Raw genomic sequence first — 70342 nt, 5'->3', positions numbered from 1 at the left:
TCACACCTCCAGCAGCACCCAGCAGGCTGGGGAGGGAGTGGGAAGCTTGCCACAGGGACCTGTGACTGCAGGGAATGGCATCCTGGCTTGTTCCTGAGGTCTGACCCACACTACTCCAGCTGTACGTAGCTCCGTAGTGATCAGTGTATCCCTCTAGGCTTTGCAGAGAGGCTTGCGCTGGGGGCAATGATCCCTGAAGCACAGAGCAATATCCCCTGTGCCTTGGCCCTGAAGCACCCGGCTGGCGCTAAGTAGCCTTGCTTAGCAGAGCAGTGCTGCATGCTGAGACTACTCTCTCCCAGGGCAGTGTCAGGACTGTGCTCAGCATCAGCCCAGCTGCCTTCATGTGCCCAGAGGCGCAGTGGGCAGCAGGCAACAATGGAGCCCTGAGCAGAGCCCAGCTCACCCACTTTCCAGCACAGCAAGCTCCCATTCCCCCAGGCCCACCAGCCAGCCCCTGCCAAATCCATTTGTCCAATCTTGCGCTTTCTACTAATCCTGTTGAGCCATCCTTTAAGTTGCTCTGAGGCAGAAATAGAAAATACAACCGATGCCTTAAGAAGCTTCCCCTGACCTTGCTCAATTCAAGATAAAGGGCTTTGATTTAAAAAATTACAGTGGGGGTCTGTCACTGATCCATCGCATGGATTAAAGGAAAACAAACAGAGACACAGGATGCAGCCGGTGTTAGGTGAGCAGACAGGGAAGGGAAGAAAGGTTACAATCAGCATGGGGGAGGAGACAGAAGAAAGGAAGGGACAGAAAGTGAGAGGGGAGGCAGAAAAAATACCTTCCCCATCGCCATCTCCAAACTTGACTACTGGCAGAAAAGCTTTATACACACATGGTGTGATACAACATGTCTCACCACCTTCCCTGGCCTGTAAGGAAGAGCGAGGCAGCTGTGCTGTCCCATGGTGTGACCAGGCTGGGAACAGGCTGCTGGGACTGGAGAAGAGCTCCTTGCCCTGTGACCGTCACCCAGTGGGGAGCAGAGACTGAAATCTCGGGGCATAAATGTCTGCTACAGAGATCTCGCCACCACTGTCTCTCCTGATGCTGTTCAGGCCTTTCTGCCTTCACCCCTTGCCCCTTCCTTCACACCAAACCTCTCCCCTCATCTCCTCCCCTTGCTGACAGTACTGTCCCTGACACTCCATGCTGCCTGTCCTGGCCCAGGTCACATCTGACAGCATCTAAGCAGACTTTCCACACTCACCTCAGTCCCCTACAGCCCTTAATTCAAAGGTTACTCAGAACAGTTTTCCTCTGTAGGAAATGTCATAAGGGCTACTGAGAGCACTTCCTTCTTTCCCTGTACCCTCCAATACCGCAAGGTTGTTGCACCCCACCAGGGCCTTTTTCTTCCTGGCATGAGTCTGTTTCCTCCCTCTGAACCTATTCTGTTTGAAGACCACTCACAAGATGGCTGGTGTTTCATTTTCAATCATTTTTTCTCCATCACCTGGCTGAGAGTCTCATCTAGCCAGGAAATATGAGAAAATCTTAATTTCAGCAAGGGTTTTGTCACTAAATCCCTCAATCTGCCATAGAAGACCCTAGTCCTGACCTGGGAGCTGACTCTTGGGTATCTCTTTCAAGTGGGTCAGGATGTCCCGGTGCTGTGCCTACGCCTGAGAGCCTTTTCATAGGCAGTCCCTGTCCTCTTACCTTCTCCTCCCACTCTCTTCCACTGCCCATTATACCAGCAGAGTATCCAAGCCATATTTTCCCAAGACCTTCGTGTCTACAGACTGTCCCACCATCAATCTGCTTATCTAAACATCCTTCAGCCAGAGCCCCAATCAGATCTCCATCATCTCCGGCCTTTCAATTCCCTCACTCGCTCTGTATTGACCAGTCCCAACTCTTGCCTGTGCTGACCACCACTGCCCACACTTAGAGAAGCTATCCCCACATCCCGAGGTCCACTTTAAATTCCCCTTCCTATTTTTCAAGACTCCTAGGATCCTGCCCAGTCCTGTCTCGATGGCCAAGGGCACCCTCAACTGGTTTCAGAGTTTTTGCCCAGCTTCTTCACCTCCTCCTACGCCATGCCACTGCAGCTGACACAAAAGTCTTCACCTGTGTGGAACCTGGCACAGCTCATCTCTGCGATGTCACTTCCCACCTAGCAATGCCCCATGTCCTTCTGTCACTACAAAGCTGCACTATTGTAGCCAGGACAGAGGCAGCTGATAGATGCAGAAAGATGAAAGGTGAAGGGCTACTGGAAAAGAGACAATAGAGACCATAAAATGAGACAGGTCTATAAAACCAGGGATGACACAGGAAGGGTGGAGGGGACAGGTGTTAACTGTCTCTTCCCACCCAAGAATCAAGGGTCAGGAAATTAAACCAGAAAGTAACAGGTTCAAGACAAATGACAGGAAGTCTTACATTGCACACTGCACCTTTAGGCTGCAGAACTTCCTACTGTGAGATTTTTGTGGATGCTAAAACTTTACCCGACTTCAAAAATTGGCTGGACAAATTCAGGGAAGAAACAAATCCATAGAGACCTATGAAGTGTACAACAGATCTTCTAGCACAAGGTCCCTTAGCCACACATCACTGGAGACTAGAAGAGTGTTCAGAGGAAGTGCCTCTACACAGTAGTCCTGTCTTTATGCTCTTCCCTCTTTCAGCCACTGTTGGAGATACTGGACTGGAAGGATGTCAGACCTGGCTCAGTAGGGTCCTTCTTATATTCTTATGGCTTTCCATAGCCAGGCTGACCCAGAAGTCACAGGCAAATAGTAGCCATCAGTAACAATATCATTTTGGTGCATTAGATCATACCGGAGATGGACAGACAAGGGAGCAAAAACAGAGCCCATAGCAAGAAGGACTTTTTTTCCCTCTGCCCTAAGGCTGGAAGGATGTCTGAGGTCATTTAAACCAGTCATCCCAGTACAGATCCTTGCTGGGAATAGCATCTGTGCTTGAGTGCTAGACCCCTGAATGTCTTGTTCCAGACTTTTTAAGACCAAATCCCCTTTCCCTGTTGGTAAACACAGAGCCCTTTCAGCAGACCATCTGTAACAGGGCCAACCCTCTTGAATTCCCTTCCATCTCCCTGACCTGTCTATCACACTATTCACAGCATCCTCTCCACACTAATCCTTTTATTATGATCTGACTCAATTTTCCTGGCCTGTGACTGCAATGGGGAAAAAAAGGAGGGCTGTTAATCCTTCTGACCTTGTTGTCCCAATTCTGGACCATCTGTGACTAGGAATGGGGAGGGAAGTCTGATCCTCCTGACCCCACTGTCCCCATGCCAAGCCATCTTTGTCTGTAAAGAGGGAACCACTCGCTTTGTTAGGTTCAGCCTGTACCCCCCTAAAAAGTTGTTGTGGCAAAGCCCCTTTTCACCTACAGGCACATCACAGAATCACAGAATCATTATGGTTGGAAAAGACCAGTAAGATCATCAAGTCCAACCATCAACCCAACACCACCATGCCCACTAAACCATGTCCCACAATGCCACATCCACACATTCCTTGAACACCTCCAGTGATGGTGACTCCACCACCTCCGTGGGCAGCCTGTTCCAATGCTTCACCACTCTCTCAGTGATGAAATTTTTCCTAATATTCAGCCTAAACCTCCCCTGGTGCAACTACAGGATTGCTTCCTAGGCTACCTCTCCTGCCAGAGAGGATGGAGAAATGGAGGGAATAATGTCCTCCACCTCCATCAGACTCTGTTTACTCATTCCTCCTGTACCACCTCTCTGCTCCTTCAACAACAGTGTCTGCAGGTTCTCCCCAGCCATGAGACAGGGAATCAATAAAAGGTGAAAGACAATCAAACATCTCTCAGAATTTTCCTGGCAATGCTGCGTATGAAGAAGAGGCCTTGCAGATCATTCCATCTCCACTACTGGCCAAGTCTAGCTTGTTCCCTCCACCCCTTTTCACCACCATGTGTTTCCTTACTGCAAGCAGTTGCGTCTCCATACACCTGCCAGACTATTTCAATAATTGGTCTGAGCACTCACACCAGGAAGCTTGCATATATCCTCAGAGCCAGAAAAATATTCTCCTCTTTGCTCAGCCTCATCCCATACCTCTGACTTTGCCCATCTTTTGGGACCTTAAACAATCTCTTCCTTTCCTTGGTGTTTACAGTCCTCAAATACTTGTAAACTGTTATCGTATCATCATTTAGCCAAGCTCTACATATTTACTTCTTTTAATCTCTCCTCATAAATATGTACCTCCAGCCCTTTCGTAATTTTTGTTGCTCTTCTCCGAATTCCCTCCAATTTATCACCCTCCTTCAGCTAGCATAGCACCCAGGTTTGAATGCCAGGTTTTCCAGACTGGTCTCACTAAGGCCCTGGAAATAACGTGAATCAGGCCTCCCTTGTGCTTCAAGGCTTGATGTTTGTGGATGTACTTGAGTACACAGATGTCAGAAAAGCTAACTCACTTCATATACATGGCACCAGGTAATACAACTCAAGACTATCTCTTAAAGCACAGGCTCTCTCCCCAGTGAGAGGAAAAAGCAGATTCATGAGAGGTGAGGAGAAGAAGATACATGGACAGGTAGGATGGATGTCCTCTAGCTGAACGTGGCACACAACACTTACATACTTACACACCTCAAAAAGAGATGTCAAGTCCAAGCGATGGAAAATGTGCGTATACACACACCTAAACATGTGTTCACTCCACAAATAAACCCACCTGCATCACACACAGGCACATACACAAAAGCACACAGGAACACATACACATGGATAATACAGACAAAGCTGAGGAGGGAATGACATACACGCACTCACAGACTTTGTGCACACACTGATGTAACCTGTACATACAAGAGGATAGGACAGACAAAGCCTAGCAGAAAATGGTTCTCTCCCTGCACAAACATACATGTTCTCATGCGTAAACCAATGTTCCCAGAGGAAGGATAGCTCATGGAGTCCTCATAGTAACCTAAAAATACACAGGCAGCTCTGACCCATCTGGTCTACAGATTGAGCGTATGAGCCATGGAAAGAATGAATACAACCATATGACACCTTACCTTAAGGCAACTGGTAGCCTGTACGCCATCCTGAGACACATTCTGCACATCTATAGCGCCTTCCATGGTGATTAGCTTATCACCTAAACCATTCAGAAGTGAGGTGAATGCTGAGGAGTACAGAGGGGAAGGAAGGGACTTCCCCACAAGCCAGTTGTAGCAGAGCTAGGGATCCCTACTGCTACTTTGTGACCCCCTCTCCAAGTCATGTTACTGATGATCCTTCCTCACAACGGAATTTGCTCCATCTCTCTGCTATCAGACTGACTCCCACAGGAGTGAAAAGCACCCACAGTTTCTTGCAAACAGTCCTTCCCCTACAACTTACCAAAACTAAATGGGTGTAATCTTGTGTGTGGGTGTCTCTGTGCAGGGAAGAACATGGGTTCTTGGCCCCCAGACACATCTTCTCACCTCTGTGAAATTCATGTTGCACCATCAGATCCCCAAAGCATTGCCTGGAACAAAATTCTATGCTAAAGGGATGAAAAGCTGGAAATGCACTCTCTGGGGTGACTGCAGATGGGAAGAAACGGCCCCAGCACATCAGTTGGGTCAGCACAGGAGGAGGGATGGGCCTCACCAGGTTCTCCTACGGGGTTTTGATCATATGCCTATCTCCACGGCATCTGGTGCTATGCTATAAGGCACCATGTAGCTACTGTGTCTACCCAAACCAGGGCTGCCTAGGAACCTTAAAAACTCCCTGCAAGAGGCAACATCTAGGGACCAAACCCATCAAGTCATTCACCTCCACCTGGCTCCTAATACCTTGTTTCCCACCCCTTATAATACCGTGGAAAGAGTGACAACTGCCCTTCCCTCCTCCTGTACCTCAGCTGGTCAGCTGGAACTAGCTTTCCTCTTGGCTTATGAGCATTGAGCAAATGAGGTCATTTCTCCTCAGTGACAGAAAATTATTTGGTCAGTCCTGTCTGTGAGGAAAGTGGTTCATCTCAGGCAATAGCTAGGTACCCCAGAGCTCCCAGGAGACCCAAAGAGGTGCTATTATCCCTTAAAGAAGAGGTCAGGGAACAGCAAAGCAAGCCACAAAACTAACACTGCCTGGGGAGCACAGGAAAGCCAGCACACAAATGCAGCTCTGCTGAAGTGAAGCTGTAACTGCTGCCAGACCATCTCGCCTCTGAAGCAAGCACAACAGCAGGTCCACAGTCACTGTCACCTCCAAAGTGCCAAGCTTGACTCATCTGGGGCTTTAAATACAGCCTTCATCTGGTTCACAGCTGCAGGAAACCCATCCTGACCCAGCACAGAGAAAGGGCTGGAGGTGGGTCACAGCCCTTTGGTTGGCTCCCTGAGCTTTGCACTCTCTCCTTGCAACCCAAAAAGAGGACTTCACCCCACCACAGCGCAGGAGGTGGCTCCTGTGTGTTCAGCCTGCCTCCCTTCCATGGCTCAACTCCATGTCCTCCTTCACCCCTCTTCCCACACGGAAAGGCATCAGGGGACACTGAGCTCTGCTCCTGCAGAAACCTGAAGAGAGCTCAAGCACCCACTGTAACTCAGCATCGGGACCAGCCTGGACAATCCCCACCAGCAGAACCCACAGTGCTACCGGGGAAGCTCCCACTTTCCCCATACCTGCTGGCAGCCTGGTATACCTCACTGTTCAGGACAGCTCTGCTCCTCTGTGAATGAGAAAAGCAAAAGCTCCTCTCATTCCCAGAAAAGGGGATATTTTCCTGGAGCACATTAGCTCTGCACCTAAGCTGCTCCTGTCCCACTCTGGTGCCCGGGCATGGGTGAGGTCTGCAAGTGTGTTTGGGGGACACCACATCCCTTTCCCAGGGCAGGGCGCCTTTCATCATCTCACAAGAGTGTGAGGACAGAGGTGTTCCCTGCATGTCCTCTGCCCTCCCTCACACTAATAAAAAAAACCAACTTAGCCCAGGCCCACACTTCCAGGGGACCGAGGGAAAAAACACAATATTTGAGATGAGGGAGAGAGCAGCGGGGTCTCTCTCTCTCTCTCTCAACAAATGTGCTGATATTTTCTGACACAGCTGCTGACAGCACTGCGAGGTTTCAACAGGCCCTGATGTGACCACTAGCTTTTTTCCCAGGTGAGCAGTGCTCCCCGCCACTCTTCAACAGGGTCAGATAAGGCAGCTGCACTCTGCCTGGAGCTGCATCTGGCTTCTGACATGACCCAGGTAGGAACAAACATCACGGACATCATCACAGCTATGCTTCCCTCCCACCTGCCTTCCCCCTCTGCCTGTGATTTTTACCTTTCTGATTTTAACCGCAAGCTGCCCCCCAGCAAAAACTACACCTCAGTATGCCCCCCTTTCCCAAACGCCCTCTCTACCCTCCAAGCGTCTTCTCCTCCACAGCTTAGCTTTGCACGGGCGCAGCGGATCACATAGCATATTCCCAAATACCCACTTTGCCTGGAGCTGGGTGGAGAGAGGGAAAGGCCATGCATCCACAGTTCTTCCCTTGGTGTTTTTGATGGGGAAAGAGCAATGAAGGCAGCTTGCTTCATACTGACAAATCTGCATGCTTGTGGGTTGGATGCCCTGAAAGCCAACCACCTCTTGAAGGAAAATAACAGGGTGAGGAGGGTGGCAGGTGGGGAAGGGGCTGGGGCGGGAAAGGTTTCTAGGCTGGGGAAATCAGTGGGATTAAAGTCGCTGTTTCTCACCCCCTGCACCGCATCGGCACCCCTCCACTCCCTGCAGCTTCCTCACTGCTGCTGGTACAGACTGCACAGAGAGGGGAGGAGAGAGGGGGGCTGTATTTAAATATATTAATAATGCATGCTCCATGCAAATGAAGCTTCCTTTGAATATTACATTAGTGATGCTGTCAAGCTGCGCTTCTCTGGACCCAAGAGTGACGGTGTGTGTGGGGACCATGTGTGTGGGGACCGGGGCAGGAAGGGGATGCAGGTCACCAGAAATCCCCTCATACCCCGTACAGCCCCCTTTCTCCCCCTCCACCCCAGCTCCCCCACATCACACACACTCCCGCTCCCTCCCACCTCCTGGTGCATGACAAATTCCTTGGCTCACAGCATGCAATGCAGCCAGGCTCCCCAGTCCCCTAGGCCCTCTCCAGGGACATGGACACCCCCCTCCTCCCCACTCCCTACATAATCTTTACCCCTGCCTCCAATCTCAGCAACCCTCTCCCTGCTCCATAGCTTGGTTTATAGCTCCCTACCTCCAGGGTGGGGAGAAGGGTTGTGTTCTCCAGCGTTTAGGGGAAAATGAGAGGGAGCAGCTCCTAAGTCTGGCCTGCACATGTGCACCTACTTTGTGTGCACCCACTTTGTGTGCACACACCAGCCCCCAGCAGCAGAAGCTTGTGTGAGCCCAGAGTGGGTGCCAATGGACCGCAGGCTGTGCACGGCTGCACGCGCCCGCAGCGCACGAGCGATGCTCTCCTCCCCATCACCGACACCTCCTTCCCTGGGTGCTTGCATGGATATTTGCAACCATATTGTTTGTGCACGGCCACCCCCGCCTCTGCACACGTACCCACATGCAATACACACACATGTGCATGCATGCAAGCAGAGGTAGGGGGGAGCCACACCAGCACACACACAAGAGGGCATTACGCACAGCAGCTCCCAAATATGCTGCCTGCTGCAGCATTAGCAGATTTATGCTGCCTTTCCCCAGCCAGATCCAAGCTCTGGAATGGGAACAGCAGCAGCTGTGCACTCCTGCCTGTCCTGGGATGAAAATAGGATGCGTCTGTTCGTCTCTCTCCCCCACCCCCACGCCTCCTCCTTCCCCCTCCTCCTGCTCCCATTCATTCATTCAGCTTCTCCTCCCCCCATCCCATGCCCCAAAGCAGGAGGATCCTTATGCATAGAAATGTGGGCATGCTTTCTCTGGTGGAATAAATGGGCACGCAGACACCCTGCAAGCAATGCATACACACGTTAGCATGCATTCGAGTAGCAGTCCTGGGCCCCTACATAAATATCCAGCTCCCACCACCACCACACGCACACTCACACACCCGACAGACACCACGCAATGACTTTTCTGCAGCCAGTCAGCTTCCCAGCCGAGCAGTGTAAAAGCAGAGCAGAGATTTACTCACTCCCCTGCATGCAAACCAGGCTAATGTTCACACACCATACACACACACACAGACACACATACATCACTGTCTGCAAAGGCTCCTTTACAAAGTTTGCAAAGAGGCAGGGAGCAGGGGGCTGTGGGATGAGGTTGTCTCCTTCTCCCTCCCATAACTGCAGGTGATATACATATATGTCTGTGTTTCTGTATCTGTATATGCACATACATGTATGTGTGGGGGTATATACATATGCTTATAGCTATACCTGTACATGTACACACACAAAGACACACACATATATGTACATACATATACATGTATCCCCTCCTCTTGCAAGATCTGAATAGAAGCAGACCAGTCAAACCCAGCTGCGTGCAGCTAGCCCTGGATCTATTCACCATCCCGATCCTAAGCGAGTGCACGCACATACGCGCGCACACACACACACACGCACACTGAAAGGGAGACCTGTCTCCAAGCCTCTCTCCTTCCCATCACCCCATGTGGGCATTATCTCCCCCCTCCCGCCCCCGGCCACTTCCCCATCTCCTTTGCACTCACCCCTTGCCTTCATCCTCAGATCAGAGACATCCACCCCCCAGGGAGTGCATGCACGGGCTGGAGGAGAAAGGCAATCCATCCATTCTGCCCTTCTCCCCCCCTCGGTCCTCCCCCTCCAATCTCAGCCGCTTCTTCGAGAGGAGACACGGACAGCAAGAGGGAGACGAGGACACGCGAGGCAGCTGCACAAGGACTGCACACAAAAACGTGTCACACACGCACACACATGCACACATACCTGCTTCTGGAGGGACGATTGCTCCCAGCTTCCATGGCATGACAGAGATAAAGCGGAGGCACAAAAGACCCCTGTCCTCAAGCAACTTGCAGCCCTGCGGATGTGTGCGGGGGGGGTGGGTATCCCCCACCTTGTGTCACCCCTTGGAGCTGTGCTGTCCCCTGCCCCACAGCAGTCTCATTCCCGGCTGCACCTAGGCAGCACTCCCAGCCACGCACACACGCGAGCACGACAGGCGGGGACGGAGCAGCAGTCCAGGGAGGGCACGCACAGCCGGAGGATTTGCTGCCTTCGCCGCATCCGCATCACTGGGGAAAGAAGGCAGAAAGGGTTGTATTGGCATTTAAAATGCGAGTGATTAATTCGCCACAGGCTCGGCTGATAGGGCTCTGGGACCAGAGCCGGCACTGCTTCTCCCAGCTGGGAAGGCTGTGACAGGCGAAGGTCCCTCTCCCATGGAGCCAGCTCCGAGCTCTCTTCGCCTGCACAGCCACCGCTCCGGTGCAGGCAGAAAGGGGTGGGCCTCCACCGGAGACATGAGCACGCATGCAACAGCTGCTGGGGAACTGCACACCTCCAAAAACACACATGCACATGAGCAACAGCTGCTGGGGAACTACACACACACACACACACAATTTCCTTACAACAGCTGCTGAAGAGCTACACACAACATGCAACAGCTTCTCAGGAATACACACAAGCACCAGCTGCTGGGGAATCATATACACTCACAGAGAAGCTACAGCTTCTCAGAATCAAGTCACCCACATGAAAGTACAACAGCTTCTAGGAACGACACAGGTACAAGCAAGGGCTCCTGAGGAGCTGCATACACACGTGTATGCGTGCAACAGCTATACACCTGCTGACACAGGTATGTGCTTCAGGCATGGGAAACTACACCTTGATACATGCCCCTGGGGTATTTGGGAAGAGAATCAACACATAAAAACACAACAGGAGGTGGGGAAACCTTTCATCCACACACAAACACATGCATGCAACTGCTCTGGGGAGACTGTCTTTCATACACCTCCCCAAATCACCACACACAGAAATGCAACAGCTCCTCAGGAATCACCCATAACGACATACTTTCACATACATGCAACAGCTTACTGGAAGACCTTCCATCTCCCTATGCCCAAACCCACACATGCCATCACTGATGGAGATCTTGTCTACAGTCAGAAACAAGCATCCATGTGGGGAGCCAGCCACAGCACAGCCCACAAATACTGCACACAGGCAATAGCTGCTAGGAAACCACTTTACCAAACACAGGGTGACTCTTAAGAAACTACTTGCCAGCCTCTTCACAGAAAGCACAAACATACATGACAGCTAGGCATAAATAATCCCTGCACCGACCTGCAGACACACAGACCACGACTAAAGGGACACAATGCACTCCTAAGCACTCACCGCAGCTGTGGAGGGACTGCCTGTCTCACTCGGACACGTGCAGACATGCAACAGCTGCAAAGAAACTTAGGACATTGAATGGGAGCTGGCTTCCTGGGATGTGCAATCCAATCTCCTGCTATTCCAGGCAACCACATCATATAATCTTACTCAGAAATATCTCAAGGTCCATCCTAGCGCTGTGAGACTATTTGCTCCCTGCTCAGAGGCTGTTCTGGCTCCTGGCTGCTCTGATGTCAGAAACCTGCCCCAACACCTACATTTACTCATGACCAATTCACAGCCACGTGTCCCTGTGACAGTTGACTCTGTCCTTCACGCAGACACACATAGAGGCTTCAACAACAAATGAAAATGCTCTGAAACCTCCACTTGCAGCTGAACAGACACCATCTGCACCCCTGCCTCACACAAACATACACACATGCAACAGCTGGGTGAAGATATTTCCTCAGCATAAATATCAACATGGTTGTAACAGCTTCTGGGAAAATAGACACCTAACCCTGCCACCCACAGCACTCACATGCACATGGGTACAGACATACAAACGCATGTAACCTCTGATGGGAAACTAATGACTTTCTTCATGCAGTCCAAGAACTGTAGAGAAATTACTCTGCCACAAACACCACACTGCAAGCAGCACTATTATTAAATACGTTATATTGTGATGTCCAGTTGCATCTAAAGAAGCTCACCTGTGGCCCATCTCCTCATCCTGCTAGTTATTGTATAAGTACAGAACAATGTAATTACCCCATCTATCTCACACCTGCAGATCTATAGAGGGTGGTGAGCTCCTTTGACCCCCCGCACATTTTTCTTTCTGTTGGGAGAGAAATAACCTCATGCGAATCCAAACCCAGCAAGTATGGGACTGCCCCTACCTAACCTTCTCACAGCCTCAGGGACAGGACACCAAACCCATGAACACTGGGGAGGGGCAAACAATAGCCCTACAGGAATGCGTTTCCTCCCTCGAAACACAGGCAACAAGTGCAAAGGACGTATCTACAAAACCAGCCCTAGGCATCACACACACCACCTAGATGTCAGGAAGAAACAAGTTGGTCCAGCAGGTACAAACACACAAGGTCATCAGCCCTGTTGAAAATGACACTAGGAAGTTTGTTGTATCCTCTTTTACTCCAAATCTGCAAGCCCAAGTGGGAAAAAACAGAGACAAAAAACATGCAGAAACACACCCACACTCCTCAGAGAGACAAGAGGTGAACAGCTCTGAGGACACTTCTGGATGTTCCCTGGACCATTCCCAGTGGATTATATGACAAAGCTATTCACTCCACCTGGGATGAGAGGAGAAAGAAGCTTGCCTTGGCAACTACAGACTCTAGTTTCCTTGCCTTTATCACTTTGGGGGGTTATGACCATGGGGTTTTTCCTCCAAGCTCTTTCGGAGCTAAAAGCTAAAGGAATGGAGACTTGCTTCCACCTTTCTCTACCTCCTCCAGGGACAGACACTATCTAATCTTGGAGGGTGTTGAAGTAGGGGAAAAGGTTTCCAACTCCAAATTAATACAGGATTTGCTCCTGCTTGAGTTCCTCCAGGATCATCTTGCAGACTGTTTGGGATGAGTCTCACAGAGGCTATCCTGCTGGCACAGATCCGTTCTGGACTCAGAAGTGCTGGGGCAGGATCCTTGTGCTGCCAGGGCCTGTGGGGGTCAAACAGTACTTGCTCATACTCCCTCTGACCCAGAACAGAACTGCCCCAAGAGACAAGCAGAAGCAAGCACCACATCCCCAGCGGTGTGGGACATATGGGTCCTTGATCTGATTCAAAGCTAGGCCCACAATGTTTATTGGTCCCATTGCAGATGATCATCCAGTGGGTACAGAAGCTCACCACCATGTTTATTTTGCAGTGGCTCTGACCTTGTCAAAAGCCCTGTAAAGGGGCTTTGTTGTTTGTTACTTCACAAGTAAAAAAAAAAACTTCACCAAGAAAAAACCTCCTAGGGACGTCATAGATACTTTAAGTCAGCTGCAGAGGCATCCCATTCTCTATGTCCAGCACTACAGAAGAAGAATCACCTTCTAATTCTTTTGTGCCAATGCCTCTGAGACGACCACCCTCCAGCCAGGCCTGACCTCTCTGCCCCCTTGCAGGGATGGAAACAGCCTCAAGAACTGCCTTGATTTACACCTTTTTGCTCAGCTGCTGCTCTGTTGGGCTGCTACATCCTCTAAGACTGGAGATGCTCTTAGAGGTGAACAAGGGAGCTGACCTTATTAGAGCAATTCCCTAGTGTTATTCCAACATATGCCAGGGAGCTTGTTAAGTCCCAGAATAACCCAGAATCTGGGAGTCACAAAGGTGATGATAAAACTGATTTTTAACTCCCTGTGCCCAGACTGGGGATATTGGATGCATGTTCAGCCTGGACGGTACCTCTAGGGAGTAGGGGCAGGGAGCACAGACAGCCATTGCCCCCCTCGCCCCCCATCACCTGGCCCTTGTGCCATTTGCCTGCAAAAGGAGGGAAGAGTCAGGCAGGGAAGGCAGCCACACACTCTGCCAGCGCTGCCTTTGGTGTGTGCTGCCGGGGAAGGGAGTCTCGCTGGGAGAGTTTCCAGCTCACAGAGCTGGCAGATCAGCCTTTCTCCCTCTCTGCCTCTTCCCCTGCCCGTCTGCCCATCTCTCCCAGGGGTACAACCGGGTCCCATGGTTGGGTAAAACGGGCCCCGGGAGGAGGCTGGGCTCTGCCCTCGCTGCAGTCAGAATCTCTCCGCTGATCTATACTGCGGTGAGCAGTGACAGATTGATTTTACAGCTCTGCTTGGAGCCGGCCGTTGGCCCTGGGCTGTGGATGAATCAGCTTTCTCTGGGCCTTGGCTTTTATTTCATTATTTTCCTGCAACTTCCCTCACAGGCAGCTAAAGAGCAAGTGAGAGGGAGAAAGACAAAGTTGGCAGACATCCTTCCCTGCTCGTGTGCTCCCAGCCTCCTAGCTTGGCTTTGGGACTCTGGAAGGAGGGAGAGAAGGGATTGTTTTCCAGGGACTGACAGTTGTCAGGAATGAGGCTCCTTCTACACCGGTAGCTGCACATTGCAATGGCTGTGGGAGACGGGAAGTACTGCCTAAGCGCTATGTAGCATGAACAGTTCCTGCACTGTTATGCCGATGCCTCGTTCTTTGCCAAATGGAGGGGGGCCCATTTTTCATTACAGGGGGCAGCATGTTTGGAAATAACATCCCATGAGTGCATTGGACATTAACCTGCCTGCAGACTCCAGGGTGGAAGCGCTTCCAGATTCTCCCCTAATAGCTGTGGACCTAGAGGAGGAGGCAATGGCTGTAGGCTGCTGTCTCCATCACACTGAGAGGGCTTTGAGCACGCCACAGCTAGGAGGTTCTCCTGGGATAAGGTAGCACCTCCAGGCATGGAATCGACCTTCTTCCCTCTCCTGGCTGTGGATATCGTAGGCATTGCCCAGGGAGGAGCCCGGCTGAGTCCTAACTCTGTTGGTTATTGTGCCACCAAGAAGAGCAACAGTGACCTCAACAAGGGAGGGAACAGCGAAATTAAAGGGCAGAAAGGCATTGGGTTTTCCAGCCCTGGTCTGGAACCACAGTGGGACAGTTCAAGCCCTCAAAGGCCTCATCTGCAGAAGGCAGTCTGGAGCAATTTGTGTCCCAAGGAAGAGCAGAGAACGGAGGGACCAACCCGAAGTGCAACAGACATGTTCCTCTCCACACCCCCAACACCTTGGGAGTGAACAGGAGCAAATCTCTGCTCTATCAGACTTGCTGCTGAAAAATCTCTTTGTCAGAGCTGAAGAACTACTCAGGGGCTCCCTCACCTGTGCTGACACCTGCCCTGCAAGAGGAGGAATAGCCAAGGGAACCCACTGCCCATTTGGTCTACTCCAGCCTTCTTCCCACACACTTACATCCCGAGAGGGGCTTCACATCACCATGGGTGGTACATTCATCACAATGACTCCAGGATGCCTTGGAGCTTTTTCCTGCCTTGTCACAGAGCTTTTCAACAATATAGACTGCCTGGGGAAGAAGGATTCCTCAGAGAAGAAATGTTAGGTTTACTGAAGATGGTCAGCTAGGACATTATGTCAGCCCCCAGGCTCACACATATCCTTTCTCTCGCCACCTGCCCTTGAGCAAGGATCAAAGAGTGGCCTTGAAGATGGCCAGAATGCCTGAAACCATCAGAAGGCAAGGGCCTTTTGATCTGTAAAGATCAAGGGTGGGAGAGGAAAATGAGGGGAAGGGAAGGAAGATGGGAAAAGCAGGAGAGAAAGGTTTCCCAGAGGTCTGTCCCAGCAAGAGGGAGGGAGGCAGCAAAGTCCATCTCATCCACTTTGTGTAATCTTTTAATCTCTTGGTTTTTAATCTTTCACATCAGGAATGAAAGACATCATTAAGAGTAGAAGAAATCCCAGTTGGAAGGGAGATGGGGATGGTCAAGGAGACAAAAAGGTTTTATATCTAGGCCTTCTGCCTTGTTCTCTTTCTCTAAGCCTCTCTCCCCCTCCCCTCCTTTTTCCTCTCTGCTTACAAGCAATAATATAGGTAGTGACTTGACAGACACAGAAACATACTGGGGTCTCAGCACCTGGAGAAAGGTCAGTGCCATGGCCTCTGTGCAATGCAGGTCGAGCCCTCCCACGGTGACGATCTACAGTGGCAGAGAGGCACAAGGCTCAGTGTCCCAAGTCATCTTGAAAGGCTCTTTCAGAGACAGAGATGAACAGCAAACATTGCCAGCAAGGTCTCTTCTTGTTAGAGTCAGGGTGACCTGAAGAAGTCAGCTCACCCCTTACTGGGAGAGGAGAGACAAGTTTTTGGAGAGCAAGGGAGGACCTGGTGACATCTGACTGCCTCATCCCACAGCCTCAGGCTGGGCGCTCTGCTCTCAGCTTCCCCCATCTGTCCAATCCTGTGGATAATAATCCTCACCTCGGAGGGTGATTGTGAGAGGATAATGAATTAACATTCGTAAAAGCTTTTGATAAAGGGCTAAGGATTATTACTGTTGTTATGCATGGAAACAGCTCCTAACGAGCATTTCCCACCTCCTCCCTCCTGCAAGCCTGGGGGATCATCTGACACAGATCCTGCTGCACAGGAACTCCCCCAGAGATGGAATTACAGGGAGAGTAACCGACAGGGCTGCAGGCTGCCAGAGACACTAATCAGGGGAAGACAAATTGGGGGCACTCCATCAACCAGCAACCCACGCCAGGCTGTGGGGCCAAGAGCCTCTCCACTCACTCTCTAACCAACAGCGACAGGTCCATCCCACTCCCATCAAAGTTCAGCAAAAAACGGGCCGCTGGTTTCTGACCACGGCAAGCCAGCCCCTCCTCTTGCCCTTTCAAGACTGTCGACTGACCTGAGATAGTTGCACAAGATACATTTGCTTTAAGGAAAGCTTAATCCCAAAAGGAAACTTCTGTGCTGCTGGCTTGGGGTGTGATTCAGAAACAACCCAGACAGACACTCCATTTATAGGCATAGGAAGAGACTAGATGGGATCAGATTTTGGTGTCTTAAATCTTGTGCAAAATGTTTTCCAGGCTGGGGATGGGAACTAATTCAAAGCAGGAGTCTTAACATAATACATCTCTCCCTTACACACAAGCATAACCTCAAGAGAGTAAAGCCCTCCCTAACTCGCCTACTATAAATACACCAAACCACTTAAAATGGCTATGTTAAAAGAGAGCTGGTAATTTGATAGTGGTCTCCATTTAATTAGATTAGGCTTTTCTTGAACTCAAGGGCTGCAAGCAGCTGATCCTCATTTCTTTTTCAGTATTATCCTGTCCGCTGCCATGCTGATGTGACCATCCAGACTCCCTCCATGCTTGGTCCTCAAGGGATGCTGACAGGGAAACCCTGGGGGATCAAAAGCTGTTGTCAAGCAGTGACCCATCAGAGCATTTGAATATGTGCTCCTAACCCTGTATTGAAGCGCCCACTTGATAGAGCAGGGGCAAAGTGTTCCCTCAGTCAGGGTGAAGCTTTGGGGCCTGCCCAGCAGCCAGGGTCCAAGGGATGCAGCTGGGACGAGCTTTCTGCTGAGACAACAGCTCTTATTCTGGTCAAGCAATGCTCTTCCTGGCTTTCCTTGCCGTCTTCACGTGCCTTTTGCCTTCAGTTTCCGAAACCTGTGTATCCATGGCAAGAAAAAATGTGAACTGGAGTATAGCAAGGAGTATGAAGGTCATGAGGAGACAGAGACCGACCAATTTTTGGCCAAGGTGACTGGCTGAGGACCTTTACAGAACCGCACGTGAATGCACATTTCCATGACATCCCATACTAATGAGGAGGGAATGGATGGGTTAAAGGCAAATCATGTCATCACTGATAACTAGAGATGAAATCATAGCGCTCACCCATGCTCTGGGCAGCTGGATCACCTACCCTGCCATGGACTGCATCTGTGCCACACAGTGCAGAGCTCCCGATCCCAGAGCAGAGTGGCTGCACCCACACAGTGCCCTGCCTGGGCTGCTTAGGACTGCTGAAAATAAACACTGCTGTGCACAGCTTGGTGACAAAGTTTTTCAATCACATCTGGGGTAAAAATCAGCCTCTCTACACTGCAATGTGTGGGAATTTGCACTTGGAGCTAGGCAAATAGCAAAGAGCACAGTTAGTCTCCCCTGCAATGACAGACCAGAGGATAGCACCACCTTCGTCTTCTCCTCAGGAGACTAGAGCAGACGTTGATAAACCATACACATAGCCTGCAGCTTTTTTTAAATATCTTGTTTTCCTGATTTCTCACTTGGAGGGGAATGAGTGACCTGTTTGTAGGCTACTGGGGATCGCTAGCAGAGTCTGTAGCCTGAACATCATTGATAATAAGGCAGAAAGTCACCTGGAAGGGAGAGGTGAAGTTGTTCTGGCCTTAGGGAAGGGACTTGGTCAACTCTTGAGGGCCTTGTCAAGCCTCCCTAGCAATGCAGTCAGCCAGTCAGCACCTTTTGCATGAGTCCAGGTGCTGGTCTCCCTGGAGTCTGATCCAGTTCTCACTCAAACCCAGGCTAATTGTGTCACTGCTCTTAAACTGCTGGATTGGACTGACACCCTTCCTACTCAGGTCCTTCAATCCCTACTCAGTGAACTTTATTCTGTCTCTAGCAGGCCTGTATTCTGCACAAGTTGCCCCCTCCACAAAACCCCCCAGATTTGGAGAATTAAAATTCCCAGACCTTTTGCTCTCCTTCAACAATGGAGGAAGTTGGCTTTAACGACAGATAATTTGCTATTCGATATGTTCTTAATTAGTATTAAAATCTATGTCAGGTTGTTTTGTTGCTTTTTTTTTTTTTTAAATCCTCTATCTCTTTGTTATTTATTAATTTTGATTTTTTATTTTACCTTGTTAATGTAGTGGTGATTTAGATGCAGTTTCCTCTCTCTGCTGCACTTAATGAGTCGTCAGCTTTATTCACTCTCACCCGCGTCCTCATGGGAGCATGCTTTGATTTTCTAGTGGGTGCATGAAAACACAGATTAAAGCAATTAGACAGAAATAATCTTAGGGAAAGGGGAGAGAGATCCAGAGCGCCTAATTATACCATTTTAATCAAGACACAATTATGCAGAGACTTTTATAGATTATAAATTAACCAAACTCCAAAGGCAGAAAAAATATCATTTTAAATATGGTTCATTATGCTTGTTGTTTCTGCCTTGTGATCTCTCCCAAACTGGACTTCAGGGTTCATTTAGAAAAAGTTCTGGACGGGGCTTTGCAGAAATGGAGGAGAAACAGACTCAGGAGACCCTGCTTGCTAGGACCAGGGTCTGGAAATGACCTCTGGGAGAAGGTAGGGAACTAGAGCCGCATTTCTCACTCACTGATGTCACCAGTCTTTTCCCAATGAACCAAGTGAGTGCACCTGCTGGTAGGCCAGGCTTGACTGAAGACCTCCAGCTGCCTGCATGGGTCAGGTAAGGAAAGACCCAGTTCAGAGGTCTGGGTTTTGCTTTGCCCTAACAGGCTATGCCGAGCTGCCAGCGAAGGACTGTGGGTACTGTAGTCTATGAATCAATTTCCCAAGCTATAAACATTCCAATTAGAAACACTGTGAGTGGGCAAACAAAACACATCAGGCTGGATGTGTTTTCTTCTGAACCCTGGAGGAACTTAAGCCAGCTGCTCCAGATTTATAGCTGCTCCAGATTTATTGCAGCAAAACCGCAAGGCGCTCAGGCTCTCAGAGCACGTAGGAAGGTGCTCTGCTCCTGCCATCTCTGCAGAGGAGCCAGGAGATCCCCCCTTTCCCAAAAGCCCCAAGGAATCCTAGCTTCCCATGTAGCTGTCATACTACTTTATGATGGGGAAGGTGTCCAGAGCTCAGGCAGAAACAGGCAGGCCAGTTCAGGCACCTCTGATTTTGTGGCTGCAGCCCAGCGATGTCTGTGAGGCATCGCGCTGCTCCCTTTTGCTGTGAGCGCAGCACTAGCGATCCCTCCTGCACCAGCGTGCGGCACTCCTTAAGCTGTTTGGAAAGAGCTTCCAGGTGTTAAGGAGACAGGAGAGGGCTCACCGCAGCAATCCTTGGCTTCCTATGAGGTTTGCCAGCAAGTGTCCTGAAATGTTTTGCTGCACTGTGGCCTGCACAAAACTCTTCTCCAGAAGAGTCTGCTTCCAGGCACCTCTCACAAGGATGTCTCAACCCGTCAGGGCTTCACCAGGTCCTTCTCCATTGCCATGGCCAACCCATGCCATGAGTAGCAGTGCTGAAATGACTCCTGTCCTCTCCATTAAGGGCAATCCTCTCATCTGTCAAGGGACCAGTCTCGACCATCTTCCACCCTCAAGTCAGTCCTGGTGACATTCATGCAGGCTGTCTGTAAGGTGGGGATGTCTGCAATATGCCCAGAGCTGGTCTGTCCAAGCAATAGGAACCCCACCAGGATAGGCAGCTGGGGAAGGAGGGACAGTGTCAGCATTAGGCACCGGGGGCCAATGGGCACGCAGCTATTGAGCCTGAGGCTCAGCAGTCCTTCCAAGGATTGAAAGGCATTGCCTCCCCTCAGCTGCCCTGTGCTGGAGCCACACTGCACCCATCACTTCAGGGGGAAAACCCAGGGTTGTATGCACTTCATCTACCATCCGTGTCTGAGCGGTGGGACTGCTGTGAGCTGATGGAGGCAGACATAGGTAGCAGGGAGATTCCTGGGACAACTTTCCCTTGCAGCCTCCTCACCCATTTTCTCCTTTCCCTTCCCGTAGTGAAGAAAGCAGGGCTGCAGGCTGCTGCCCTTGATCACCATTGCCTCCCACGCCCAGGGCAAAGTCGAGAAGGGCTGTAGGGCTTTGGGGGTGGCCCCCTTCCCCATCTGAGGGCTCGGTCCGGTGGGTGAGCGGTGGTATCGGAGTGCCCTCTGCTGGACCCATTTCTGGACTCGTTGGACTGTCCAAGCTTTGCACACCCCCAGTACCTCTGGAAAGTTGGGTCTCAGCTTGCCTCTGCCAGGCCCTGACCCCGCTGCCATGGTGGGCACCACTCCAGCAGCAATACGAGCCAGCCCACCAGCAGCATGGAGTCCTGTCAGTGTGGGGTCACAGCCCCAAAGAAGCCAGAGTGATGGGGAAGCCAGGACAGAAACATTTGTAAGTCAGCGTTTGGCTCTGTGTATGTGGGTGGGTGTGAGGTGCAGGCATCGCTCTCACGCTTACGGACTGTTGCTGCAGAGATGTGGTGGGGGCTCCCAGGGGTTTTTGGATACAACCCCAATTCCATGGGAGGAAAAGTCCATTCCCTGCTCCTTTGTTCCAAGAGACAAGAAAATCAGAGGTGTGGCGAAAGGGGCTGAGGAGGATCACAGTCTCTCCCTTGAGGCTTGGTGCCATTCAGATGGTTGACCCTGTGATGGTAGAGGGTGGTCTGGTCGCTTTGCATGAGTGGTGCTTAGGGACATGGTTAAGTGGTGGTCTCAGCAGTGTTAGGTTAACGGTTAGACTCAATGATCTTAAAGGTCCTTTCCAACCTAAATGATTCCATAATTCCACATGTCTGGGGCAAAACATCCCGGCCATTCACCTGCTCTGGGTGGCTAGGAGTGTCCATCACACTGGGATGTGCACGCCTTCATTCTTCATCCTGAATTTCCCTCCAGAGCTCCCTGTGTTTTGACTATCCCAATCTGCCATGGTGAAACCAGCAGGGAAGGCTGGGATCATTCCGCCTGGACCCAGGACACCCAGGTTCGGACCTGCCAGTGGACTCCCAGGTTGTGCTAAGAAATCTCCCAAGATTGTGCACGCAGAGTGGGGGTCTGAAGTCCCTGTGCATCTATGCTGATTTACACCAGCAGAAAACCTGACACACTGTCTCTGGGCTCCAGAACTACAGAGGTGACCTTCTATTGCTATCAGCAGAGGAGAGAAGGAGAGAGCGAGATTACAATCCAAGGAGTTCAGGTCCCTCTGTGGAGCTGGTCACTTTGTGCTTTGGTATCTAAGTCCTTCAAGCAGGGATAACACTGACCTGACAGATAAGATGTGAGCTAATTAGCAGTGCTCTCTTCAGGCTCCTTCCAAGCTCAAGTGCTGTAGAAATGCTGAATAGCAGGTCTGGTTACTGTTCAGGGTAATTTTTAGTTGGAAAGAGGTAATGGAAACTGGATTATCCAGGGAGATGGTGCGGGTTTGAGACTGGGGTACTGTGTTGAGGTATTTGGGGGCCTATAAGGGAGAGATGCAGTGAGGTGCTGGACATGCCAGTACCAGTGCAGAGCAGAGAGGAGTCCCAGATGAGTCCTAGAGGAAAGTCCCTGAGGAGAAACTTCCTCCCACATGTCATGGGTAGGCAGCTGAGCCCTGCGAGCACTTCCATCAGGAACTGCCTTTTGTAAATATTACAAAACAGTGACAGCAAAAAAAAAACCATATGCAGGGGAAGGAGTTTGTTTTTAAAGGAGCAAACAAAGGTGTCCTGCAGCCTCAGCAAGTAGAACAGTGCCGTGTCCTGCACCGGAAGAAGACACTGAAATTATTTAGAGATGCAGTCCATCAAAAGACTTCAGCATGGGATAACACATAGTGTATCTACCCTCACAGGGACTACTTGTGGTCTTGAAATGACATGCATGGCAGCTCTCTCCCAGGGAGGGAACTATGAGTGGATATTATTCTTCCCTGGCCTTGATTAGAGTAATGTAAAAAGTAAACTGATAGCATCCAAGATGGAGCAAAAACTTTACTTTCCTTCAGCTTTTCATTAAACACTACTGAAACCACTGCCCTCTCTCCCCCTCTGACAGTCATCTAAATGTCGAGCCACAGACAATGCGGAGCCAGCCTCTGCTCCTATTAACCCAAAGTGCTGGAAGAATTGCAGGCCAGAAAAACTTTGTCTGGTAAAAATGTAAATGTCACTTTACAGAGGACAACTCCAGCTTAACAGAAAATTCATTGCCTCTTCCAAACAGTTTGTGAGCTCTTCTGGATGCCATGTGGTGGCTTGTTGAGCAAGCAAGGTGGAACACAACTGCTGTTTTTCCAGACCCATCTACTCAATCCCCAGCTGCTGCAGTCCATTTACTGTGGATGGGCCTGTCACTGCCACAGGGGCTCCCATCTTAAAAGCCACCAAAAAAAGTGATAGGCAGCCAAGACCTCCTTCCTTTCTTCTCACTATTCAAATCCAGATGCCTAAGGTGTTGGCATGGATCCCATTCTCCATGGTCCCCTGGCTAAATCCCAACCAAAGTGGTGTCAGACTGGGAGTTCCCTGGGCTTCTGTAAATGAAAATGTTTTTCTGCAACTGAAATTGAGATCCCATTATCCCAAACTGGAACACTTCCAAGTAGCATCGAAGCCCTCATCCTGTTTTCTTGTCCGCTAGGTACCAGCTCCTACCAAATAAGTCAATGCACATTACTGGTGTCCTGGATCAGTGTTGGAGACCTGCTTCAGGGACATCTCAGGGGTTGCAAAGCTGCCGGGGGAAGCCAGGGATGATTCCTGTGCCACCCACACTGGGCTCTGAGAAGAAGAGCAGAGAGATAGAAATCCGCACTGGATTCCTGGAATGAGCACTGACTACAACTCTCTGCAAGCTGCTTCTTTCCCTCCAGGTCTCTATGGCCTTCTGCCCCATTCCTAGGCTGTTTGTTCTGTGTGGGCACAGACCATGAGGGAAACAAAGACCAGAGCTCTTCTGAGATATAGGAAATGGTTTTTATCAGACCCCTACCCAGTCCACCATCCATCAACCAGTGACTCTAACTCTCTCCCAGACTGCCTGTAGCTTTAATTCCTTCTCTTTGATTGCTTTCTACCTCCACCACCCTGGAAATCCCCCCTCAGATCAGCTGGAAGGCAAGGAGCAGTCTGTGAAATAGTTAAGTCCCCTGCAGAAGATGCCAAGCTCCATCACCTGTAGCAGGGTCCAAAAAAAAAAAACAAAAAAACCACCTACTAGGTATTTTGCACCTGATCCCAACATGCAGAACTCCAGGGCTCTCTGATAAACTCACAGCACTGTGGAAATGACCACAGAGAAACAACTAGGAGAGGGAGTGAAAAAAAGAGATACAGAAAGGAAAGCAGTAAAATACATACATTTGAGCGCAGCAGAGACACAAAGAGTAATGTGGAGATGCAGAGCAGCAGAAAGCGAGCAGATTAAATGATATTCACAGAGCACTGGCTATAGGGAAAGAAAAGGGGAGGAAGGCATATAGAAGGAAGGGCACAGATGCAAGGAAAGAGAACACAGGACAGGGAAGAGAAGGGGGAAGTCAGACAGGGAGAAAGGGAGGGATCTGGAGGGATTGCCTGATGTCAAATCTGATAGAAAAGAGGATTTATCTGAAAAAAAATAACCCAGATCTAAGCCACAGCTTCAGAACAGCTGCGTACAGAGCCACAGCACTGTGTATTTGTTCTTAAGCAAGAGCAAAAAAGGGCTGGTGCAGGTTGCAAGCCAAAGCAGTGTCGTGCCATACCAGGAGGCTGCCCGCCAGCCTGGACCAAGAAAAAAAGGAAGGAAAGGAAAGACAAGGCAAGGCAGAGGAAGGCAAGACAAGGCAAGGGAGGGGAAGGCAAGGCAAGGTAGAGGATGGCAAAGAAAGGCAGGGGAAGGCAAGGGAAGGCAAAGAAAGGCAGGGCAGAGCCAGGCAAGGCAAGGCAAGGCAGGGGCTCGCCAGGTCCGTCCCTGTCCAGGGTGCTGACCAGAGCCTGCCGCCTCCCAGCCCCGCAGCCCCTCTCCTCCTCCTGCCCCCTTCCTGGAACAGAGGGCAGGGGCCATTCCGGGGGCTTCAGACAGTTCCAAAAGCAGTGTGCTTCCTGGAGTGAGCTGAGCAAGGGAAAAAGAAACATACAGTCAACTAGATGTAAAAGATATTTTTCCCCTTCCTCTCTTCTGCCAATATTTTCAGCAGCAGTACTGGACTCCCTAAGGGCAGGACTGGATGACAGGTAGTGAAGTGTGTGCCCATGTCTGGGGAGCTGAATGAACATAAGGCATCTCCAGAGCTGCATTTCTGACCTGTCTGGGTAGGTCATTGTAAGGATCAGCCATCCTCTTAGTCTCTGTGTGGGACAGACCTTGCTTCTCAGGCTAGGCTCTCAGCACTCCTAGCCTGTGTTGCCCTGGATGTGTCTGGGTGCTCTCTGTCCCCATTGCTGCTGAATCCCAGGCTCTCATCACCCACACTGGAAAAGCAGAGATTGAGATGGGAGGATGGACTCGGCTGTCCCACCTGCACTTGATCTGTCCGTATTGTACGACCAGGAAGTGGCATTCACTCAAGTGCTGTGTGTGTTGGGCCACATTCACCACCAGAAAGCTTTTGGTGAGGTGATTTCTCTCCATGGCCTTGAGGCTTACAAAAGGCTTAGTCTGAAAAGTGGTCTTAAAACCATGGTCAACCCACAGGGTGGACAGGTGCTCTGTCTTCACAGCAGCTCAAGCCCCTGCTGTGGACTGCCAGCTGATTTTGCAAGATGAAAGGGCTGAAAAGGGGCTGGCCACCTCTGTCCTCAGCTCTAATATGTGTCTCTGCCTTTTTCCAAACACCTCCTGGCCTCACCAGGCCATTTTTGTTCCAGATAATTGCAAATCATCTGTCCCGCAGAGGAGAAAGCAGTGTCCAAGAGCCTGACAGAGTTGCTCCATGGGCAGCTACAAATTGGTGTTATCACAGAGTTGCAGAACAAACCTCTCTTTCAATGCTCAACCTGGTACCAGTGCTTTGTTACCAGCAACCTGGCTTTCCAATCTGATGCCAATAGTCTGGACCAGAACAACATGTTTTAAGAGTCAGTTGGAAAAACATCTGACAGAAGGGGTGTAAGGTGGCTGGCCCTGCTGCAGGACTAGATAACCTCCCGATAGCTCAATAACACCATGTCTTTAATTCCCTGTGATTCTAATATGTGACCAAGTCAGAGGGCAAACTCTCCAATCACACAGACCCTTGTATTACCAGACTAGTAACAACACAAACATTTCTTTCCAACACTGAAATCTTGCTTACACTTGTCATGTAGCAGGAACTCATAGTGATTCCTGCCATGATCATATAACAGCAAGAGTGACTTCATAATCACCATTCTCCAGGTCACCATGGAAGGCAAAATGCCCATCAGGGATGCAGATGTGGGGCAGCAGGTGGGCCCCAACTCTCCTGTCAACAGAGCAAATCAGGGAGCCTTTAATCAACTAGGCCCACATTTCATGGGGATGTGCTGCCTGCCAGCACACCAGCCCCATCTTTTGGGATGGTTGAAGCAAGGAAAATGCACAAGGAAGAGTCAGAAAAGAACAGCACAGTCCCAGGCCAGCCAGGATGAACCACCTGCCTTCTGGCATCTCCCCCAGTTCTGCCCTCCTTGGCTGTGCCGTGCCCAGCAGCTGGCTGGCTGAGTAGCCATCCGTCTCCTGTGGGCCAGCGCCACGTGTCTAAGTTGGAACATTATTCTCCAGTTCTAGGAAATTGGATTAAGGGTCAGAGAATACCGACTGTTATTTACCTTTGATTAAAACCAGCCCTCCTCCCTCCCAGGCTGGAGAGGCCAATGTTGCTGTTATTTATTCTGCTGCCAAACCTGGAGTTCAATCCCTGCCCTGAGGCGCTCAATAAAAGCCAACGCGGGCAGCGGGGTGGGGGGCAGGTACAGCAGGCAAGCAGGCAGGGCTGTGTGGGTGTGATTATCCAGGCCACGAAGTCCAGTTTGTTTCTTTTGCAGTCAGGGTCTGGCTCAGCAAGGATGGGGGTGCTGGAAGTGCCTGCCCCTGTGGTTCACAGCGCTGATGGGGATCCAGCCAGGGTGATCCCAAGAAAGCCCTGCTTGCCTCCATGCCTGTCGCCTGGTCTTCTCCCCTCACCACATCCCCACTTTCACTGAGCTCCCCTTTTTCTTTGCTTCCTTCTCTATCTCTCTCCCCTCAGCCTCCACTTTCACCCTCCTCTCCCTCGCCATGACCTCCCTGCATCCCCTTTCTGCCTTTTCCTCTCTCCTGCTCCCCCTCCTTCCCACCCTCTCCCCCCCACCTCTGTTTCCCATTCCCCTCATTCTCCTCCTTTCCTCTCCCCCAACCCTCCAAGCTGCTACTCCAGGACAATAGAGCAGATGGCAGGCTGTTTGTTGTATATGTCCCTTTGGAAAATCAGCTCAGCTGTTGATTCTGTGACTTATTCTAAAAACAGACACTGTCCAACACTAGCTGAATGCTGGGGGAAAGGGAGGGGGATATGGAGGGGCCCTGCTCTCCTTACAAGCTGCACCAAGACCCTGTCTGTCTGCACCACACACCATGCCTTTGGGAAACAGGGCTGTCCGAGAACCTGGAGAGGAGTGTTCTCCCCTGCACACTAGAACAAACACCTTCACAAGCGGAAAGAGCTTGGCCAGCTTCTGCAGTCAGCCTCGCTCCAGTCAAAGCTGATGATGATGTGGCAAAGGCGAGGCAGTGAAGAAGGGGCAGAGTCTTTTCAGAACATCCATCCTGCTCATTGCCCCAGTCTGCTGCTTCTCTGAGTGTTCATGAAAGCCAAGTTACATGTGGTCTCCCCAGGCAGAAGACACACAGCACAGAGTAAAGCTTGATGCTCTTTCCAAGCCCCACATCTCCTCCTGTTCTACTGGGGTAGCCGTGACCGAGATGCCACAGGCCAGCGTTGAGTGTGTGGGTAGGGGAAGACAGTCCTTGCCTTTTTCTTTCCAGCTTTCCCCTCTTTTTGTTGAACCCCTAAGCCCCAAGGTACCGGTCCTCAGGCCAGCATTCATTAGTTGCCAACACAGCCATGAAGAGGATGTAGATTTTGTTCTGGTTCTTTCTCTTATCCAAACCAGTTTCTTCATTCCTCACCTCTCCCTTCCCATGTACTTTTATCAGCCATCCTTCAGATCTGTTGCTTCATGACATTTCTGGGTGGAAAGGGTTCTTTTCTCCTGAACTCTGCCCCTCCCTGTCCCAAAGACCATCTTGTTCCCCCGCTTAGATGTGACAATACTGTCTCATCGATCCTGTAAGCCCTCCCCTCCTTCCCACCCTGTCTCTGGTTGCAAGTGCTTCAGGCTAGGCACCGCTTTTCTCTCTGTCCAGCACCAAGCACAAGCTGGCCTTGGCTCACAACTGGGACTGCTGGATTCTTTGCCAGTCCAAATGCTGGATATTTCATGGCATATCCTCCACCTGATGATACACTGGGGCCAAAGGCATCAGCTGCAGATTCTCTCTGTGCCCCACTTCTGGGGGTGGGATGGGGAAAGCAGAGCTTCAGAAAAGCAGCATCTCTCCCCATCCAATTGCCCTGTTTAGTTGCACTTCTTTTTCCTATGTTGTTAAATCAACACTGTCTTCTTCTCAAGCAGCAGCAGAAGGGTCAGGGCCAGCAAATCCATGTACAAAGCACTCAGTTTAATTTGTTCTCAAAGTTCACTTTGAATCAGATGCAGCTCCCAGCAAAACCAAGGGAGGCTTGACCGAGGCACAGTCAGATGTAACATCTGAAGAAGCTTGTTAGCCTTGCAAAATCCTGGAAGGCAATTTAAACATGAGAGATAGGCAAGGAGCCCATTCTCAGGGTCTGTAATTAATCACATACAGTTCAAACAGGAAGAGAGATGAGTTCCCAGCTTTCTTGGAGTCCAAGCTGAATCAAACAGGGAGCAACAAAAATCTCAGGCTGTCAAGGAAAAGCCTTAAAGAGGCAAAGCACTGCACTCCTTTAACCTCCCAGGTAATTGGGCAGAAAGTCTAGAGGAAAAATTCCTGCACCAGCTGGTGAGAACAGACACAGTTATTTGTACATTTGTGACTCTATTCTTCTTCCTGGTCTTGCTTGTCTATTGTAACAGTCACATCCTTTTCAGTGGAGCCATAAGCCAAGCAGTATTTGGGACAGAAGAAAGTCCCAGTTAGTATGTGATCCCATCTCTGGCACCAGCTGCTAGCAGGTGGCTCGAGGAAAAACATAAGGATTGTCCATGCCTCTCTCTCCCTATGCAGTTACCAAATGGAGGAGTCAGTCACCCTCCTTCACCCCTGCATCCACTCCAAAAGTGTGCTCAGGTGTGTACAGCCCTGGTAGCCAGTGGTAGAAAAGGACAAGCCAGCTTTCTTGTAGGGTTTTTCAAGGATTGAAGACAAAAGAAATTAAACAAATGAATGACAAGAGCTGCTGATCCCACCTCTGGACTGTCCGAAAACCCTGCATTGTAAGCAAGGGCAGAGGAAGCCTCAAAATTAAGAGGCCAAATCTGCTGTAAGGAATTGAGTATAATTATCAGATGAAAACACATCGACTTCTCTGCAGTGTTATTAAAAAAAAAAAAAAAAAGAAAATAAAAAGAGGTGTGAGGCTAACCAACCTGATCTCACCTCTTCCAAGGTGAACTCTGACTCACAGGCTGGCATTCTCTCTGGCATTGTTGGGCTACAATTGTCCTGATCACAAAAACATCCAGAGCTGGGGGTGCAGGCAAAACCCCCTTTCCCACTATTGCAGGGCAGCTCCCAAACAGCACTTTCAATGCACAGCTTAAATTCCCCTGCTCTCCTCCAAGGCACTGCTTTGTGGTTTCTTTCCTTCCAATCTCCTTTCTTCTTGTTCCTATTTCTCACCTTTTGGCTTCTTATTAATAAACTGCTTGTCTTTTGAAGGCTGCATCTTTAGCAAGAGGCCTGGGGAGAGAGCCAAAGGCTGCGATCTGAGTACGAGTCGGGTAAATCCCACAGTGGCTTAGAAATCTGTTTCTCCTCAGCAGCAGAGTTGTTAAGAGGAGTTGGCACCAGGGACAGAAGCATTGTCTAGCATTGCTATTTTTCTTTCTCCCCTTCTAGCCTTTAGTAACAACTGCAGTTTCCCACCTATTTCAACTAACTTCTCTTTTCCCCCTAAAGAAAGGATAGTCATTAGCATTTTTTTGCACTGTCAAATAGGGATTTCCTTATAAAAATTCTTCACAGCTAAGGGGAAAGTGAAGAAAGAAAGGATATTGTTAACACAAAAGCCTCACTTAATACTTTACATTTCAAATACTGTAACTGCTTTTTTTCCCCCTCCTTCTCCATTTTCTGAATCTTCAGTATACAGCTTAAACATCATTAATAGTGTTGGTTGCTATGGTGTTGGGCAGGTGGAGGTCTCTGTACTTGAAACCTTGAACTACACTTAATGTTGTACAACAGCAGGGTCATGCCAACACCTTTGACTCTGACCCCATTATTCCCAGTAAAATAAAAAGATCACGTCTCCATCCCTTTTTGTTCTTGGGATAGGTTTTTTTCCTGCAATGAGAAAAGGGAGTGTGAGAGAGAGAGAATGAGAGAGAGCGATATAAAAAAAGAAAAAGAGAGAAAAAAAAAAATTAATAGACCCAGTGGAACCTTTCAAAAAACTTTAACAGTTACATCAGAAAATCATGAAGGCAAATAAAAAAAGGCAGTCCCCTGAAAAGTTTCATGTGAGATTGTTTCTCATTTTCCCAAGCAGCTAAACATTTTAATAAACTAGGAAAATGAGACTGTAAAACCACAACATCTGACTGCAAGCCCCAAGGGCAGGAACCATTCCTGAAACTAATTTTAACTCAGGTTTTAACGCTGATCAGATTTCATGTGGTGAATGTCCCCTTAAGCTGTCTCTCTGTTCTTAGAGAAAACCTGGTTTCTTTTGTCGACTCCGAGAAGCTATTTTCTTTCCAGCGCATTGTCGTCACAGGCATAACAGGACTTTTCTGTCATTCGTTTCTCTACAGCCCAAGAGATGCCCTGCCCCAGACATCTTCTCATCTGTTCTCAGTTTCCTTATGAGACAAGACATTTTCCACAGAAGTGGCGCTTAACTGCTCCAGCAATGAAGCCCAGTCTTAATCCAGTCCCCATGCAGCCACTCAAGGACTCAACCCATTTAACATCTGATCTTCAGCCATGCACAAGGCACCAGGCCAGTTCAGACCAGCTGAGGCCAAGATCCAAAGCAGGCTACCAGTTTCTATGCCTTGCTTTTCCCCAGGGAAGGGAGTCCACTCTACCAGTTTCTTCTTCTCGAGGCACATGAGTCACATTTTGCTTTGACTGTCACTAGGACATCTACAGATAGGACCATCTTTTTAACTCAAAGACTCAATTTACAACAACAGCTGAGAGTTTGAATGGGAAAAAAAGAAGATATCCAGGTAGTGTAGATTTCTCTTGAAGACTCTCACTTCTCACAGAAGCATTTTTCATCTTCTGGTTAAGTTCAGACCAAATCATTTGACCTGTGGGGCAGGACTTATTTATGCTGCACCTGCCTTCCAATAGTTGGGTGTCCCTGTTTTGAACCGCATGGTTCCTAGGTTCACATAGCTATGTGAGCCAAGTGCTTTGCACAACTCAAGGAATGGTCATTGGCATTATCTAGCCCCTGTCCCTGGTCAGGATGAATTTCCAGCACAAAGGCATGTTGTGCAAGAGAAGGCAGCAGGGCTCTCTGCTGCTTCACAAGCTGGTTAAATGCCAGTAAGAATGACCAGGCTGGAAAACAGCTCTACAGGCTCCTGCTTTCTGCTTCTCCAGAAATTAAAGTGCTCATTCATTTCTAGATCCCCCTTTTCAGAGGTGGAAGGTCTTTCTGATGCCTTTCCTTTAAACCTTGTGTGTGCTGTGTAGGAGATGCTGGTGCTTGGGGGTCGGGAGGGGGAAGAGGCCACAGGATAGCCAGTTTTCAAAATGGTAGAGGCACAGTGATAGCTGCCCTTGGCTCCTGCAGCCCACCAGCAGCAGGCTTAGTCACATCAGCAGCATAAAAGCTAAGCAGCTCTTTGGAGAAAGGGCATTTGTCCTTTCATCTGGAGATTACAGGAATCTTTCACAGATCCCAACCGTGTGTTTTGAAAGGCTCTTTAAAGAGAAATACCTGTTTGTGGCACCACCTGCCATTTAAAACAGCCTCTTTGCCTTCTGGCTTTCCCTGCAATGCTCTCCCCCAGACATTTAACCGTGTGTACAAGGACAAAATGGTGCCAAGGTTTATTCCCCAGCAAGCAGAATTGCCCCTGTTGCTCCTTCCCCCTGTTGCACTCAGCAGGGACAACAGGAAGGCAGAAAGCTGCTCTTAGCATCTGGAGGAAAGAAATGCAGACATAAAAAGCTCTTTGCCTTGCTGCTTCCATTCCTTCATGACAATTTTTTTGGTCAGGGCACAGAGAAGATTATGAAGCTGTAACCTCTAATCCGCTCCTGCACGGTCCTTCTCCATCTCTTCCTTTCTCCTCTCTTTCAGCCAGTCGTAATCCTTTATGTCTCCTCTCTCACAGGTAGGAGTTGGAGTCTAATCTCAGATGACAAGTTGGTAATTAGAGCAAGAGATTATCCTGACCCCGTATCAAGAAGGTAAAAAGAGAGGAATAATGCAAGGCCATACAAGATCAAGCCTTCAATGTTCGGTGCAGGAACCATCCTCATCTCGATCTGTCTCCTCTTGGCTCCCCCACCCCATACCCTCTCCATTGTCCCAGCAGATGGGGGGATTCCTGATTCTTTGTACTTCCTGCCCATCTCCCCTCTGTCAGGCAAGGACTATGCTTTTCCAGCACTCATTCACCACAGAAATGGTCACATTTTCCATTTCTATAGACCTTCACTAAGCAAAGACTCAGCCAAGGGGCTGTGGACAGGAAGAATGGGCGGTGGGGAAAGCACAGGTAGATATGGAGGAAGAAGGCCTGCTCAGAGAGGCTGGAGCCACAACATGCTAGCAGCCTTCTTCAGCTGGGCACTGGTTACCCACACCCGGGGCCTTTCTAGTCCAGCAAAATGAATCCACAGCAAGGAGCAGCAGCCGGTCCCCGTCTCTACCCAGATGCCCAGCAGTCACCACCCAATCCTTTATCTGCTCAGGAAAGCATACTGCTCCCATCCCTTGCATGTATCCCAGCAAGATGGGAAGCCCATCCATGTGTCCAGCCCATGTTATCCATCTTTGGCACAGATCTGGTCTCTTGTCCTGTGTCACCAGTATTCAGCAGGGACCAAAAAAGCCGTCACACAGCCCCAAGACCACCACAGAAAAGGGAAAGTTGGGAGCACCAAGCTTCTTCAGTGTCTCATCCTTTACATGCACAAAGTGAATGGATGTCATGAGGACCCACTGTAGCTGAGGCTCAGGCATCACCAGCCAACAGCCTGCAAGCACCAGGAGGTGTCAGGATAGAGATGGCAGTGGAGTGATCGAAACCTGCTGGGGAGAGAGCAAAGGAAGGTCAGGTGACAGTTTTTACACCAGCGCACAGCTGGAGAATGGAAGACTTCTCCCTCATGTCCCATCCCACATCAGGCACCCACCCTGCACTACAGAGCTCCAGGACTGGTTGTTCACCTCAAGATGTCTTGTCTCAGCAAAGCTAAGCAGCCAAGCCTCCCTCCGACACCTGAATCCAGCTCTGCCCATGTAGCCCAAGCCCATGGCTCACCCTGATCACAGGCAGGGAGATGGGCACTGCACCAGCCCCTGGTACATGGTTCTGTTGATGCTCTTTTTGTCGCCTAGCTGCTTCCCACCCCTGCTATCTCCAGCCAGGAACTTCCTACCCATGCTCTGCAAATAACAACTTTAGGTTTGTTCACTCAAAGCAGAGAAGGTAAATCAAAGAACACTTTTGTTTGCAGTCAGCCTGAAGTGAACCTTTTTCTTTTTTCCCTTCAGTTTTCTCAGCAAAACAAAAAATGAAAAAGCAACAAGAATTTCCTTTCCTGAGTTGAAAAGAACATTTCTTTTCCTGTCCCAGAGGTAAAAGGTTAGCTTGTTCAGTCTCAAAACGTGAAATAAATGTCTACACTTTTGGCTCAGGAATTGTCCAAATAAAATGTATTGATACCCCTTTTCTTCCCACTCATCCAAAAAGGTTTGCAAAGTTTGTAAGCATTCACAAGCAGCTTAACGCTCGTGTGCTCCTCACCAATAAGCCATGTGACTGCAAGGTTTCTGTTCCTCACTCTAGACCTCCTGCACCCCATTTGGCTGCCTCCCCATACCAGCCTATTGTCTGAGGGCTCACACCACAGTAACACCCCAAGTACTCATGCCCCGTACCTTGAGGGATCCTCTTGGGGTGAGAAGGGGCCACTGAGTTCAATAACGTTGAGTTTGTTCTCAAAGACACCGTAGCTGAGGGTGACCTGCAAAAAGGGGTGGTGAGAAAGGAGCAGGGGAGGTGAGGTGAGTTCAGGAGCAAGGAACTTGCTTTGGGCAACAGAAGCTGCCATTCTGGTTCCTTCTCTGCTGGCTTGGCCTCTGCCTTCCACCTCTTCCTTCCCATGGTGGTCCACCGTGCTAGTCCTTTGCCTCTCCAAGCCCCCTACACCCTTTGTTATCTCCCCATGCAAGGCAGACATGGTGCCATGTCAAAGCGCCTTCCCCAATCAATCACCATTTCTGCTTGTCCTTGTGCCATGTTCCCCCAAGGCTGCCCTCAATCCTTGCACCACTCCCCACACATGTTCTCCCCACCACTGACCCCAGGGACACTGTGACTGGCATCCATGCTGCCAGCAACATCTGCTTCTTATTTCAAAGAAACATTTGTCAGCAAAGCCTCCCCAAAAGAGCAGACAATTGATTCAATCCACATCAGTGCCACCAACAGGGCAATGTGCCTGTCAGCTCCCCTCCTCCACCTCTCCTTCCACACACAACTCCCTCTTGCTCCGTTTCCCCTCCTCACCTGCTGCGTGAGCCGAGAGGAGGGGATGAGCCGCAGGTTCTCCAGGTGGGAGTGGAAGAGCGTGTTGGGCAACAGTTGCCCACCGACTTTGCACTCAATGATGTAACCCACAGTGCAGTCATCCGGCAGGCGGATGAGCTCTGAAGTGCTCAGGAAGTTCCTGCCACTGGAAGAGAGTAGGGCTGTGTGGGTTAGGACAAGGGTAGGGGGGATACAGGCATCTACTTAGGTGGGAGACAAATGAAGGACTTAACTGAAAACCAGAGTAAATCTTGCAACTAGGCAAGAAATCCCTGAGTTCCACCTGCAAAGATCTGGGCATGTGCCCAGCCATGCTGTCCCACCAATTGTCCAGTATTGTCCCTGATACGTATCCAGCTCCTCGGTGAGCTGATGCAGAGAGCTGGCAGACTTTGCCAAGCCACTTTTTCACCTGTTAGGTGAGCTGCACTGAGTCCCTGGAGGGGTCAGACAAGCCAGCACAAGAGAAACAGTGGGACCACATGGCCAGGACCAGGGGGAAGAAGAAACAGGACAGTCTCTTGCAGCCTGAATAAGCCATCCATGGCTCCACTGTAATGTAACACCATGCACTTGGCCATCCTTTGGTGACAGGCTAAACCCAATTTTAAGGCTCCAGTAACTGGAAGCAGCCACACAGCATGAGGCACTGTTTACTGTAACACCCCTCAGCTAGTTCAAATGTGTTTTAAGCATTTTAACACAGTAGTGGCAGGCTTTATGCCAGGTTAGGTGTTATCTATCCATGCCACCTTCATTTTACCTTAGATCACAGATCATCCTCCTGTCTGGGTCTACCATAAAATATGTATCATGGGCTTCAGCTAAACCAGCCACCTGGTGTGGATCGAATCTGTCTTTCTGGGTATGCACAGATCTGGTTAAGGCTGCCACAGCCATTGCCTATCAGTGTATGTGCATATAGCCTGTGATATAACCTAGGGCATCATGGAAAACATCATTTTGTTGTAGGCTGGGCTAACACAAGACCCCAGGACCTACCTCTGTTCTCCATGCAGCAAGCTGAGGAAATTACAGTGGCCACTGTAAGAAGCCGAAGAGGGTTTGGGGTGGGGGAACATGAAATTAGCTCAGGAGGGAGGTACAGGAGGCTGGAAAGAGGCAGATTAAAGGGAGAGGAGATAGGCAGACAGTGAAAGCACTTAGGAAGAGTCAGAGGAAGCTGGAAGGGATGGGAAGGAGTGGGGGGAACAACGTGCCTGCTCTTGCCTCTTTTTAATCAGGTGGCAGACCCACCCACTACATCCTTCCTCCAGTCCCGGGTGCTTGCAGATGTGTAGCAGGTGGCACTCTGCACCCTTGCAAACATCCTTGCAAACACCACATACGCAAATTCAGGTCTACCACTGCCAGAAATTAATGTGAGGCTGTGTTCCTCATCCCCAAAGGCTCCCACACTCACCGGCTGCACAGCTCACCTGGCCCACGGCACCATCTTGCTTGCCAGCTTGCGGCTGATGCAAAACCCAGCCCCTCCTGTGGCAAACCAGAAGCGCACAGATTTCTGGAGAGAAACAGCAGAGAAAATCAATGGCAGAGGCTCAGACAATACCATACTTCCTGAGATGGGAATGCTGGAAACCCAGCTTTGATGCCACGATAGACACAGCCCTATTGTCACCCCAGACCCCTGACTGATGCCCAGAAAAAGGACTTGCCAGCAGTACAGCATGGATTTTGACCTCCTCATATTTGGAGTGGCCAAGTTCCTGCTGGCAGCAGCAGGTAGGCTGCCCAAGTCAGGCAGAGGTACCCAAAGGCGCAGCAGCAACGTGGGACTCTTCCCCTAGGTAGACCAGATTGAGTCAACACCTACAACCATGTTCAGACAAGACTGGCAAGTTTTCAGCTGTTGCCTGTTGCTCTTAGGACCTGTCTCTCCTTGGGGTACATCTATGGCCAATGAGCCGGAGCACTAAAAACAACCCATTGACCCCCGTACCACCACCACGGGCTGTACCGTCTGGTTGTTTGGCAGCGTTTCGGAGGCGCGGATGGGTCGGTTCAGGCTGGGTTTCCCCAGGTAAACATCCCACGTCACAGAGTAGGAAGACAAGAGCTTCAGGAGGGCCCGAGGGTTCAGGTAGTTGTCGTCATCCAAATGGCAAAACCAGCTGGGGGAAGACAGGAACAAAGACACAAAAGGTTTGTGGTGAGGAGTGTGCCTCTTCCTCACAGGGGTCCCCCCATGGCAGTCCTGTCTTACCTCCGGCCGCTGGCTAGGAAGGCGTCAAACTCAGCAGCCATCTTACAGGAGAGGGCCGGGTGGCTGTGCTCGGCAGAGCAGTTGGTGAAGACCACATGGTCACCTGCCAGGAGAGAGAAGGCTGTGGCTTGGGGCGGCCTGCTTCACACGGTCATGGGGAGGACCTCTGGGTGGGAGGGAAGGGGTTTGTTCACAGCCAGCCTCCTCGCAGTCCCCCAAACAGGCATCCGAGCCCACGGTGATGTGGACTCCATCCTTCCCCCTATCAGGAGATGAAACCTGGAGAAAGCCAAACATCTTGGCCAAGACTAGGACACCTGCCAACCGCACTTCCACCCTGCCCACTGCCAGCCAGGGTGCAGGAGCTGAAGGCCTCTCTCATGGGCTGCTTCTACCCATGGATGCTTTAAGGCAGACAGCACCCTGCCTCCAGTTGGCTGCATGCCCTGGAGTAAGCCAACCAAACCAGATCATCACTGCTGCAGCTTGGGGTCCTCCCACAGGACATGGCAAGGGGTGTGCTTCAAGAGGCAGCACTGGCGTAGGAGAGCCAGCCTTCATGCTGGACCCACCTCCCAAGACTGTGGCTGTTCAGAGGCTGAAGGAGGTGGGGAGGTGGTGTTATAGGACAGGTCATTACCCATTCTCCTTTTCAGGGCATCATCTTCTTCATCGGTGAAGACATAGGTCTGGGGAAATAAGGAAAGGAGGTTACTCTCAGGGCTGGAGCTGGTGCTGCTCCTGGCCACCCACCCCTTTCTCCCCGCAGCTGGACATGCCGGCCATGGTCACCCCACTCCATCCCCTGCTGCTGTGCCCCACTCCCAGGCACCAGATGAGCAGAGGGACGGCCGCACTCCCCATTCCCACATGGCACCATCATCAGCACTTCTGTGGCTTCATTTGCCCTGCCCCACTACCTTGGGAACAGGGAGAAGGGGACCCATGACACCAAGTGAGTGGGTGAGGGAGCCCTGGCTTAGGTGTCGGTGGTAGAAGAATGAAAGCACCATGGCTGAATGATGCTCGGGTTAAACGGAGAACATCTGTTTGTGTGTTAAGTGTGCACAGCCCCCTGCTGCTTCCCGCCTCCTCCTCCTCTTCCTCCACCCCCAGGCCTCTCTAATCCCCCTCACTGCCATTATGTGGCACATCTCCCCCACTTCAGGGCCAGGCGAGGATCAGGGCTGGTAGAGAAAAGCTTTCTTCAGGCAGAAAATGAGCTTTCGTGAAATCAAAAAGGAGTCGCGAGCCATAAACAGCATCTCCACCAGCTGCCCACAGGCTGGTTAAAGGCAGCACATGGGCCGGGACAAAGGGGACGAGGCAGGCAGACAATAGTTCCAGGAGCCACCACTGCTCCCAAAGTCTCTGACGAGGAGACAAGAGTCTCTACGTTTCCCCACACCCACCCAGCATTTGGGACATATGCCCCCATCAGAAGGACGTGGCAAAAGAAATGTTCTGCACATGATAAGGAGGCAATGAAGGACCCTCAGAGACCACCTGGCTCGAGCAAAGACAGCAGGATGGTTTCATGATCTCAAATGTACATGCTACAGTGACTTGGGGAATTACCTTCCAACAGTGGCCTGCAGTCACAGGCCACGCACACCTTCCTACCCCACCCAACTGGTAAACTCTCTTAGTTAAAACCACTTTCAAGGTGATCACAGGACAAGAAGCAATTAGCTAAGTCTCAGGTAAAGGAGTCACTCTGGGTCAGGGGACCGTATCACAACCTTCAGGCAAGGCACGGATTGTCAGTGGCACGGGATTCCCCTTGCTAGCGTGTCAGAGCCAGAAATTTCCACTATGACAAATATTTCATCTTAAGAAAAAAGTTCTGAAACCATCGAAACTTTCTGACATTTTCAAAAAAACCAGAAACTCTGCTGCGGGAAATGACTTGCTTACAGGTATAAAATCAGCTAATAAACATCATATCTGATTGACTTAAAATGGGAATCTGTATCTTTTCCCAGATTTTCTACTTGTGAAAATATTCCAAGGTTCCCACCTTCCTCTTGATGCAAGATGGGTAATGCTTTTTTGCAGATGTCCAACATGTTTCTGTGGGAACCCAGGGATGAAGTAGCATTGTCACCATGGGGAACACCAGACTCTCCAAAAGAACTGGGAAAAGTGGCTATGAGTGTGGCAGCTAAGCAAATCTCATTTCTCTGGCTCTCCCAAACTCTAATCTCCATGGTACATCTGGCTGCAGTACTCCAGAGATGCTGGTGCATGTGTGCTGGCTCTGTCCTGAAACAGATCACAACAGCACAGGCAGCTGCCTGCATCCTCATCTCTCCATCCCTCATGCCTCCGAGAGTGGAAAATCTGGAACAGCAGCTGCTGCTGTAATCCAAGCGACTGCTGCCCTGTGTCCCTCAGCAAAGCCACACATGATGGCTGGGATGAGAGAGAGGAGGGCCCCAGCTAAAAACCTGCCTGGAGCGCATTTGGCCCAGTTACACAGGTCTTTCTCAAGGAGACACCAGCTGCTGTTGGTCATACTAATGGAGCCTGGAAGAGATTCAGAAGGTCTCTCTGGCCACGCCAGACCTACTGTCCCCATTGGGGATGTGCAAACAGAGGAACACTCACTGTCACTTGTGTCCCTGCGGACAAACGGGGTGGACAGAAGCAGCCTCCCCACTATATCCACCCTCCTGTTCTCCACCAGGCCATCTATGGGGCCATGCAGGATCTCCTGTCGTGGTGCCTCAGTGCTCATGGGCTGCCCGCTCTGGTAGGCAGCCTGTGGGCTCATGGAGCAGCCGTTCACCCACAGCTTCCCACCCGCCTCCTGCACCACATCACCCCAGCATGGTTCCTCCTGCCAGGCGTGGGGGGATATCACAGAGCCTGGCTCCCACCCACACTGAGAGCAGCACGGGGTGGCTGGCTGCTGCTGCAGGGCAGCCGATCTGGGCTTGAGGAGGGATGCAGCGTAGAAGGCATCCCTCCATTCTAGAGCAGAGAAGATGGCTGAATAGGAAAGGATGTCTGCTGGATAGCAGTGCCAGCAGTGATATGGAGCCACTCGTGTCCAACAGCTTTGCCTGGCAGTTCTCCATGAACATAAGTGCCCATGCAATTGATAAACACTAGACTTTGAGGCCCCCTCACCCCAAACCGGGAAAGTAGCCTAGCAAGGCAAAACTAGGAAAAGGGAATAAAGGTGTGAAATCTGACAAACCATGACTACATTCATCTCCCAGGTTCCCAGGGTATCCCTCCTCCAGGAAGAAACAGCCTCCAAAATTGGTTATGTGTTACTGGTGCGGCTGGGCAGGAAGCTGTTCCCCTGCTCGGAGAAGAGATTCAAAATCTATAGTATGTTCACAACACTGAAAAATGCGAAAGCCAGTTCAGGATGGGTCATTTAAAGGTTTCATTTCAATCAGTTGGATGTTTAGGTTTCTGAAAGGAGGGGAGGTGCTAGAATTAGTTTACATTTCCAAAAATATTTCAGACCAGAAACCTAGACTTACCTCCATCAAAAGTACTGGGGCCAAGAATGTATGCCACTCTAAGATGCTGTCCAGCCTAAACAGTCATCAAAACCGACACTTCTGATTAGATGAAGCCTTTTCTGAGGAAAAGGCCTTTTGCTGAATTGACTTCCACATCAAGCTCCAGTGGAAAGTTTGTCGTGAATCAGTTCTCAAGAGGCAGAGCATGGTCCAACTTCCAGTGATGAGCACCCACCCCACCCCACACTTCCCGTTCCCCATCTCCTACCAGCTGCATATCTTCTGTTTAAACTGTGCAGTTTCAGGGAAAATATCTCTCTCTTATTGACTATCCCAACAGAGTCCAACACAGAGGACTTTTCATTTGGCTCCTGTACAGTCTGTCCTAGCTATAAAAAACACAGCTGTTCCCACCTTCTGTTACGGTCACCTAAGCCCGACCTGTGAAGTCTGGGTTGCTTCCTCCAGGAGGACACCACGCAGGTAACCAGCTCTGAAACCAGGCTTGGCATCAGCAGCACAGCCAGCTGCTAAAATTTCCCCACTGGCCACCTGCAGAGAAGACCCACTGAATCGGTCTTCAGCCATGAGTAAGGGTGAGTGAGACAGCAAGATCGTGGGTCAGCCCTAGGAGGAGGCAGTCTCTGCACATCAGGGCTTTTGAGACCTGGATCTCTCAGAGACTGGCTCTTAAAGCCTATGCCTCTCCTTATGGAGACTCAATAATAGGAGGTCTGGTGCCCTATCCCTGGCCCCACAACAATTACATGTCCTTTGCAAATTGAGAGCTTTCTTTTTTTTGCTATGCAAGGTTTCTATACTGTCAGTTTTTTAAAAACTAACCCTTTCCCCTACCTCCAAAAAACCCCTCCAGCAGCAGTATATTAAAAAAAAAAAAAAAAAAGCTTTTGACTTTCATGTACTTCTCTTTACCTCCCTTCCCACCACTGCTCTGCTGCCCTCAAGGTCATTTAGTAAAAAAAGCAGAAGAAAAACATGGAAAATTGAGGCTGGGAGGAGGAAAACACTGAGCTTGCAACAAAAATTGAGAACAATGAAAAAGCACTGTTTAAAAATGACTGACGCTCCTGCTCTACCCTTCCTTCCTATTCTCCTGCTCAGTCTGTGAAGCTTTCCTAGAGGCTGGCATCAGCATGGAAAATTCAACACCTCTTCCCAGGTTTGGACGTCATTTGCCTGCCAGAGAGGGTCAGATGAATCTGGGGAGTTGGTATCTAATTCCTGTCATCAGCAGAATGGCCAGGCACCTATTTCTCAAACACACAAGGACGGAAAGGTGAGCTGCTCCTGAAAAACCCACTCCAAAAGCCCCAGTCACAATATCTTAATGCCAGTGCAGCCATGCCGTTGGGTTTGGTTTCTCCAAAGAGCTGCCGGGCTGAGGTCGGGCGGAGAGGAGAAGTGCATCTGGAGGAGGAAGCAGGGCATCTCAGATGCTGAGAGGGACGCACAGACAGGAGAGGAAGCATGCTCAAAATAGGACACGGCTTCCTGCAACGACCACAGCAGACCAGACAGTTGCAGCACCACGAAGTGGAAAACCACCCTTACCCAGAAAACCCTGCATTGCTTCAAGCGCTCTCCTACCCAATACCTCCGCCTCCGCCCCCCTTCTAGGGGCCCAGCACACACAAGCAGAGGCAAAAAAACAACGCCTTGGGGGCAGCCACAGGATTTCTTCTTTCTTGAGGAGCGGCTTTGTGAGGGAGAGAGAGAAGTACCCAGGCTCTCGGGAGTACTTCTGCCTACCAGTAAGCCAGTCTGCACAGCACCACCAATGTGGTGCCCCAGATCAGTTCCTCTAACAGGAAGGAAACTCTCCAAACTCTGCTTTAGCAAAGGGTGAAAACATCAGACCCCCAGTTATAAAAAAATATTTAAAAAGCCAAATCACATCACTTCAAGATTGTGCACATGAGGGGATCTGCCTAAGAAAGCAAGGCATGGATTGTGCTGATGTGCTGGGGAGTGGACAGGGCTGCAAACACCCATCCTGCACCCACGTCCTGCAGCCTCGCTCTCCTGCCCTCTGCACCACACCGACCTGAGGCAAAGGGTGCCCAGGCGCAATGCGGACATCCTGATGGAGGGCCAGGGGGAGCCACTCGGCTCAAAACCTAGCAAACTCATGGCACTAGGAGGCAGAAAACCGCCATTTCATACAGACCCAGAACAATCTGTGCTCTCAGTCTGGTGTGGCCCAGGCAGTCTGCAGCCCCCAGTGTTACTGGATAAAAAAGGGAAATAAAATCCCCTCCACCTCAAGCTGAAAGATTCAGGCTTAAGTTAGGGGCAGGTGATGCATGCTAAGAGCACTCGTCCTCCCAGCCTTCATGGGAAGGGCCCACACACAAGCTCTTCACCTTCTCTGCCAGCCTTTCCCATGAAACAGCTACCAGTGAAACATTTTGCTGGGTAGCATCCCCCTTTCAATGTGAACAGAAGCAAGAATTAGGGAAAATGAGGCAAAGTACTGGGTGGGACTGCAGTGCCCAGCTTCCCCTTCCTTTGCCCTTTATCCCCCCCCCCCCCCCCCCCGACACCCCATCCCTGCCCCATTACCAAACACCCCCTCTCTAGCCCAAATCCACACGCTCACATGCTGTCTTGCTCGGGATATCCACGTGTCCAGGAGCAGCTTCATCCTGCTCTGGTGAAATCTCTTGGTTGTCTTCACGGCTATGAAAATGTCCCCAAGGGTCAGGCTTCCCTCAGTCCTGTATCCCTCCAGAGGATGGACTTGCAGGTCCTTTTGCTCCCTGCCACCACCTCCCGTGGCATCCTCTGGGCTCACTTTGCTCCATCGCTCCAGCTTCTCCAACATTCCCTCCCTGAGTCCTGGGTACCGAGCCGTTTCTCGAGCCCCCCGGTGCCGCATGGAGAGGAGAGCCACACTGACAAGGAAAACTGTGGCTCCAGAGAGACCACGGATGAACCGACGGCTCATGGCTCCCAAATCGTTCCCGCTGCAGCCAGTATCCTATCAAACAAGGACAACCTCTTCCCGTACCTCCATGTGAAGCTGTCCACTTTTCTCAAAGACTCTGAAGGGGCAGGACAAGCCGAGGACGAGGTCTGAATAGGATGTGGCCAAGGAATAGGGTGGGTGAAGACCAGAAAGCCAAAGAGACAGCAGCCCCGGAGGATGCTGGTGAAGCTAGGGGAATTTTCACAGACTAAGAAGGCTTGACAACCCAGCAAGGCAGGGACACGTCATGGGAAAATACTCCGAGGCGACTGGCAGCTGGCTGTCACAGCCTGCCAGGAGGAAAGCGAGCATCCTCACTCCCTGTGGAGAGGCTGAGGGTCCCAGGCTGGGGGTCGAGGGGCCAGCAAAGGAGATCAGAGCCATCAGTGGGGAGTCTGGACCGAAAGCATCAGTTCCTCAGAAGACACCAGCCCGCACATCCAAGCCAGGGGCTGCGGGACGAAGGCAAGCGGCCGGCGCAGGTCTGCAGGGAAGGGGCCGGTTGCCATGCGTGCGGCAGGGCTGCCTCTCCACCTGCACCCTCCGTGCAGCTCGCTCTTGCTCCCTGCCAGCCCCGGCCCCGGCCCCGGCCCCGGCCCCGGCCCCGGTCCCGCCTCCGGGCACGGGGCGGGGCGCCAGCCCCGGGGGAGGAAGAGGATGGAGGGTACAGGATGGGGAGGGGGCAGCCCTGGGTCTGACGGTGGGTTTGCCTCACCAGGGCATGGCCAGGCTGGCACATCTCCGAGGTGACAAGCAGCTGATCTGGGAGGACAAACCTGTTGCTTGACTGTTTTTCCCGCTCCTCTGTGACAGCCCAGCCCGATCTCTGCAGCCCCGCTCAGCCCTGCGCTCTTGCGGGAGGAGGGAAAGGTGGCACGGATGTGGGCTCGGGTGAAGTTAAGGCGTGGGGTCCTATATTGTTCTTGGGAAGAACAATATTTCCCTAGGAATTCCCCCAGCCCCAGACTTTTCCTGTGGGCACTGCTCTGAATTGCTGCTCCTGCCCTTCAACCCCACTCTGCCTCCCCAAAGCAGGACTGTGTGTCCCCTGCTTCCCCCCCCATATGCTCCAGCATCTCCCATCTCCCCAAACCATGACCCCAACCCTCTCACTCTTGAAGGTTCCTTTCTCCCTGCCTCCAGCCACCATCCCTCCCACACACACCATCTCACATCCCCAGCAGGGATGCCCAGGGACAATCTGCTGCCCAGGTGGGTGCAGATCCAGTGACGCTCGCAGGAACAGGTACACCGGTACCAGAGAGTGCGAGGGAGGGCCTGCCACCTCCCTTTCAATGTCCATGGCTCAGCATCACCATTGGGTTTATATACCACCCAGTTGCTTGCCCCCTGCAGCAGGGCTGAGCTCAGCGACTTGTTCCTTGTGGCTCTTGTGCTGCCCAAGATCATGCTTCCTTTTCCCCTTCCCAGGGCAAGGAAGAAGGCGGGGGGTCCTCTCCCAGAGAGTCCCGCAGGCAGAGGAGGAAACTGGCACCTCCATCTCCTTACCACCACCACCAGGTATGGCTGTACATCTCCTCCCTGCCACCTTCGCCCCAGCCCTCCGGCTCCCAACAAGGCCAACGAGGCCAGTCTGGGGCCATGACACAGAGCATGCTGAGGGTAGCTGAGTAAATCCTGCACGGAGAAGGCTTTCCCCTGGGAGGGAGATATCAGAGACCCTCAAAAGGCATGAAAGCCCCTCCCAAGACAAAGACCACTGCAGACAGGAAATTTTGGGGTCAGCACCACAGATTGCCGCATGCTGTTGCTGGTTCAGTCGGATACAGGGTGGATGACCATGAAGGTCCCCGTCACGCTACCTCTAGGTCACTTTACAGAACAGCCAGGGGTACGGAGAGGCAACCAGCCCAGGAGGGGGGATGATACCCGCACCCCCACCCCAGCTTCCCTGTGGCAGCAAGCATGGGGACTGCAGGATGGTAGTGCTCTACATAAGCTGCCAAAATCAGAGCACCTCCTCAGGGAGCTGCAAGCTGTGGGCATCCAATCTCAGCATACCAAAAAAATAAAAATAAAAAGTAATAAGATGGGGACCTGGGGGAAATGTGGTGGGGACATGGCCTCATGTGGCAAAGGGCCCCCCTGTGCACATGTCAGATCACGGGACCTTAGAAAAGGGGGTCAGGGCAGGGATCAGGGACCCTCTGTTCCATACTCCCACCGTCTGTCTGGACACAGACACTCTCCAGGCACACGAGGGAGACCTCCCTGCAGGGCTAAATCTGTCTGCTCAGTTTCCCCAGGACTCGCACACACACTTTCACTCCAGCCCTGTCACTGGTTCAAACTTTTTTCTTTTGTAAGGAAGAAACCACTGAATCTACTTCTCCTCCCTCCTCCCATGTATTTCTCTGAGTCTCCAAGACTCCTAGCCTTCCCCTGAAGCAAGAACATCTCCAGAGCTTCTCCCCTATCCCTTTGGAGGGTCCCTGCAGGTTTTATTTTTAGATCCCTTCGAATAGCAATGCTTTCTTACACTGAATTGGGGCAGAGGGGGAGTCATTCACCTTCAGGCCTTACATTACTGCAGGGATGTGAAGCTGGTATGACTGATCCACTGCCTCTGTGTTAAATACTGGGGTTGCTCCCATGGCTAGCCACTGCTCCTGAACCAGAAATTAACCTCTCTGAGTGCTTCAGCCGCATGCCAGCAGCCCCAGGCAGCTATAAAGGCAGCTTCCATGGCTCCCAGGTGTCCTGCAGCACCTCCCAGCCCTGGCCTAGGAAATCATCTTGGAGGGAAAGGGGGACACAGGCAGAGAATCTTTAGTGATGTCCCCAAAAGACGTACAAACATGATTCAAAGCTGCCTTGTACAGAGCATGGTGCCAGGCAGCAGAACAGGTCAGACCCAACCATGTACAAACCAGAACATGCCTGATGCTAGAGGTGAGCAGAGCCTGCTGCTTGTGCTGTGAGACACCTCTTTCTTCTGGAGTGCCAGGGATGGGGGGACCATTCAGTGCCCCATCCTGTCTCCAGGCGAGCTGGCTGACCCATGCTCGGCAGAGCGCATGGGACAGAGACCGCAGGCTGCAGCAGCTCTGCAGGGGCCGGGGGGGCAGCATGGAAAAGGCTAGCAACTTCCCAGGGCAACACACACGCCACCTTGCCGATCCCCTGCCTGGAGGGAGAAATGTTGCCCTCGGTGACAGGCTACAGGGGCTTGCACAAGGCTGTTACAGCTGGTAATTGGTGCCCAGGGCTGCTAATTGCATTCTGCCTGTTACCTAACCCGTCACTCATTCCTCCGAGCAGGCACCCCCCCCCCAGAGGTACAAGAAGGTGGGCTGGGGTGTGCAGGGCAGGGCAAGGCGGGCGGGGGGGTGTGTGTCATTTATGTTTGCCTTGGAGCCCTCTGCCCCACTTCTCACCGTCTCCAGAACAAGTTGAAGCTGGATTTTGAAAGCCTCGGGGGAGACAAGGATAAAGAGAGGGCCTGGAAGAAGCTTGGGAGCAGGTGAGGCAGTGCCGCCTGCTGCTTGGAGAGCTGGGTACTGCCAACCTACCTCCCAGCACAACCTTTCTCCGCTTCCCTTTCCCTCCTGCTGACTACACTGGTGGCCTAGGGAGGTCCTGGGGGACGTTTGTTTATTTAGGTGGGGCTAGCAAGCACCAAGCTGGGAGCACAGCCTGACTACCCAAAATGGGGGGCTTGCTCTGAACCACCCTCAGCATAGGCTGTAAGGCTGGGGATGGTTCCCGGTGCCAGCAGGCGCAGGAGGAGTTGTCAAGCCCTGAATCAGAGTGCCTCACGTGGAATATTTTCCCTGGGTACTCAAGCACTACTTTTTTCCCTACAAAGATGCAGGCTCTAATCTCCAAATCCGTGCCAGGGTGGATGGGATCTTGCTTTGGGACTTGTCTTCTCATCAGCTCAACAGGAGTCCCACTTTGTTTGCCTGCAGGGCAAGCACCCTCCCAAGGGGCTGGCTGTGCTGGGATGCTCGGGCTGCATCCCCTGTAGTGGATGTCATTTGGGAGCTTTCATCTGGAGCCATGTGTTACACCAATTCCCCCTTCCCTGGGAGGAGAGCTGCATTGCTCCAGGGCAGAGCTGGGACTTTGCTCTACATTTTAGTGACTGCAGGTTAAAATCTTTTAGTTTTCTTTCCTCCCCCCTTCACTCGCGTCCTCATAAAAGACACAGGCAACTGGTTTAGAGCCTGAAATAACACCTCACAGGGGACCCATGAAGATCAGCAAGTTAATCTTTGCTCAGAGCTTCAAAAGTGCATGGCACTAGCAGTGCCCTAATCGCAGGGGCGAGGAGGACACAGAGAGGACTTGACTCTGGTGCTGGTTGCCCATCTTCTCCCATTGACCGCAGGATCAGTGGGCACAGCCTCATGCCCCACAAAGCCTCCCAGAGCCACAGACCCCATTTTCGTCTTGCACGCCCCAGAAAAGACCATCTACCACCACAACCACCACCTCTCCACGGCGCAGGTATCCTGGCATCCCTTTCCCATAGAAGTGCTGATAACGGTGATTGGTTAGGAGTCAGGACTGTGCTAAGGTGGGTGAGCACAGCTGCTGCTACCCAAACCCTCCATCTTCCCTCTGCCAGAGTCTGAACCCTCACTCGGCCCCATGTCAGGGTGAGAACAGCCCCATTGGAGGGGCAAGAGGATCACCACTCTCCTGGCAGTGTGGCGGGCTCAGTCTCACTGTTGTCCCCCAGGAGGACAAGGCAGCAGGCTTGTCACTTCACAATAACCAGGGCACGGAGGGATGTGAAGCTCTAGGGATCTCAGCCAGACACATCAAGTGAGCTTTTTCTTGGCTTTCCCAGAGCAACCTGGCCAACACCAGCACAAGGGAGAGACAAAGGACTGAAAAACAGGGGCAAGTAGAAATGGGAGGGAGCTAGGTCTGTGGCATGCTCAACCTGTCCTCTCCCCACACCTCTTGTTGCCCTACAACAGCAAAAACAGTGCTCCGTCCTTCCCCTGGAGGGCTGGGCAGTTGGGCCTCAGCTAGAGGAGGAGAAAAATACCCCGTCGTGCACTACCGGAACCTTCCCAGTAACACACAAGCCCATAGCCTGCCACGCATTCCCATTATGAATGGTATTTAATTCTCCTTTATATGCAGTTTGCCAATAAAAGGCTCCATTAATAATTTACAGGCAATAAAGAGTACAGCTCCTACAAAATGAGGGTTTGTTGCAAGCTTAGTGTCACTCCAGCCACGGTGCGGTATTGGCACACGAGCCACGCTCCCTGCGCCGTGGGGCCAGAGGCGAGGTAGACAGGGGAAGAGGGGACCCAGAGCACACAGTGCTGCAGGGCAGCGGAGAGGGAGGTGATGGGAGAGGGGCTTCAAATGTGCGCAAGATATGCTCCTACGCAGCCTCATCCCACACAGTTCCCCTATGTTCCCCATCTGGCAATCCGACCATGTACGAGACACAAGGGCAGCCCAAGGTGATGGGGAACAGCCCACGAGGGTAGTTTCCACCATGATGGTGGAAGACATCTCTTCAATAAAATACAGTTCAGAGAAGGGAGGCAGTGCGTGTTACTCCCCGGCTCTCAGTGGCCTTAAGGGGGCCAGAAAGGCTACTCCTGGGGGCCTTTGCTGCCAGTATCCCCTCGCGGAGGAAGGACACACTACCTGGAGGAGCCTGGGGAGGCAAGGACCTCCAAGAACATCTCTTGGTTACGGTAGCTGGCAGTGCCAACTCTGCTACGCCCAGCTCAGTCGTCGCCCTCCTCAATCCACAGTGGGCGGGTTTGCTCCTGGAAGATGCATCCCCGAACCACCTTGGGCAGCTCCTCGGCATGGCTCCAGGCGTGGGGCTCCACGCGGGCCCAGGAGCATGGCAGAGCATGGAGAGTCTGCTCCGCACCGCGGCACACCTTCAGCACCTCCGAGTCCCGCTGGCCCGTCTTCCCCAGCAAGCTCCTGGAGAAAACACAGGGACGAACGTTACCCTTGGCGTAGAGAGATGGGGTGGCAAAAACACGAGGGAACTCCCTCACATGCACATAAAACTGATTTTCCTGCTCTTTTTCCCCTCATAGCGGCCAACCCCAACACGCACGCAGCAAGTGCTCTCACCCCGATTCTTGTCTCTCCCTCTGAACAGAAGGAAGGGCTTCTCTCTCCTCCCATGATGCCCTTCATCCATGCCACTCCACCTTTTCTTACCTGAGTCCTCTAACGTTCTTCTCAGTGACCTCGACATGGATAACGATGGGGTATATTTCACTTTTAATTAGATCCCTCACACTCTGAACTCCCAGCTCTAGCAGGCAGTGTTTATTCTGGAAAGGAAATTGAATAGATTTACTGATTTAAATGGAGAAAAAATAACCCCAGCCCCTGACAGTTACATTAAATTAAACCCTGTACTATGAAATATCATTGCTTTTTCAATAGTAATTCCATTAAATGTGGGATTTATGGACAATGCCAAGAGGGAAGGGGAGAATTAAAGAGCAGGGTCACCCGCTCCATCACCGCCACCCCAATCCAAGAACTCACCAGACCCCTCGCTCAGCCACAGCCCATCTTCACATCCCCTTTGTCATCATTGTCACCCACAGCCCCACATTTATCCATCTGCTCTGAGCAGAGCTGTTGCCACTTTGGCAAAGATGAGGAACATGAGGGAGGACACTTCTGCGTATGGCATTTCGCACCACCTTCCCCATGAATCCCCCAGCTGCCATTTCTTTCACCTGAGCTCAACAGAGACTCAGGGAAAAGTCCATATCTACTGCTCCACAACCCCACAGCACATGGACCTAAACCACCCTCCAAATTACAGAGCCTCTAAGCAAGCAGCTCCTTCTCTAACACCACGCCACCCTCCCTCTTCCCCTGCTCAGCTGTCCCCTCCTCTCCTCCAAGCTGAACGGGATGCCCCATCCTGGCCCTCTCTCCCCACACCAAAAATCTCAGCACCTTCTCCATCGCCTCACGGATCATGCGGATTCGCCCGCTCTCCCTCTGGTCCTGGGGGGCAGTTCTAGACACAGGGTGTTCTGGAGCGTGGGTTGCACTGGGATCCCCTTCTGCCAGCTTCTCTGCAAGCCAAGAAGAGATACGAAAAGGGGGACGTCAGCCTCTTCTCCCTCTTGCATGTACTTCCTACCTCAGATCCCGCACGTTTGCTGCTGCACTGATGCTTATTGAATTCAGTGTTTATGGATTCTAGAGAGCAAGTCTAATTATACAACATTACACGTTGGCATGGATTTCCTGCAGCTTTCTATGTACAGAACAAGCAAGATATCACAGCTGAAGACACCTTGCAGGGCAAGAGCAGAACTTGTGTTGCAATACCGCAGCAGTCTAAGCCAGCCCACAGCCATTATCCCCCCTTCCCCACTGCCACACTGTGCCACCCCCTCCATAACAGAGTAGAAAAATAATCACTTTATTTTGCCAGGTAGGTTTTCTGCAGGGTTTGTGAGCTGCATGGGCTCGTAAATGGCTCCAGTGAGCGGCAGGGCTGGGGAAGCAAGATGAGTGTGCATCTTGGTGTGGGAGAGTGGGAGGAAGATGAGGGGCAAGTTGAACCTCCTTTTGTTGGTGGCAGCCCGAGCCACCTCCCCCTGCTTGGAGGTAGAAGGACAGCACCCAGCAGCTGAGCCAACACCAGGCAGGAGAGCAGCAGAGAGGTGATGCTGAGGGAAAGAACTGGGAGCAGACCTGGCAGGACAGTGAGGTCCGGCATGGTCAAATCAATGAATGCCAGGTGCCCCAGTAACTCCCACCAGAAGACGAGATGACACGCACACACAGAATCCTCACTTGGGAGCCACAGGCTTTGCAGCCCAGCCTGGCTGAAGCAGGCACCAGGCTCTCCCTGCAGACTGTGCTGCCCTAGGCAGCTGCCCACACTGCCACTGAAACATGAGCAGGGAACCTAACAAGGCTTTTAGGAGCGGCTCACCGCTAAGATAGAAATGAAGTAACATATTTAAGAGAAGGCATGTTTGGAGTTGGGTCCAGAGCATGTTCTAGCTCTCCCAAGCCCCAGGCTGGCTGGGCATCCTCTGCTACCTCTGCCTGGTGGCACAGGTACTTCCCAGGCAGAGCTGGATCCCACAAAGCCATCTGTCCTTTGGGGACAGCAGGCCCCAGTGGAAGATCAGCTGGCTTACACTAACTCTACACTGGCTGGGGAGTTCTCCAAGGGAAAATACAGGCAGTGAAGAAAAGAGAAATGGCTCGGGGCTCCTGGGTCCCCTTCCTTCCCTTGCAACAGGCAAAACTGATGGGGAAGAACGGAATTTTTATCCTCGGTGTAAAGATCCCAGCCACAGTAATGGCTTCGAAGCATGTCCCCATGCAATGTGAGGAGGACCCTGCAGAGGGCTCAGTAGGACAGTGTATATGGCCAAGTCACTCAGATAAGGAGCCCAGCGACCAAAATTTGCAGAGCCATCCTTCTTCAGCAAACCAGAGGTTTTTCACTACCTTCACCACCACCCCCCAAAAAAAATATACCAACTTATTTTTTACTCCTGCAGTTGGCTAAGGGAGAACTCTCAACACGGGGAAAGGAGACAGATGGAGAAGGGAGGAGGAAGGGGGAAAGGAGGAGTTGTCTTTTGAAAATTCCCTAGGGGAAAAAAACCTTTCCCCAGCAGCCTCTGCAGCAGTGTGTCAGCCTCACGCTGCTGGCAGAAGGAAGGGGACAACAGCACTAAGGCTGGATCCTCTCATTCCTGGGGAGGAAGAGCTGGTATGAAGTCAACCTGCAGATCCCACCTCAGCCAGGGGTTTCATCTCTGGGAAGAGCCACCCAGAGCAGCAAGGCAATGCCACTGCCACCCACTCAAGGGAAGAGAGAGGATCCCCATGCCCCAGGAGACCAGAAAGAAGGGCTGGCTTCCCTGTGGGCCAAAGGGATAGGACACAGTTAAAAATAGGAGGGAATGCCTTGCAGACACTTAGCCCAAAAAGGTGACCTGTCAACAGGTATTGTCTGGGAAGACTGAGAGACCCCCACGCTTAGCTGCTGAAGAAACACCTCATGTGCTTTCCAAGAATCCCATGAGACCACATCTCATACTTCCAGGACTAAGAGCACCTCTTCCCTGAATTGCGCTGACCAAGGCCCCCACAAAAGTGACCTCTTTGAGCAACATCTTAGCTTCCCACTGCATGGCTATGAAGTGGCAGGAGGTAAAAGGGGAAAGCAGCCCTCAAAAGTAGGGCACTTGTGTACTTTACCTCACTCAGCCACAGGCTCCTGAAACAGCCCTGGACATGTCAACTGTTCATTGCTGCCTACCTGCTGGGCACACGTGGAAGTCCAGGCGAGAGGTGGGCAAGTCCAGCAGGTTCCTGATGAGCCGCGGTGCAATGCAGTTAGGTGACAACACCACAGGACGGGGTGTCTTGATCACCACAGGGCGCACCAAGCTGTAAGGCTTCAGGTTCATGTCTGGGTCTAGAAGACAGGAAAGCCAAAGGTGAGAATATGGGAGACCAGCCTGTCACCAGCCCAGAGACCATCCCATTCTTCCTGTACCATCCCCTCATCCTGACTCATGGAGGCATCTACCAACCATCCTATGTCCCAGGAGAGATCCTACCCTGGTTACAACATTCACTCACGGGCAGGTACCCTGGCTGTAGCCCCCCTTGCCCATTTCCTCGGACTCCCTCAAGTTACACACCAGTTTATTCTCCACAAAACGTTAGATGACCCCAAGAACCACAGAAGCAATGGAAAGCCCCATAAAGCCTAGGAAAAAGAGCACAGGCTTCCCAAAATCCCATTAGCAGGTTTATAAGAGGGATCCTGGGCAAAGAGACTGAGGCATCCCAGATGCCAGTGTCCCTTCAGTGCCCACAGGGGATGACTGGGTCTCCAAGTGTGATGGGGCAGGTGCAGGGGTAACAGGTCACCTGAGCAGGGGTCCAGCCACAGCTGCTGAGGGGGCTGTTCTGAGCTCCTCTGCGGTTTGGATTTCACCAGGCGCAGTTGGTCCAAGGCCCGTTTCTTTAGCTGAGGAGAAAATGAGGGCAATAAAGCTGAAAACATAAACCATTTCACAGACACACACAGAGCTGGCTGCAGAACACCCACTGACAAAGGGGATGGAGCGCACATACAAAAAGCATGGGGCCGGGTCTGCCACCCAACAGATTCAGTCTGGGAAGTGCAGAGGGGGTAGGAAAGGAGCCACAGAGCAGTAACACTTCCAGGGCTATAAGCCCCTGCTCTGCTTGCTAACCTAGCTGCCACCTCTATACGAGCTGGTTTGCCAACAGAGTGGGACAGATTGCATGCCGAGGTGGTGGGGTGGCCATAGGCACACACACATGGCTCTCATTGCTAGCTTCTTTGGCTTACATTATTTCTGTGGCCTCTCTGCTGCCCAGGCATCTGGCCCTTCTCCTGGATCTTCAAAAGCTGGTGAGCCCTGAAAAGACAGAGAGGTTGCACTCAAGCAGTTCTAGAGCCCCCAGGGATCATAGCCTACTGTGATCCTCTTCACCAAACCCCACAGACCTGCTGAAGCATAGGCATATCAAAGCCCTCACTCAACCTCCCAGTCTCTCAAGGATGCCCAAATACTACCACACTGGTCCCCCATACAAGGCTTGGGCAGCCCACACTATCAAGAGGCCAGTCTGCACCCCTCAGGACTCCTAGGGGATGCTGACCATAGATAAATGGAGCAGGTACATCCTGCCTTCCTTCTCACCCAGGTTACCTGCTGTAGTTGGGCACTGTCCCCTTGTCCAGGTCCCGCATGGTCAAGGGATCGACACGAGAGCAGTACCACTCCAGACGCCCTTTGTGCATGGTGTCCGTGATGTGGAGGATCTCCCGACACTTGACGCACAATGCATAAGGGTCTGATGGCTCCAGGAGGGACAGGTTGGTGCGTACGTAGAACGAGTCTCCAAAAAACTTCTTCCCTTCTCCCAGGGCTTCCCGCAGAGGCTGGTATCCTGGAGCAGGAGATATAGGTCACCACAGGCAGGGACACAGGAGACAACCATCACCGATAAGATAGCCAAGTCCCCAGCACAGCTGGCATGCTAAGGATTGGGATGGGGGGTGCAGAAGAGGCAAACAGACATACGGTCTGTACCTCCATCCTGTAACTCAGAGGATGCACATGTCATATCAGACAGGGAAAGCTACCGGAGCTATGTCCGACCCCTGTGTCAGACATGGTGGCCTATGACCAAACAGGAGAGGAGAAAGAATAACAGATTTACCTCCAGGGCTGGGTGGAAGTTCTGGAAAGGGAGGAAGAGAGCTCAGGCTCAAAGGAGATCCAGCTGCCAGGGCCTTACCTTCCAGGTCCAGCTGAAAGACAAGACTGGAGGGCTCATCCCAATGCAGCAGGCTTAGGTAGGCGACCTCTCGTGTGCAGTTCTCCAGGGAAAGCACTTCTTCCTTCAGTGACGGCACCCTCAGCTAGCAAGGACCCAATGCCATTAGACCTAAGGGCTGGAAGAGCAGGCAGCCCCCCAACTCCCTCACCCATCAGGGTTACACAAGAGATGTTGCAGAGCAAGGCAGGCCCAGGGAAAGCTCTACCTGAGGACAAGGCATCCTCAGTCTGCCTCTGGTTCCCTCCTCTGCCTCTGAAACATCTGCTGCCAGCCACCACCCAGTCTGGATGCCGCACTGCTGTGAAAGCAAACGTGTGTGCATGAACACGTATGGGAGTGGGAGTAGGAGAACTGGTTTATTTTCAGTTACAGATGGGATATTAATTCAAGTAGCGTAGCTGTATTTCAACTGGTGTCATTCTTGCCCAAAAAAATGCCCTTCCATTCCTCCAGGAGCTTTCTTCAGAGCAATTATTCTCTATAGCTCAGGAGGTTCATGAAGGCCTGAGAAATCTTACTCCAGAATTGATCGGTTCACAACGGCATGTGCGGGATACAGGATGCAAACTGCTCTGAAATACTACAGACAAGTCCAGGGACATATAGCCACACTGCCATCTTAATCTGTGTGAATCCTTTTCGTTTCTCCCCTCCCACAGCTGAAAGAAGTGTTTCAGAACGTCTCAGCATTTTTACATGCACAGGTACACTCAAATGCCATGAGACCTGGATGGGTGTTTGTGCTGCATAAAGATCTAGGCGGGGAGCAGTCCTGGGAAACAAGAGAAATGGAGGTGGACTTCAAGCTGGATAGAGGTCAGCTTGCACTGGGGCTCACTCCACATTCCTTGCATCATCCCAGGTGCCTTGCAAACCCACAAAGCAAGTTCATTCCCAGACTCACCTCAATGAGCCGGCACCCTTCCCTGAGTCCTGCATCCTCGACCCGTGAGCCTGGCTTCACCCACTGGACATAAATCCCTGTCCTGTTCCCTCCAAGGATGGAGATATCTGCTCCGAGGCTCTTCTCCTGGGGTGAGGGGTTGCTGGGGTGACCCATGCTAGTGAGCTGTACCACCAGTGACCTGGCAAGGAGAAACACGAAGTCCAGCAACTGAAGTTTGCTGCCTTTTCTAAGAACCAGTCCCCGATACCTTCTGTCCAGCTACGGGGTGTTTATTGTACAGGGCGCCACGCGGTACAGAGCTTGTGATTCACAGCCATCACAAGGGCATGCACAGAGAGCTTATGAACCCCCACGACCTGTTCCACCCCATCAGCCCCAACACCGAAGCCAAGCTGGGCTCCCCTGGACCTCTCCCTACCTAGACAGATGTATGTCCATCCCAGGGCAACATCCCCACCCCTGCCATAACATATGGGACAGGACAAAAAAATGGGTTCCTGCTAGGAAGCAAGGACTATAGGATCTTCACTTATCTCCTCTCCCACTAGCAAGAAAGAGCCCGCAAGAGGAGAGGCAGTAAGGAAGGACCTCCCAATCTTGGTCCCCCAGCACCATGAAACATCCTCCCAAGCAGCCAGCTCAGAGTGCCTAGCTCAGAGAGCAGCAGTCACCTCCTAGTGACCTCCTCACGGCTGGGAAGTGTGGACAAGCAGATCTCCGACTTCACCCTGGCATAGGTGCTGCTGGAAGGAGAGGAGAAGGCCCCAAGCAAGGTGCTAGCAAAACCACTGCCTAGGAAAGAGAGCAAGAGGGAGAGAGAGGGCACATCACCTCTCCGAGTGCTGCAGGGAGCTCAGGTTCACGGGGTGGCAAGGGTCTGTCACCCCGCTCCTGGGCATCTTCCAACATCTGACTGGGAAATTGAGGCTACAGGGAGGCTTTGAATGGTCACCCTCCTGGGAGGGGTTCCCCATGTCTCCTGAGAACAAGCAAATCTTCGCTCCCTTCATCAGCATTTAGGTCAGAAGGCAGCAGCAGCCAGGGCCACCTGGATGTGCCCAGAGATCAGCCACCAGCACTCACCACAGGACCTGCTGGCACCAGGAGCTCCACTCCAGGAGATTTACAACCCATCACCCAGAACAAATAAAACCCCAGGGCAAAGGTATTTCTTTCTTCTGTTACCTACTCCTCCAACTCCACATCAAGTTCTCCATCAACACAGCTCTCCATGAATTAAACAGAGCTGATGTGAATAGCTACCTGCTCGGCAGAGGAAAAGCCAGCTTTCCCAGCTGCTGTGCCTGGCATAGCAGGGGGCGGGATGTGTGGGTCCATAGCACCCTGCTAAGGGTGCGGAGCCCTTGCAGTGAGCTGCACAAACCAAAGACGTGAGGGAGGGTCAGTTGTTCTACCCCTCTCCTCACAGCCACCACTTCTTTTTAGCTAAGCCCTTTGTCGAAAGCCCCCACGCTAGTACCTGTTGTATCTTCAGTGCTGCTAAAGGAGCCACAGGACAAGCTACAAAGGAGACACAAAGGGGAGCTGTGAGGCAGCAGCTTTTCCAAAGCCTGTTTGCAACCCATTCTAAAACGCCATCCCCACAGCCTTCCCCCACCCCCCAGCCAGCATGCAGCTCCCAGCCAGCCTTGCCACTCACAATCCCCACTCCAGGCTCCTCCTTCCCCTGCCAGTCTGCTGTCCCTGGCCCCCACAACCTCCACAGAGGAGACACAGCCTCAAGCAGCCCCCAGTAATCACCTTTTGTAGGGCATGCACCTATCTTCCCGTTGCCGACGGAGGATGGAGCCGATGCAGGGAGGGAAAGGGAAGGTGGAAAGGCGGTTGATATCCTTCTCACTGTCAGGGGTCACCTCCTTGGGCAGAGTGAAAGAGAGATGCCTGCTAACACCAACACCTAGCACCACCTCTCCCCTCCCTTTGGGCTAGGTTGCAAACAGCTCCTAGGGTACTACATGCCTCTTCAGGAATCATCCACATCCCTCCAAACACCCAGGGGCACCTTGTTTTCCCAAGGAGAGAGCACGGATGGAGATGCATGACACTGCATCTCCATCTTTTTGCAATGTACAAGCTATGGGAGTAGTAGCAGATGAAGGGAATATCCAACCTTGTCATTGTATCTCACTTTTAGCCACCTCACACCCAGAGGTATGAGTAACCTGTAGGACTACCCACTTTAGGGTGCTCTAGGATGAGGGCTCAGAGAGTCAAAGGGAAATTGGTAAGAACCTGACTCCATTAAAAACAATACAATGCTGCTACAGGATTCAAAAGAGCTGGGATTTCTCCCCCACCATGTGTAGATTAAACAGCTTTACAGGAAGGATAACATCTTACATGGGGCTGTTGATCTCTAGGGTGTCATATCGGACGAAGAGAGTTTCACTTCCCCCTCTTTCCCACTGAGCTGAGTGCTACACACTTTGGTGCAACGTTGGCCGGTTTGGCAGAGACTGAGAGAAGAAAGCTTCACCCCTGGGATCTGCTCCCACCTTACACACCACCCCATGCCCAGTCTTCCACCAAGTCCCACAATGAGCCCACTTCAATGCCTCTGTGCCCTTCTTGAGCAGTGTCTGTCGCCACTGCCTTCAGCTGAGGGTCACCCTCTCATGGTCAAGCGCTCACCATGCTCTGAATAGCCGAATCTCCTGGGAATGGGATAGCAGAAACCCCCAGCGCATCCACGAGTCCAGTCGTAAAGCTGGTAGGGTTGTCTATGAGGCTCCAGGTGCTGCTGAGGTTGGAGCAGAGGGAGTAGGAAGAGCTGCACATCTGGGAGAGAAGGGACTCCATCATCCCACTGCATCCCCCAGAAATCAGTCCTGACCCCTCTGCCTTCTCTGTTCTCCCTTCCTTCTAGCCACCCTCACCTTGCCCAGGCTGCGGCTGCCTTGGCACCGCTGCAGCTGTGTCTCCAGCGTGCTGTTCAGCCCTTCTGCCTGGCTCAGCTTGCTCAGGAGCTCATCCCTCTCCTCCTCCAGGGCCCGCACGCGTTTACGGTACTGGTCCTTCTCGATCAAGCTTTGCGAGTATTGTAGCTGCACCCCATCACGGCTCTGGATTGCCTGCAAGGAGCCAGGCTGAGAGTGAGAAAAGGCAGAGAACTGCACTACTAACTCCCACTTCCCACTCTGGCATGGATGGAGAAGATCCACTGGGGAAGGAGGGGGTATCCAGAGCAGAGACAAAAGCCCTGGTCCTGCTGGGAGGTGCAGAACTGGGCGGGAGAGCAATTCACCTGGTCCCGCTCTTTTTCTATCTCCTCTAGCTGCAGCAGCACTGTGTTCATACGATGCTTGTAGAGATCACAGTCCTTCTGCAGCGTCCGGTATTTCAGCTGCAGATCTTCCACCTCCTGGAGGTACTGGCAATAGTGAGCAGCAAGCATTAGCCCTCCTGGAACCAACTGCTGTGGCTTCCCAGCCCCCTCCCTCCCCTCTCTTCCAGGCCCTGCTCAGTGTGCAGGGACAGGGGTGGTGACGGATGCTCTACCTTATCCCTCAGCTCTTCGGCCCACTGCAGCTCGTTCTGCAGGGAGTTGAGTTTCTGGCAGAGATCGTGCCGGTCATCTTGGGCTTCCTTCCAGTCATGCTGCAGGATGTCCAGCAGGATCTGCTCAGAGCCTGGCACTGGGCCCTCGCTGGGTGTCTAGGAGGTGAGAGGGTACCGTCACTGCACCACAAGCACCGAGGGAGCACCAGACCAGGGCAGCAACAGGCAGACTGGCATGACTGCCGTTATCACCCCTGCATTAATCTACAAGGTCACACTTGTGAGCACATCCAAGAGTCACAGAGCTGGAAACAAGGACTCATCACTACCCAGACCCAGAAGCAATGGCAGCCAAGCAATATGCTCAGAGGAAGGGACACGCCAGCCCAGGACAGTGATTTCCCCCATCTTTCCAGTGCCCATGTCACCAGCAGTGGGGGTGCCCCAGGAAAGGAGGTGACCTGGAGCCTGCCCTGCCTCACCAGGTACCTGCAACATGCCCTGCAGCTCTTGCAGTGTTGCCGTGAGCCGCTGGTTCTCAGCCCACAGCTCAGACACGGCGTCAGGGTGGCCCCGCTCCTCCGCCTCTCGCTGGAGTGGTGCAGATGTCTGTTTCCGCAGCAGGCTGCACTCCTCCTCTAGGCTGGTCACTTTGCATTTCAGCTGGTCCACCTGCAACCCAGGGAAGAAACATAGTCTGACACACACAGCCCTGCACCTCTGCCTTAGTGGGAGACTGAAGCAGAGAGGATGCTGGGCAGAAAAAGGGTCTGGAGGCGAGGAAAGCAAGGGCTGGGCAACCACGCGAAGCACTATCCTACCATTGGGCCAAGGTTAGCACAGCTGCACACAAAAGCTTTTCCCTGCAGGGCAAAGGAGGAAGATGCACTTGCGTAAGCGCATTCAGTCTCAGGATCCTCTCTTGGTGCAACAACTTTCTTGCTACCTTGGGGCATCCTCAGTGCAGCTGGCCTTGAACCTGGGTGGACCAGTGACCTCTGGTGCTCTGCCAGGGCCAGCAGCTGTGATTCTCTCAAAAGCTTCCAGGCTCCTAGAACAGCTGAGAAACAAATTTGCAGCAGAAAAATCCACTGGAGGCTATCCTGGGAAGCGTTTGAGGCTCAAGCCTCTGGAGGCTGCAGGGTACCACAGATGCATCATCACACCCTGGCCTGCTCTCACACTCCTCCACCAACATGTCACTGGAGACAGACGAGGTCAGTTACTTTTGGGAGTAAGGGAGGTCCTCACAGACCTGTAGCGACTGATGAGGTTGATCAGAGAACCAGAGTTTCACAGCCAGGTAATGCATTGAGAGCAAACGAGGCAGGGGAAACCTATCAAAGCCACTGAGCACTAAGCAGCACTGCCAAAATTGCCAAGGAGGGAGTCAGGAACTGAATTACTTCTGCAAATCTGCCCAAAAGACCTAGAATGACTTTCAGGGACCAGTCGCTTCTTGACCCTGGAGCCAGGAGGGGAAGGCAGGCTGGGACCTGGTGGCCCACCCTGCTTCCTGGGGGATTTCTCCACCCCAGTTCTTTGAGCAACTCACCTCCCTGCTCAGAATAGGCCCAGAGGACCTGGCATTAGCAGGAATACTGGACAAAAGGTAGGGGAGGATACCGGGGATGGCAGAGCAGGATGAGGAATGAAAGGTAACCACAGGGCTCCGTGACAGGTCCAGGCCCAGACTGGTGGGGGGAATACCAGCAAGCAGCAGAGCACCAAGGAAACCAGGTTATTAATAGGTTCAAGGTAGGGCTGTCCTTGCCCAGGCAGGAAATGGGTGCGTGTTTGCTGGAGCTGAGAGCTTGGCAGCTGGAGTGCAGTGTCACGAACTCCTTCAGGTATGCAGCATGAGTCTCCCAAACGTCATGAGAGAGACAAGGAGGCAGTGGGAAGCAGCGGGGGCAGGGAATGGAGTCTGGGCCAAAATGCTCCTGTGAGCTGCAAGGCGGGTTGGGCAGCTCCAGGCAGCACACAGGCACCCAGCGCCCCGTGTGCGGGTGGCTGCACAGCCACCCTCCTCACTAGAAAGAGGAAAATCAAGCCCTTTCCCAGGGAAGGAGTAAATACAAACACGCAGCTTGACAGAATCAGCTGCCTGCTACGTGCCTGTGCTGCCCGGACATAGCACAGGCACCTATCAGCAGAGAAGGCAGCGCAGGGCAGTGAGCACGTGCAGGAGCAGACAGGGCATCTCATAGTACAAATGGCCAGAGAGAGAGAGCCGAGAGATGCTGGGGAAGGCATCGCCCTGGCAGCTCCTCTGAGGAGTTGGTTCTGGCTCCTCTAGGTGATGTATCTCCAGCTGCCGCAGGCAGCAGCGAGTCTCCCATGCCATGCACATGACTTGGACTCTCTGCCCTGCTCAAGACACGCTCCCCAACAAAAGCAGGGACACACACCCCAACACGTGCCCGCTCCTTCACACTCACGGGCAACCACGCACGGACATCTGCATGTATGCCCCGCGGCCATCAGACCCCCACCGCCTCCCGCTGCCAACCCCCACGCTCCCCAGGGCCGTACCACCAGCTGCAGGTCGCGGCTCCGCAGCACGGCCATGTTCTTCTCCTCACAGAGCTGCGCGTAGCGCATGGCCATCATGTAGTTCTCATCCTTCAGCCTCAGCAGCTCCACGCTGTTGGTGTCCCACTCCTCTCTCAGCCGCTGGCAACGCTCCTGCACCTTCAGGAGCTCCTGCAGCTGCTGCTCCAGCCGGGCTTGCTCTTGCTCCAATGCCTGGTTTTTCACCTGGAGCTGGTGCTCCTTCAGCAGGTGCTCCTTCCGCTGAGCCCTCACCTTCTTCACCTCCATCATCAGGAACTGAGTTAGTCCCTCAGGGCCTTCCTCATCTGGGGGGAGAAAAAGGAGAATCAGGTCCTGGCTGCTGAGACAGGAGTAACCCCCAAAAAAGCAACCCAACGCTCTGTTTTCCATCAAGGGATGCCAAGCTCTTCTGTGAGTTTACAGCCCTTCTTGTCCTAGGCTTACAGCACCACAGTCCATCACACACGTACGTATGGTCCCCTCCCTTCCAGATCCAGAGCACAGAGCTGTTTGGGTTCCTCGCACACAGGTAGCGTGAACCAGGGCTTTATACATGCACATGCACAGGTTTCTGGCCCTTCTCATGAGAGCAGCAGCTGAAGGGGGGACGGAGCACCTGCCCCTACCCAGGATCATAGAACAACGCTGGGCTGGCTCCCTCCCCGTTAGCCGGGTGTAGTGCTCTGGGTAGTAAAACTCTAAAGACTCCAGGAAGGCTTCGTAGCCTCGCTTCCCACGGCGCCGGAGGATGTCCATCAGGTAACCTGGTAGAAGGGATAAAGAGCTAGGATGAATTCCCTGCAAACCAGAGAGAAAACAGCATAGATCAGCTTCGTGACACGAGATAGCATCTCCACCAGTTCTGCTTCCACCCAACAAGAACGGGAATGGCTGGAGGAGGGAATGGGGTGGGAGCACTGCCCTCGTCTGTGTGCACCCAGGGGGAGGCACACGGAGGATTAGAGGGAGATCTGACTGCAGAGCATCTCAGAGAACAACAAAGCTGGGGTAGTGCAGTGGGAGGGACCAGGAGGCCACAACACCACATGCTGGGTAGCATCCACTGCATGTCAAAAACAGATTGTCCCCCACAAACCAGGCCCATCTAAGTGCAAGTTTGTTCTTTCTCCCACCTGTCTGGTTGCTTTTGCAAGGGAATCGGCATGAATTCAGCACCTCCTCCTCATCCTGCTCATCTATCACACGGCACTGGCGCAAGTATGGGGTGAGCTTCGCAGGGTTCAGGGAGCGGGTCAGCTGGTGCCGTGCACTCTCAATCTTCTCCCAGATGGTGTCTTCTTCCTCCTCCTGCTCCGAGAGGCTACAGGCTTGGAGAAGGACATTCTCCAGGGCTGGTAGGATAAAAGGAAAGAGAAGGTCTGAGGAATGATGGAGGAGCACAAGGTAAAAGGCACGAATAGGCATGGGAGAACATGAGTGAAGGTATGATCCTGCAAATGATTCGGTAGTCTTACAAATGGGACCCAGATGCATCAGAAACCATTTTACATATAAATCAGTGCAGCAAGATCTTGAGTGTCCACCCAAGGCCTTAGATGTACAAGAAGTAGAAGACAGTGGTGCATAAAGGAGTTAGGAGCACATACAGTAGGAAGTCTAGGGAAGATGTCATCTTCATCCCTGAAGCATTCTTAAAGCCCCCCCAGCCATCACACATCTTCCCTTTGTCCCCATCCCTGAGAACGGGAAACTCTCAGGACTAAGAGTTTTCACAGCCTGGGACATTCTCTCTCATACTGGGATTGGAAAGGAGGGTTTTCCTGGGGATCCATTTGCCCTGTGTATGCCCCAAGCATCAGTGACCAAACTGAAGTTCTCAAGGGCACCATCCCACGGAGCACATTAGCTACAGGTACTGGAGCCAAAGGGAAATTGCAGAAGCATATCTTCCATGTATATTCCACACATCCGTGTGGAGCCCTGGAAATACGTAGCAACAAGGCAATCCCTCTGTCAACCAAATAAAGCAAGAGGGACCCCCTGAAGTCAACGGACCAAAAACCTTTAGAGCAGTGGTGAACCTGCTCCATTAAGTTCTACAAGCTGTGATGGAGCAGGTATGTGCAAGCAGCTCTCTTCCCAGCTGTGTATCAACTCAATCAGCTTTACCTATCTTCACTTGAGAAACAAGATCTGCTTCACAGGCCAGCACAAATCCTTTTAGCTAGCAAGGCAAAGCACAGCAAAGGTCTTCTGAGACCTAGAAGCCATCTCTCCTCCCCCATGTGCACCGCTACCTGCCACTCTGGTGCTGGCATCATGTCCAGCTTTCCTACCCCAGCCACACAAACATCCCCAGGGGCAGTGTAGAGGTTCATGTTGCATGAAAACAGAGGGAAGGAAATCTCCCACTCTTTTCTTTTATTTGGGTTTTGGGTTTTTTTTTTCTTTCTTGTGGTAGGAATGATATAATGCGATTTCAGACAGCCAACTAGCACAGCAAGGAGGATGGCCAAGAGAGCTGAAGTTAATCCTCCAAGTAGAAATATGGGAGGGTCAGGGTCTGCTGGATGAAGCATAACAGGAAAAGAGAATTGTTGAATCCACAAAAGATACTCAAGTGTCTGATTTCCAGCACCAAAGGGCTTAGGAGCCTAAATACAGATACAGATCTGGATTGTCCGAGGTTGAATGAAGAAAACAAACTGTGTTTCTTGCAGAAACTGATCTCTCTCATTTGGGACAGGCTCGCTTGCCACAGGGACACAAATATGCAGGTGGACGCAACAGCAGGTCACAAAACTTGCGCTGGTTTGAGCTCCGCTCCTCGGCAGTAGATTTATGCCTTTAAATTGAAGTGTTTCTCCAAGACACCCAAGCCGGTTGTGCAAGCAGCAACCAGCTTCTCGGCAGGCAGAGCGAAAGGGTCTGGGAGCCGGCACCCCTCCTCCCGCCCGGGATACCCCTTCTCCCGCCCGCCGCGGTCCCTCCAGGCCGGGGGGAGGCAGCGCTTCCCCTTTCGGCCAGCCCGAAGGCGCTCTTCGAGGAATGGCGAGCCAGCGGCCAGCCCTGAGGAGGTGGCTGGCAAAGAGGAGGAGAAGAGGAGCGAACATACCATCACCACCCTCAGAGCCCGGGCGAAACCCACGCCCCCGGCCGCCCCGGGGCGATGCCGACGGGCGCAGCCTCCGCGGGACAGGGGGCACAGCGGGGCTGCGCCGCCCCCGAGGGCTCCGCAAGGCCCGGGGAGAAGCGCCCGTCCCCCGCTCCCGGCCGGGGGCTCGCCCCTTACCCGCCATCCCCGCCGCCAAGCGGGCTGCGCCCCGCTCCGCACCGCTCCGCGCCGCCGCTGCCGTCTCGCCGCCCCGGCAGGTGTGTCTGAAGCGCTCTCCCCACCCCACTGCACCTTCCTTCCCTCCCTCCCTCCCTCCCTCCCTCCTCCAGCCGGCTGGGAGGGAACTGGCACCCCCCGGGCAATGGAAAGCCCAGCCCTGCCCGCCCCCGGGGGTCGCGGCAGCACTCACCGGCAGGACGGGAGCGACCCTCCCGCCAACCTCTCCCGGTTCCTGAGACCCTCCGACTGCTCCTCACCTGGGCGAGCCAGGGAGGGATTTTTCTCTGCGTGTGTCCCGTCTTTCTCCCCCCTCTCCTCAGCCCCAGGATGGAGCTGCTCTCCGGAAGGATGTGGCTCGCCAGCGACTTCTCTTCCGAAACTCACCCGGCTTCACCTCCCGACAGACCGGCGGGGGAAGGGGGTGCCCGGCTTGGCCTCCCAGCCGGGGCCCGGCACAGTCGGGGGGGTCTCTCCTGGCAGGGCACAGCCTCCCCAGCTCTGCCTGCAGAGAAAAGGTGCACTAAGGAGGAGCTTTTTTGGTTCAAGGGCTCCAGAAATTGTAGCCTGGCCACCCCAGGTGTAGGGCTGGTTCTGGGTGGAGGGGGGTGTTCAAGCAAGGGGAGAAAATGAAGGCGGTGGAAAGAAGCCCCATCCAGGCCAAGAAGAAGTCCCACAGGCTTAATTTTGGCCCCCAGTCCTCAGTAGCGTCTCTGGGTGGAGCTGGGCGTGGAGGCACCCCCGGGGCAGCGTGACTGAGCCGTACCCCAGGGCATGCAGGGGCCTGCACCAAGCCGGCCTGACCAAGCCCTGAGTCCCCCTGGCCAGGGGGAGATGCCGGGAAGCCTTCCTCCTCCCCTGGTCCAAGTTGCCACAGCAATCCCAGGAGCGGATCTGTGTGTCCACGCAGCATCCCAAAAAGCCCGATAGGGTAACCTCCACCCCTGCCATGTACCCAGTTGCCCAAATCTCTGCATACCACTGGGGCTAGCAGCAGTCTGGGAGAGATGGAATTGGACACCATGGTTTGGTACCAACATCATATGCCTCCCCCTCCAAGGCTAAGGTGTTTTTCATTTTCCCTAGCAACCCCATTTCGCTCTCATTTCATCACTCTCAACAGTGTCAAACCTCAAACCTCAGTGGCCAGGGTAGACAGTGCAGGCTCTGTGCAAGAGATTCCCAATGCAGTATCAAGCTCATAAGAAAAGAGAGTTCACCTGATTCCCTCCAGCCTCGGGGTCAGCCCCCAGGGTAGCCCAGAGTAGTGCTGTGCATCCCTCCAGGGCTCTGGACACAACGTGAAGGAGTCCTACATTGCTCCTGCCCCTGCCAACATGTTTCCGAAAGGGAGATGCCCTCAGCATCCCACCACTGCAGCTTCTAGACCCCACCTCTGCATGGAAACCTTTCTCCCCTCCCTCAGATAAGTGAAGAAACCAAAGTGGCAGAAGTATGAAATAATCTTGAGGTATGAACTGGGCCCCCTGCCCTAAAAGATTCCCGCTGCACCCAAAATGAACATTTCATTTGTTTCTCCTCCAGGGCCAATGGCAGACACATCCCCTCTGGTCCCCACAGGGCTCCTGCACTGGCTTCAGCAAGGTGGTTTGAGGGAAGGGAGGCTTTAAGCAAGACCCTTTCCCGGTGCTGCTATGTTCTTTTCAAGATCAAGCACAACCACCATCTGGGAATTGAGACGGTATCTGTGTGATGCACAGATGCACAGAGCATCACACAGATACATTGTCTTTTTGTTGCAAAATATACACAGGTATTGAGCAAACACCAGGCACACACACGCATGCAGGACTTTCAGCAAACACCACCTCCTCTCACATGGCATCTGTCCGAACAGGCACCAGTTGACACCCCGAGCATACGAATTTGCTGCTGACTCACCCTCCCTGTGAGGGGTCCCAGCTGCCGCCTTCCCCTCCCTTCCAAGCCCAGCACTGCACAGCTCCCTCCCAAAGGGTATGTGCTGACCGAGGACCACCAGCAGCAGGGCGCAGCTCCGGTCTCCAGCCCATACCTCCAGCCAGAGATGTCCAGCTGAGTGATCAATAGCAAGTATAAGCAAGGCTGCCTGCAGGGAACCCGTTCTGACTCAAGCCATGTCAATTTTTGTCTGCTAGTTATTCTCTCACAAACAACCCAGGTCTCTCTCTCTCTAGTGAAAAGATTTCCTGAGCAGGATATTATGTGGTGATAGAAAGTAAGATCTTCACAGTCACAATAAAAGCCCCAAAACAAGGGTTGGTTTCTCTCATTCACGCGGAAAGAGACAAACTAGAGGCTGATGTCAGGGTAACCTCTCCCTCCACGTGCCCTGACCCCACGAGCAATGGCTGTAGTGCTTTGTGACTCAGAGCGCACAGACATCAGACAGAGCAGGTCCCACATCAAGCACCCTAAGTTGCTCTCCTTCATGGAGGGTCTCTTCTGAGCTCAGCAGATACCCCAGGAGCAGGCAGACCACGCCTGAAGGCTCTGAGCTGGGCGGATGATGGCAACAGATCAGATAGATAGCACCTGAGAGGAAGGAGATGGTCTGTCCCTGTTTTTTGGCTGGGGTATGGAGGCACAGAGATGAAGAGCTTGCCCTTTGGAGGGAAGCTGCGGTCATACAAGTCACCCCCAGTTCGCCTTGAGATGCATGGTCCCACTGGACTGCATATGCTCACAGCCAGGTACCAAGCATTACATTTTCTTAACAGCTTTACCAGTAGCAGCTACTTTCATGCTGGCACACCTGAGTTCACACTAGGAATGACATTGGTGTGTTTGGGTGGGTTCTTTTGTGTTGGGTTGTTGGCTTGGTTTTTTTTTTTTAAATCCTAACCAAAATAGTCGCACTGGTAAAACTTTCCAAGCCACACTGGCAAAACTTTCCAAGCCACACTGGCTCGCACAGGAAATCTATGACAGGCCAGCAAATGGTAAGCCATGTGTTGTTTCCACTGCCAGAGGAAGGGCTTAGCACACATGGCCCACAGAGCGTGACAGGCAGCTGGGTCTTCTGCAGGACCTTGTGGTATGGGTCCAACCAACGGTGCTAAGAGGTCGGCAGGATCCCTTGGAGGCGACCAAGCCCATGCTGCAGGGAGCAGGGCTGGGTATGCCACAGCACTGCATGGTTTGCCCCCTCCTGGGAACAGCTTTAGGAAGGTCTGAGGCAGGGAAGGAATTCTTTAAATTCCTGATCAGGTGGCTAAAACGCCAAAAGTCTAAAGCTCAAGGTGCGGTTACAGATGGTGTGCCTAGATGCTTTGTAAAGTCCTGCCCTGTGTTTTGAGAAGCACAGTATCTTTACAAACCTGCCCTGAATCCTCCATAATAACTTCCACCCTGCAATAGCTGCCCCAACACAATTTGGTGTCATGAAAAAACTCTCCACAGTTTTTGTTCCTGTGTGGAACAAAAACAAATGCTGAAAACGCAAAGAGGTTGTGAAACAGAATTATCGACTCCAGCCTGATCTAATCGGCTCATATGCTGGTTCACACCAGATTAGTTAAAACACACAGAAAAAAACCCCACTTCTATTTTCCTAATGACACTCATCAAACTCGGTGTTTATATTAACAACCTTTGCAAGGAGTCTGACTACCTGCTCATCTCCCCCATGCTTTTCACAGCGGATGTAAGATTGCCCCGGCACACTAACAGTGGTTTCTTCCCTTCACGGAGGTGGTGATGACTGCAAGAAGGGGAGGAGGAATGACACCCTGCCCGTCCGCCGTCCCCTGTCCCCCCCCCCAAAAAAAAAAGAGGGACAAGTGGCTTTCATGGCAGGAAGGAAATGCATGTATCTGTGTGTGGAGATAGCAAACCAAGCAAATATTTCCTTCAGCATTCCTCCCCCTCACGCACACACCCATTGCCTGGAGCTACAGGAGGCAAAAGTGTGTGGGAGCCTTTTGGTAAGGTATTGGCAACATCTCCGTCCTCATTAGGGTAGGGCATCAAGGTGTGCAGGGTGGCAAGGAAGAACAGAATTAGAGCAGGCTGACAGGATTCGAGTCACTGGGGTGGCCTTGCAGTTGCCTTTTTCTTAAAGCGTTATCCCTGTGGGATCAGTCCCAGCTTTTTTTTCTCTCTCTCTCCCAAAAATGCACCAGCCAAGACTCCATCTCCCTGCTCATTTTGAATCCAATTTGGTTGGCTGATTCTGCATCAGACTTTGCAAGGGGACCAGTAAAGTCTGCCCTCCGCTGCATAAGAATGGTCCAAACACTGACTGTACAGAGGTTACAGTGAATTCAGGGGAACAGTATCTGCTCTTCCCTGGTATGACCCACTCTGTCTAGAAACTGGGAGTGAATTCAGCTGTCCAGCAAAGGATCCACCTTTGGTTTTTACCGATGTGCGTGCAAACAGAATTTGACTCTAAGGGAGACCACATGGACTGAAGATGTACACACAAAGAAGGGGTAAATCACACCTCCTTTGGACAGAGAAGAAATCACTGTCCAAGAGGCAAGGCGATGGGGGAGGGAGCCCAGAGAAGGAACAAACCCAACTCCATTTTCATTGCTGCAGGCAACAGCTCACCAAATCCACCCGCTGTTCCTTAGTGCTTTCCTTGCACGCTGAGGCTGCAGCCACCAGAGGTCAATGTGACCACATCAACCTGTCAGCTGTCGTTGGGTGCTGCACAGAGCCCCTTTGAAACTCTGGGATGACAAACAGAAATATGAAGTAGATAGTTTTTTCCACCTCTCAGGACATAACTTTGGGGTAGATTTGTATGTAAACCAACATTCAAAGCATTAATCACAATGTGACCTCAGCACTGTCCTGGAAAAAAGGGCTTGAGAATGACAATGTCCCCAGTTAGCATCCTGCAGACACTCTTAACTGAGACCCTGTTACTTGCTGGTGGTCCTACAGGACCCCACAAGTGCTCCAGTCACCGGGCCTGTCTCATACTGCTGGTTTCAGTCACTCAGGTGTTTTCATCAGTCCCAGACCTGGCCTTTTAGCAACAGGTGAAAATGTGCTATCTGAGTCCCGCTTCTTTCTGCTCCCTGGTCTGTCACAGTGAATGAAGTCTGCCACAGATCCAGCCTGGCTGAACAAAACAAGTAGCTGACCTGCAGCCAGAGGAAGGCAAATGGGTTAAATGAGCAGGGTCATCAGTCTGGATTAGAAGTCAGACAGGGAAGATGGCACTGTGCAGAACAGAATTCAATATGTCTAGACAGCTCTGTAGCATCCAGCCATTCCTCTGCACTCCCATGCATACCAGTTACCTTCTCCTCTCCATCCCACCTATGTCTTCCCCTAGACCTCCTGAAACAGTCACAGAGAGGCCATTTCCATCCTGGCCTCCCAATCCCTTTATCATCGATGTGGACACCCACCTAGTCAGAGCAAACAAAACACTCCTATTCCCGTGTCAGCAGAGGTCCAGCCTCATCTCCAGCCTTGTGGGATGTCAGGTTTCCCTAGACGAGAGATGTCTTCTTCTCCAAGAA

At 52.0% G+C, this 70342-nt stretch overlaps 2 protein-coding genes across 2 annotated transcripts; both read right to left on the bottom strand.

The window, feature by feature from the left end:
• Window positions 1-32967: 32967 nt before the first annotated feature.
• Window positions 32968-43218, bottom strand: MFNG (MFNG O-fucosylpeptide 3-beta-N-acetylglucosaminyltransferase). The gene is made up of 8 exons (XM_009808777.2): window positions 42871-43218; window positions 37409-37457; window positions 36769-36871; window positions 36523-36676; window positions 35981-36066; window positions 34521-34686; window positions 33890-33975; window positions 32968-33034 (listed from the first exon to the last, which is right to left on the bottom strand). The coding sequence occupies exons 1-8, from the start codon at window positions 43216-43218 to the stop codon at window positions 32968-32970; spliced, it is 1059 nt and encodes a 352-aa protein (XP_009807079.2).
• Window positions 43219-48965: 5747 nt separating this feature from the next.
• On the bottom strand, window positions 48966-64827 carry CARD10 (caspase recruitment domain family member 10). Its single transcript, XM_059816703.1, has 21 exons — window positions 64821-64827; window positions 62701-62946; window positions 62194-62331; window positions 61547-61872; window positions 59501-59683; window positions 59012-59167; window positions 58758-58883; window positions 58390-58584; window positions 58145-58291; window positions 57254-57369; window positions 56973-57013; window positions 56164-56284; window positions 55490-55670; window positions 54544-54667; window positions 53952-54192; window positions 53588-53657; window positions 53140-53239; window positions 52520-52678; window positions 50179-50300; window positions 49420-49535; window positions 48966-49173 (listed from the first exon to the last, which is right to left on the bottom strand). The coding sequence occupies exons 1-21, from the start codon at window positions 64825-64827 to the stop codon at window positions 48966-48968; spliced, it is 3123 nt and encodes a 1040-aa protein (XP_059672686.1).
• Between the last annotated feature and the right edge of the window lie 5515 nt (window positions 64828-70342).

This window comes from Gavia stellata, chromosome 4 (assembly GCF_030936135.1).
Source record: "Gavia stellata isolate bGavSte3 chromosome 4, bGavSte3.hap2, whole genome shotgun sequence".
NCBI lineage: Eukaryota > Metazoa > Chordata > Aves > Gaviiformes > Gaviidae > Gavia > Gavia stellata.
The sequence above is the reverse complement of the archived record's forward strand: the minus strand, read 5'-3'. Positions and strand labels throughout refer to the sequence as shown.

Bases quoted from the DNA above. Each gene is read 5' to 3' on its own strand.
- MFNG (XM_009808777.2), bottom strand. From the start codon at position 43,218: ATGAGCCGTCGGTTCATCCGTGGTCTCTCTGGAGCCACAGTTTTCCTT. The intron at 37,458-42,870 runs GTGAGCGTGTGG...TTATTTCCCCAG, and splicing joins TATCCCGAGCAAGACAGCAT to ACCTATGTCTTCACCGATGA. The intron at 36,067-36,522 runs GTACAGCCCGTG...GTTTCTCTCCAG, and splicing joins CGCTGCCAAACAACCAGACG to AAATCTGTGCGCTTCTGGTT.
- CARD10 (XM_059816703.1), bottom strand. The intron at 52,679-53,139 runs GTGACCTGTTAC...CCTGTCTTCTAG, and splicing joins GTGGCTGGACCCCTGCTCAG to ACCCAGACATGAACCTGAAG. The intron at 49,174-49,419 runs GTAAGAAAAGGT...TGTTTTCTCCAG, and splicing joins AAGAACGTTAGAGGACTCAG to GAGCTTGCTGGGGAAGACGG.